A 72089-nucleotide genomic window follows, 5' to 3' on the forward strand; every position below is an offset into this window, starting at 1 on the left:
ACTAGCGGTACTTGCCTTGTGTTTATTTCTTTGAGAAAAAAACATACAACGGTAATGAATGTAGAACAATCTTTTTTCCCCTTTAAGTTGCTCCGAATTTAAGGCTGCTTATGATCACATCAGCTTTATGAAACTTACATGTAAAATATTAAAAAATACTTTTTTTTTTTCAAAACAAAGCTTATAGGCCTACTGAGAACAATTTCATTAATTATTTTGAATTTATCATGCAAACGATTTTTTTAAAAACTCTACTAGAGTCTAGACTAACAATAATTTTGTTTAGCGCAACTTTCATGCTTGAGATGGGGGGACGGGGAGGGGGGGGAAAGAGATATCTGATTTAAGGTTTCCGTGCTGCCTTTTCAAATGCATTTTTTTCAAAAGTTGCTCGTATCTTCATTCAAACTCGAGATCTCGAGCCTCAAGTATGGAAACCTATCTGCTAGCCACTCAGCTATAGTAGGCCTACTAGTACTTTTATATAAACATTGATGATTGAAAATGTATACTTTATCGACTATTGTTTAACATTTTTATCGAACGACCTAATTCTCTCTATATTTAGGCTACTAAGCTTAGAACATTTTCTATATAAAAAAAATTACGACAGATTGATTAACTAATTTGTTACTTTCTGATTGATTCATATATATATGTTGTTATCGCTAATGAATAATTAGCAAAGTTTCAACTTAATCCTGGAATGAGAAGTGGAAGAATAACATGTAAAAGAATCCACCAAGACAGACAGACGGACGGAGTGAGTTAATATAAGGTTTGTAAATAAAATAGATAGGAATAACTTAGCTGTTCGATCATAAGCAAAATTTGGAAACAATTATTATCTGCAGGATTGCTGAAAAATACAACACTAATTGAGGTTCTTGGTGGCTGAAAATTAACATTAACTCTTTCTCACCGTAATTATTTACCACATTCTGGTGGAATCAACGCTGGTATCGTCAATTAGGAGAGAAAGAGTTAAGATAGAGCCAACTTAGGAGAGTCAAGGGAATGGGACAACTCTATATTTCCAACCAAACTGTTATATTTATACATAGCCTATACACCGAGATAGCACACCACCGATTTGTTCCTTGAAAAGATAAGATACCCCACATATTTAGATTAAGACTTTGAGGATCACCGCCGAAAAAAAAAATATCCGAAAAATAATATTAAAAAAAAAGCTCAGTTGTAAGAGATACATTTTGTTCAATAGGCATGTTTGTAACTTTGTTTTGTTACAGAACTATAATTCAAAGCTCTAAACAAAAAAAAAAAAAATAAATAAATAAAAAAATTCGGAAGTGGGAGGAGAAATTAATTGGACCAATTAGATTCTACTCTAATTTTTTTGCATTTTTAGGATTCAAGTAAAATTTAATAAAATACTCAGAAAGACACAAAGATAAAGGCACATTCCTCATCCCATATGCTAGGACAAATTTGTACAAATACTCCTTCTTCCCTAGTGCTATTAGAGCATGGAATGGGTTGCCTGAGCTAGCCAGGAAAACCAGTGACTTGGCAGAATTTAAGTCATTGGTTAATATGCATGACTGAATGCATGACGCGTACGTAGGACGTAATCATCTTCTTTTTTTGAAGTAACGTCTATATTATATAAGATATAGTCCCAAATTTACTTATACCAGTGATGCCCAAAATACGGCCCGCTGGCCAGATCCGGACCGCGATGTGCTTTCATCCGGCCCACCGAAACGTCGGCACAAAATATAGACAATCCCCCACCCCAAATAAAAAATTAAGATGTGTCTTTACCTACGTTGGAGCCCTCGCTTTTTTTTCTAATGGATTACTACCAAGGCATTTAACATTTGTGGGTTCATGAAATAGGACTATAGAATCTACAAGGCAAAGTGAAAGAATCTTTTCTTTTTGTAGAACATGATACCATTGCTAGCCAACTTGTTTGTTTTTATAAAGAAAGTCTGAGGCGGTTTTAAAAAAAAACAAGAACAACAAGAACAGCAAAATATAAGCAGAACATACGCCTTTTTTTTTTTTTTTTTTTTTTTGAAATGACAAGAGAAAATTCAAATCTCCCAATAATTGAATGTAAGTACTAGCTCCTCGGGTTTGAAATACAATAGTTTTAGGTCAATTTCATTAAGTTTTTGTATCTTTCCCATCATGTGGCCGGGGACACGACAATTCGTTCACTGACATTTCGTTCACCGACAAATCGTTCACGACTTTTCGTTCACTGATATTTCGTTCACCGACAAATCGTTCATGACTTTTCGTTCACGCGACTATTCGTTCACCAGACATTTCGTTCACCCGACAAATCGTTCATACGCGACTATTCGTTCACGCGACTATTCGTTCACGCGACATATCGCTCACGGACTATTCGCTCACAGACAACTTGTTCACCGACAACTTGCTCACGGACAGTTGGTTCACGACAAATCGTTCACGCGACTATTCGTTCACGGCACGGACAAATTGTTCACAGACAAATCGTTCACTGAATAGTAACATATTGCTAATATTATATATTCTCGTCGCGTGTTTAATTTATTTACATTAAAACTTTTGTAGCTATTATTTCCAAAAACAAAAAAAAAAAAAAATTCTGGAGATCAGATGTTATATCTTCATGCTCATCTCTATGTATTCACTTCCAGAAACAAAATTAGCTACAGATTTCTGTAGTTTCTTCAATCATGTTTGCCTAAGTGGCACCCCTAGGCTTGAGTTTGCATGCTCCCTCTTCCCACAAATCCACCAATGAGATTTGACCAGAGTGCACTGAGCATGCTGTAGGCCTATAATGCAAGATGCAAACGTCTGCATTTTTAAAAATAATCTTGAGAAATACATTTTTAAAAATTTATTTCAGTTTTAGAGCATTTAAAAAAAATGCATCAATGAATGCAGCTTATACTACTTATAGTGATCTTTTCCTCATCTTTGAACGTGTGGACTAATCATTTGCTGTTGAATTTTGTTTTCATAAGTCATAGTAAAAAAAAAAAATTGAATCATTTATTTTGACTTTTCACTATTCTATCGAACTGAAATTTTGCAGTTAAATTCGTACCGTGCGACAACCATGGACAACAACACATTTTGTCAAAACTCCAGAAAGTTTACTTCATTACTTAAATCAATATATATACATATATTTATCCCAATTTATCTTTTGTACGAATCAAAACGCAGTAGTTGACAGCTTTGTATTTTTTTTTTCTGTCACGTGATTTTCTTCTGCTGAAAATAACTTTTGGTTCTTCTGTTACTGTTGTGAAAAAGAAATTAGAAATCTAGACTTTGATGACTAGATGAGATAGATCTATGTCTGTAGTTTAGAAATATAGACAATATAGATCTAGATCTAAAGTATGACTGATTCAATGTCGATATTTCGATATTATCTATATGTATAGTATCGGACTAATATCGCCCATGACACAGGTACAGTCTCACTACAGTCTGAGTCTACAGTCGCCTCAGTGGGCACACCAGTCAGTGTCACCAGTCACCACCTGCAAAATAAATATTTATTAATTTATATTATAATTTTATTAATAATTTTAATAATAATTAATATTAAGCCTAAGGCTTAAGGATCTAATTATTCTAATCATTAAATTATTTAATTATGGTAGATCTAATAATCACATCAATCAATCATTCAATGAATCATCATCATCATGATTATCTTGACATTCTTCTCTTGTCATTATGTCATTATCATTATAATATCATACATAATTAATTAATATTATAATATCTGATTATCAAAATAGTAATGTTATAATAGTTATATTAATATAATAACTATTAATCTAGCTGGTTAAAAATATATTACTAATATTAGTAGATTCAAGATTCTTTAATGTCTTAGTGATTCTAGACCTAAAATAAGTTTACATTAATCATTAATGTTGTTCTGTTGTCACAGATAATTAAATTATTTACTGTAGACATTAATTAATAATAATAAGACTTTGTGTTTATACAAGTAGACATAGAAGACTATCTTTTTATTTCCATCACATCCTTTACTTTCGCACAAAACATTCACAACAATCAATGACATAATGTAAACATATTAGCACATCCTTCCTTTTAAAGTTCTTAAGACTGATATCTACTAGGAATTTTAACAATTCCACCACTTCTAGTTGTCTTGACTGGCACAACAAGTTCTCTTGACGTTGGTCTATAACTGTCTGTTTCGTTTGTTCTAACAGTTTGCTGTTCATTGTCTTCATCAGTATCATAGTACCCAGAGATGTCTTCTTCGAAACTCTTGTTTAAAAACGTTTATTTCTTCTGTAGGTTTTTTCCTCATTTGTCTTTATGATGTAAGATCTGGGTGAGGAATGATTTTTAACAATAACTGCTTTCTGCCATGTTTGTCCTATATACAAACTCTCAATTTCTCTGCGACAGAGTAATCTTTAGGTATTCTTGTGTGAGCATCATATTGCACTTTGCTTCTCATCTGTCGTTCTTTGAGTGATGTCTCTGCATTTTCAGCTACCGATGGTTTCAATAATTTGGGATGTTGGAATTCTACTCATCAGCAGTTGTGATGGTGAATAAGGCAGTCCGCTTATTGGAGTATTTCTATACTCGAGCATAGCAAGATATGGATCTTTCCCACTTTTGTATGTTTTATTGAATATCTGCTTAAAGATACCAACATATACCTTACTTTGACCATTTGATTGAGGGTATCTGGGGCTTGATGTGGTTATCTTGAAACCCCATTCAGAAGCAAACTCCCTATATTGATAGCTGTTGAATGGCATATATTATCACTCACTATTTCTTCTGGTATGCCATGTCTAGCAAAAATACCTTTCAGTGCCCTGATAACACATTCTGCTGTTTTGTTCTCCAGTCATTTTATTTCAGGGTATTTGGAGAAATAGTCCACAACTAGCAAGTAGTCATTGTTCCGCCATTCAAATAAATCTGTCGCAACCTTTTTCCATGGTCTGTCTGGTACAGCATGAGGTAACAATTTTTTTCCTTCATATTATTTCTTTTGAATGTTGCACATGTTGAACATTTCATTATTGTCGAAAAAATATCTTTGGACAACTCTGTCTTACCTTCGATCTGGCTTTCTCAAGACCAAAATGACCTGTGTGCAACTTGTCGAGAATTTCATTTTTCATACTTGAAGGAATTATAATTCTTTTCTCATAAAGTTTAACATCAGATTCAGTTTTGCAACGAATTTCTTTTATCTTCTGATCACTGCTGGAAAACTTCTCTGTTGCGCTCTGAGTTGTCATAAGCATATCATCATCTGATCTCGATTGCTCTTGACCACATAATAGTTTATCTACTTCATACAATTGAGAACCTGAAGTAGGCCTACGAGTTGTTGTTAGTTGATTTCTCTGCATCATCTCTCGTGGAACTTCATTCTGTTGCACTTCGAGGTTTTCTTTTGCTTCAATTAGTTTCAAAGCAATCTAATTAGATTTCTTCAGATCTAGTATAGGATTTATACTTTTCTTGATCACGTACAGATCATCTTTAACTTCCACATCGCCGACTTTAAATGTGACAGATGCAACTCCCTTCAGTTCTAATGCTTCATCCCCTAATGCTCGTAGGGTAGTATTTGAGTGCTTTAACTGACTATTAGTTTCTAAAGTATTCCACATTGAGTCTGATATGACATTAGCTTGTGCTCCTGTGTCGATCTTCATTTTGACTATTGTTTCCATAATATTGACATCAAACATCCAAACTTTGACATTGTTGTCAGTACCAATTGCCTCAAACCACAACTCATTTACTTGGCTCGCTTGACTTTCATCTTCAAGTGAATCAACAGCCTTGAAGTGTTTCCAACGACATTTTGCAGCGAAATGATTTCTCTTTTTACATTTTTGGCATGTCTGTCCGAATGCTGGGCAATTATATTTTCCATGAGATCTACCACAAGATCTGCAATCTCTAATGATACTTGTTACATGATTCTTTACCATTTTTCCATCTGAGCTTTTGACTGGCTTTCTATCATCTGTCTTCTTTAATTTATAAGCAGCATCTACATGTAGTCCTTTCATATCTATCATTTATGTTTGCTGCTTTCTCTGAAGTTAAGTCTACATGTCTATGAAGTCTCTCTCTCACTCGATCCAACTGAATGCCACATACCAATCGATCTCTAATGAGTTCATCTCGAAGGTTGTCAAACTTGCATTCTTTCGCCAAATTCTTCAAATCAGTATAATACTGTTCAAACGTTTCACTGTCCTTCTGATTTCTTGTAAAGAATTTAAATCTGTCATACACAGTGTTGGACTTAGGCAAATAATGATTCTCAAACCTTTCAATAACTTTGTCTACAGTCTCATCTTCATAATCACATACTTGAAAAGTATTGTAGATGTCTCGAACGGGTTCACCGATCAGGTGTAACAATAAAGCTTTCTTCACTGGCTTGAGCTTCATATTTTTTTCAGAAGTGACCATAAACAGTTCAAAACTTTGTCTCCATTTTTTCCATCTTTCAGATAGATTACCGTCTAATGACAACGGTTTAGGAGGATCAAATAATTACATTATTCGCATAGGTTCTAGATTCTATGTCTAGATCTAGATCTAAAACAAAATGAACTAACGACACCACTTGATACAAATAATTTAGAAACCACTACCTGTTACCAGCGCTTTAAATCAATCTGACACTAGATCTGACACCAAATGTAACTCCAGATCTGACACCAGATCTGACACCATGTTCTGTTTTCACAGATAAATAAATAACATACTGTAGACATTAATTAATAATAACAATAATAAAACAGAGACTTTGTGTTTATACAAGTAGACATAGAAGACTATCATTTTATTTCCGTCACATCCTTTACTTTCGCACAAAACATTCACAACAATTAATGACGTAATATAAACATATTAGCACAAATGTAACATCGCATTGATGATTTTTTGGTTAATTTTCACTTTTATATACTAATATAGCATCTATTTATCAATTTATGATTCCCTGGCAACCACTGGCCAGATTTTTTGTGTTGTCTAGGAACTGGAATAGCCCAGATCTAGTAGATTCATAGTATCATATAGAGTATGGGAATATACTGTACTGAGTGTATAGATCTAGTAAATCTTGCCTCTGGAAAAGGATGAGCTTTAGGGCGAGAAAGTGAGGTCGGCGTTTTGCACGAATCCTTACTTTTATCAACAATTTCTGCGCAAGTCACTTAGTCATCTTCCTCATCCCCCCACCACCAAAATAGTAAAGGGGGTGGCCAATCTATGGCTTCTACCTCAAAAGTGGCATATTGCACAATAACAAGTGGCACACTACTCCCCAGTGATAATACTAGAAAAAAGCCTTGTCTTAAAATAATAGAAAAAATGAGAACAGGAATAACTAATTAGCCACTATGAAGCCCTATTCGACCCTCATGGTTTTAATACTAATAGGCTGGCTAGGCAAAAATATGTGGTTTAAAAATAGGATATAACAAGAAAAACATAAAAAAACTTTAAAAAAAAAACACAACTTGTATTAAATTATTGTGTATCAATTAAATTTGATCATTAAATTAATTAAATTTCTAATAAATCTAGACTAACAATAATAAATCTGTGCAATTAGAAATATTTTTACCAATTGTTTTTGTTTAGTACAATTTTTACTTTCAACTTGTCTCACTACACTATGATCCTATCACTTGTCTGGGGGAAAGGGGGGGGGGTATTGGTGTAATGTTACCATAAAGGCTTTTTAAATACATTATAAAAATAGTTGTATGGCTTGAATTCAAACTTGGGGCTCAAGCCTCCTCAAGAGGACTAATTCAACTTATATCACCACATCTGTGAAGTACAATTTCTTTCCCTTGTTTGATACCAAACAAGTTAATTAATTGCTAATAATTAATTAACTAATTGGAATTTTTTAAAATTGATTCTTGTTTTGTCAGGTACAAGAAATAATTGTGCAAAATTTCAACTTGATCCGAGATTGGGTGTGGGAGAAATAATGTGTACAAACTTTTTACCAGACACAAGAGTTGATATAAGCTTTGTAAAAAGTAGGCTCAAAAGCATAAGCCTTTCGCTGACAGTGTAAACAATGTTAAACCATGTCTCCATTAAATGTTTTGGTGATAAAGTATTAAAAAAGAGATAAATGAAATTCTTTTCTCAATGCATACAAGACACATTTAGGAACTTTCTCATGATGTATTTAAGCATGCTTTTTTATTTTTTTTTTCTGGGACAAATCTGATGACCTTTGTGATTTGGTTTAGAGGGTCCAGCATAGTTAAGAAAGTAGAGTCATGTCTAGAAAACCATCAATTAAATTTGAGTTAACTCCTTTCTTTACAGACGAAGCACTGCCGATGACTAGTTAAGTTCCTGGAACTGTAACATTGCTTGAATGTTTTTTTAGATGTCCTTTTTTGAAATATCATGGCCTAATACACCAAGAGGTTCTTTGTGCAAGTAAATGTTGAATGAGCTTAATGTAATCATTAAAAAAGTTCTCCTTGAAAATAAATATATGTAAAAAAAAAGTCTTTAATTTTTACCAGTTTTTATCTATAAGATGATGACTTAAAAATAATCTATTTATTATATTATTACGAGGTAAAGGCTTTTCAAACTAAATTTCTTAGTTTATTAGAATATTGTTTATCTTCTTAGCTGGTTAATACAAATCCTTTTATTACAAAATTACAAATTAGATATTGTTAATTTTAATATCTGAAGTAGGCTACAGTATCATTGAGTAAGTAAAAACGCTTGTAAACTACCATTTACATTTATTTCAGTTGTTGGCAAATCTGTGAAGACAATCTTCAGTAAGCCATTAATCCACAATGCCTGAATCCTTTTTGTGGCTTGTCAACTTTTCTGGATCTGTCTTCACTTTAGGCACATCAAAAAAGAAGTTTAAGCAGCTAGAGAACACCTGGGATGACTCGTTACTTGTGATGAAACTTAATGCTAGCCACTGGTGTTCTTGGGCTTTGGGAAACAACAACAGAATCTATGTATATGTGTTATCTTCTGATGAGCCTATTATAGTACCAGAGACAACATATGAAAACCAGGTCAGATATTTCTGTTTACATCTTTCAAGCTATTAGCAGTAAGCAAATGATTTTTCTTCTGTATAAATTATCGTTAAGACTTGAAAAGGTCTGTAACCTTATCTCCCATTACTAAAAAATTGTTTTTGTAATCTGTGATTTTACTAATAAGCATCTATTTTGTTTTTGTTCAGAAGTGTTCTTTCTCCCCCCCCCCTCCCCAATAAAAATGTATGACTGTTGATATGAACATTTGTTTTTACAAGATTTTTGTTGTTGTTCCTTTTTTTTTGTTATCCTTTTTTTTTTTTTGTGTGCTAAACAATAAATATATTCTAAGTGAATTATGGGCAGATATATTTTTCCTATTTTTTAGAGGTGGAATCCTATTAACAATACGTTTTCTAAAAATGCAATGTGGCGTACTGATCGCTATGCATGGAGTGACGAGACAGGAGTTTTAGACAAACCCAAGGAAAGTTTTCATCTACCATCAACATATTGGGTTTGGGAAGGTGATTGGGGTATTGATGAGAACTTACGTGGAGAGGTCATCGGAAGAGAAGTAAATATTAAATTTAATCTTGAACAAGTAGCTTTTTTGATCTTAGTCTATAATGAAAATGGAAAATGTTAAGATTATTTTTCAACCTGTTTTAATTATTGTTTATAGGGTTGGCAATATGCAGTGGATTTCCCTAGAGAATATTTCACAGAAAAACACTGGAACAGTTTTGTGAGAAGGAGAAAATGGATTCGCTTTAGGAGATTCTCAGCAACAAATGTTTGGGTCAAAGTAAGTTTAGTGAGAACACTACATGCTTTAACTTTACATACCCTTTAATAATAATATGTTTGTAATTATATACTGTTAACAATTATAATGTAGACTCACAGCACTATGTGAAAATAACAGACATAAAAAAACAAGTGTTGAAATGGCAAACTAATCTAATAAGTTTTGAACTGCTAAGTTTTGATGTTCTTGACATGTGGTTTGTCTGAGGTCGGTTGGGAACAAGTCCCAAACCTTTAGTCCATGTACTGAAAAGGCCTGAAAAAGGTGTTACAACTAATAGAGCTAAGTCAGTGGAGTACAGGGCTCTCTGGGGAAAATATGGAGTAATCAGTTCACCTTTGTTATAAAAAACACTTTTTCTTCACATTTTTTCAAATCAATCATTTGGTAATGTAAATTACATTGTAGAATTTTTGTTCACAAATATGTTTATCCTCTATTTATGCCTTAATATGATATAAATAAAGTCATAAAGTGACATAGATGTAATAAAACGTGACCTCAAATCAGTGAACATCAATACTGACAATTGGGAAGACATAGCTCTAGACCGCAACAGATGGAGAGAGACAGTGACCAAGAAAGCTATGGACAGTGAAAGTACATGGGTCTCAGCTCAGGAAGAAAAACTTACAATCCGAAAAACGGCCACCTTAACCTGCGTTATCTGTGGACGGGAGTGTCTCTCCAAAATAGGGCTCCACAGCCACATGAGGAAGTGTGCTCTGAGCTGAACCATAGTCGTTCTATGACTGAAGGAGGCCAATGATGATGGAAAGTGATAAAGTTGAAATAAAAATAATCAATTCTAGCCACTGGTGATTTTGGGCTCTGGGAAACACCACCAAAGTTCTCTTCTGGTGAGCCCTCTCTCTCTCTCTCTCTCTTAAAAACAAGGATTCACTTATTGAATTAAGTTCACCTATTAATGGATTTAGTTTGTCACAGTTGTATTAATTAATTTGGTTTTATGAATATTTATAGATATCTGATGACGATGTAGTGAAAAACAATGAACGTTTTATAGATGTCAGTGTAGGTGGATTTCTGTTACCTAGCCAGCCAGTAGGATTCCTTTCAGTCTGGGCAATTACTCATGTTGGAAAGGTAACTTTATTTTACCCAAATGGAAAGATTAGTAGCCTTTTGCAGAAAAACTGTCAGTATGACAGTACCATATGTGACATAATGGAAAGTGCATGAATATCATGGTGAGCAAAACATTCTTAGGAGCTATAACCTAGTCAACAAAAAAGTTTTTTTCTCTCACCATATTTTTTTGGTGCTATACATGCTGATGTTCTTCATTGTAGTAAAGCATGCCATTTGTCTGAGCTCAGTGGGAAACATGTTTCAAACCTTTAGTCCATGTACTGTAAATATGTGTTCTTCTAACACCCAACTTTGTTGGTGTTAAACCTGCTATAAATATGTTTTTTTCCCAACACTTAACTATAATTTTTAATGTTTGAACTTTACTGAATCTAATGTTAATACTTGTATTGTAAATTATATTTTAACATCCCATCAGTGTTGAGTGAGTTAAGAAAGATAATCTTTGGAAGATTAAAGGGCATGACATGGCCTAAGGTGTGCCAAAAAATAAAAAATGAAATCAAATCATAAAAAACAATAAAACAACAATATTAGTAGCAAAAACAAACACACTATAGAAGAAAATCATTGACATACATAAACAATTAGCACTTAAGATGTTGACTAAATTCAGTAAAACCTTGTTTCTTTTTAGTTGCTCTATTGTTACAATCTTTCTCATATCCACTTGGGCATGAAAATTAATATCTATGACAGTTTTTTTTTTATTTAAAAAATACCACTTTCCCTCAAATTAATATAAAGACTCTAGAAGATTATTTGTATTTCATTTGTAGAAACATAGAATTAAAAGTTGCTTAAATGTACAATACACATGCTTCAAAAATAAATAGGAGGTTGCAAAATGCTTCCAAAGATGTTATAATACTCAAGGTATCAAGATATTGTAAGGATAGGGATTTGAATTATCCTCTGTTCAAATATTAATACTTGACTATCCTTTATGCATATTAGAATATTTGACGTTATTCTTTATCCATGTTAGAATGTATTCACAAACTAATTGAATGTTTGTTTAGGTGTATACAAGGACTAATGTGAACCAGTACAACCCTGAAGGAGATAGCTGGCAACATCTAGACAGTCATGAGACTAAAGGGCTCATCAACATCTCAGTTGGTGCTACATACCTTATTTGGGCAATCAACTGGCAGGGTCAAGCAATGGTCAGAACAGATATTACAGTCAATACAATTTATGGTGAGATGTTTTTTTTAATCCAGTGTTTATTTCTCCTATAGTGGTCCAGAAGTGGGAGTAAAAAATGCTTCCTTTAAAGTAATAAACATTTTTTTTTCAAGGTTTGTCCTGGGTTGTCAAGGGCTGTCATGAGTTCAGCAGAATGACCAACTACTTTTACATTTCTTAGTTATATGTCTTTTAGAGCAGGATGAAAATACCCCCAGCATGGCAGCATAGAAGTCCAAAAATAAAACATTCCAGCCTTCATAGATATTTGAATTAGACTGATTACCTCAGACAAAAATCTAATGTACGAACCTTGAATATATAGTTTAGTTTACCAACAGCTGATCTATAGCTAGTTGTGAGGACTGTTGAACTGTTAGATCATCTTGTACTAATATCGTTTGATCTTTCCTTGGCCCTCCTCTTGTCCAATCCATAAACTTTGAATACTCATTGATTAAGCTGAGAGATAGGAAATAACAGACCGATATACACACAATTAATTTGGCAGGGATTAAATGGTTTACTATTATGCTATTGTATTACAGTAGACACATAAAAAGTGGTCTTTATTTATGCACATATATTTTGTTAATGTTAAATATCCATGATAAGCATTGATAACCACTCTCTAGTTTTCACATATTTGCTCTGAAAGGATCAGGTTGGAAACTTGTTGAATACCCCAATGATAATACTCGTCTTTCTCAAGTCAGTGTTGGTAGAAATGCTGTTTGGGCTCTTAGCAGAGATGGACAGGTAAGAAGAGGAGAGTTTCATTCTGATTATTGTTAGATTTGTATCATAATAATTAAGCTCTTGTATTTTCTGATAAATATTTGATGGAGTTTTGGTTTTGTTTGAAGATTTGGTTTCGTAAAGGTACTTGTGGTGAGGATAACTTCTGGAATGAAAAGTCTGCCACTGGTACAAGTTGGGTCCACATGGTTGGCCAGATGTCTCAGATAACTGTTTCTTCCAATGACCAGGTCTGATTACACAAAACTGAGAATTCAAATACTTATAGTGTAATTCAATGCTGATTAATTAATAATTATAGCAAGAGATAGTGTAACTGTAATTTGGACAATTTGAGATGTTAAAAATATTTTACAAAAATCTTAATACTAAATAGTAATCTAAAAGGAAAATAAACTTCCTTTAAATTTAGAATTAACATAGAGTCAATTTTAGTTTATAATTTATGTAGGTAGATAAGATTGTTTGGGAATAGAGAATTAAAAAATAAAGATAAAAATATATGTTTACCCCCTTCACTTTATTTTCCATCCTTCTCTCTCAAATAATTTCACTGGTTTAGGTAACTGGGTTACAATTTTTGTAAATTGTAAGAATATAATTTATTAGTTACTGTTCTGTAACATATTTTTTCATCAACTTTATTGCCTTGAAAGTAATTTCTCACTCTTTTTTTTTCTCAGGTGTTTGCCATTGATTCCTCGTATAAAATAATTTACTTCCGTACCGCTATCACTCGCTCAGATCTGACAGGTAAAACATGGCAGCCAATACATCTGGTGGAAGATTTCACATCTTTGCTTAGACAAGGTTTAATTGGTGAGGGTGATGTTTGTTACTGCGGTGATCCAGGTCATATCTGCAGCCTGCATGGGAACAAAAAGTATAGAACATCTTCTAATGCATCAAGCTGTAGTAACATGAGTACAGCAAACACAGATGATGCATCTGTTGACACACTGTCCAGGTATGCTGTCAGTGCTCCCATGCCCCCAGCATGGCAGTCAACATATTTTCAGCCAAGTGCAGCAGCACAAAGTGGTGCTGATATGTCTTCTATCATTTCCAGTTCATCTGAAGTTGCCAGTAATGAGGATTTTCTTTCTTTAAATACATGCCATGAAGCAGCCTGCTTCAATGACGTACAGATTTCACCTGAGTTAAGTATTTCACAGTGTAATGCTAGTCTCAATGCTAAAACACCTATACAAGACACTAGTTGGTTTCAAACAGAATTTCCTTGTGATACAAAGTTTACTATATCTGGAGAGACTGATGGACCAGGTGCTCAGTTTGATATTCAGTCTCTCAGTAGTGCTAAACATGGTGCTAGTCTTTCTAATAACAATCAAAGTCATGATCATCAAATATCAACACCACAGCATAGTGATCCAATCAAAGATGAAAATATAGAAGAGTCTTTGTTGAATCCACTAGTCATTAACTGCAACACTTTGTCTCCTGCCAAGTTTGAAGACAAATCTGAACTACAAAACAATGCTTGTCACATTACATTCCCTCAAGGTGGTAACACAAGCGACAATAATAATCCAGAAACAGTCAATGTATCAAAACCTTTATTGGATTCTATCACAATAAACACTGAATCCATAAATGCATATGCAGTTGGCCAGCAGGCTTTAAGTTCTGAACTGTTTATTTCTAATACATGCACTACTTCAAAACTGTCTTTAGCTGAAAAAAGTTCTGAAGACTGTGTAGACTATGGGATAATTTCTTCTCTCCAATCAAAAGATCCTGTCAGTTTATTTTATGATGAATCTAACCATTCAACATTTCCAACTGAGACTGACTCATTACATAGCTCTGTACACCTTGATAAATATTCGAGCAATGTTGTCAAGAGCAATCATTTAAAATCAATTCCCATCTTCATGGAACAAGAACTAAATGAACAAGATAACCATTTTTCAAGCATGGAGTCAGATCACATTATTGATTTTGTTTCTCTTACAGGCAGCGATGCAGAAAATTCTTATACAAAAAATGTTCATTCTTGTGAAAACACAAATGAAGTTCATACCAGTGATAGTCTGTATTGTTCAGCTCTAGATCATTGTGAACTTTTTCAAGACACTCAGACAGGAAGTGATGACAATTTGTTTGAAGGAATTGACTCCAGGAATGTTGGCACACAGCTGACCTTGCTTAGCCCTTCAACTATTGAAAATATTTCTACTTCTCTGAATTTACCCGAAGAAGATTCCCCAATGTGTACTGTCAGCATTAAACCTGCCAAAAATTTGAGTTTGGCACAACCACGATTATGCTGGAAGTGGTTGGATGCCACAAGTTGTGTAATTGATGACCCATTGACAGTGGAGTGGCTGACAACTAAAGGTTCACTTTTTTTTCAGTGTAAAAATTCAAATCAATTAGTTTTAAAATGTCTTGAATAGTATGGATTAAAAAGCTATGTTTTCTCAATGTAGGTTGTGTGAGATTGTTAATTTTTCTTTCTTCTCTCTAGAGGTTGAGAATATCAAGAAAGTTGTCAAGATTTCTCAGTCACTGAGAAACACTATCTTGAAGAAACTTTGGGAGAGAAATCAAAGAGAAGTTCAGAATTATACAAATATTGAATTAGCTATAACCAATGTAAGTTTTTGTTTGGCATTAGATTTTCTAAGATTATAACTGGTGAGATAAAAAAAAACGCTATCTTTTCTAATTTTAAACTTTCCTCTGGTAACTTTCTATCTTTATCCTCAATTTTTGTTTCTAGTTCACCTCTCATGCTTTTTGTTTTGGTCTAACTCTTGTTTACTGTTTTTCCTATCATTAAGAATTATTGATTTTCTACAAGGAAATTGGCTTTTTCCATACACAAGTAATTTTCTGGTAGAGTTGAAAAATATTAATAATTTCTTGTCTTCAAGTCTAAAGATTTAAGTGCAGTGCTTCAGACCCAGCTGTGACACTTGTATTTTGCAAATAAAACCATTGTTTGCTGAGGTCAATTTAAACCAAAAGAAAAGAATGTTCTACAAATATTGATATAAATAATATCATTCTACAAAATATCAACAACAATCTCAAGTTGATTTACAATTCTTTTCACCTGAATGTTTTCTGTTGCCTTAACAAATCAACAATTTAAAACTAGATAGTAAAAAAATAACAAATGTTCCCAATGATTTAAATTCAGAAAATGTACATCTAATATATAAAGCAGAAAGTAAGGCGTATGTATGTATGTATGTATGTCCTTGCATAGAAATCAAAACCGTTTCACCGATCTTGATAAAACTTGGCAGAAATGTTCCTTGGGTACTAACTTAGACCGTAGTGTATGTATTGTAGCCCTAAAACAAACCTAAGACTCTTAAAAAAAAGAAAAAGTTGCCCAACTCTATAAAAGTATTGTATCTTATAAATCTAGGCCATGTTTACATGCTGTGTCTAAAAGGAGAGGTCATGCATGCGCAAAGATGAAAATCTCTAGACTCAAATTAGATCTAGCTCTCATTCAAGAAAACATAATTTTGTTATTTTACACATGAACATTCAAATACGTGTCTATTCATTTCATTATTTGATGCACATTAACCTTCAAATTTGAGTTTACAAAACATTTTTTACATAAAATCGTTCACTCTAAATGTAAATAGCTTTAAACGTCTTGACATACTTTTCCGTAACTTGCAGCACCATTATATCAAGCAGTGATACAAATGAAATGAACTGAACGTCAGAGGTCATAATATCGCGCATTATAAAGCCATATTATTATCTAATAAACTACTTACATGATACAATTTACTTTCCAATGTGTTTTTTTAAAGCATTTAAGCCTACAGTTACCGATTCGGTTTAATTTTAAGTCTTTATTTTCAATTTACTTTTTCTTTAAGATTTACTTCTGCACATTTAGACCTCTTAGCAGTTTAGCTACGAAATGATGAATGAAACACGGCTAATGTATCTAGGTCAACACATTACACCTAGGTCGACACAAGCTCACATCACAGTGTTTATAGTCTTTTACTAATATAGGCTCAAAGTTTTTATTTATTGACTAGACTACTGTGGCATTCAAATTGTTTAGATTCTAAATTTAGAGCTACATTAAATTAACAATGTTATATAAACAACTAGATGAATTTATTTATTTTTTAAATTATCATGTTTTTGTTCACGTCATTATTGATTATTTAAACGGAATAAATGCATGCTATTTGTATCAAGAAAAACCGGAGCAAAGCCGGGTGTCACCACCTCAAAGTTGGTGCCATAGAGTAGAAACCCTAATTCTGTATTGTGTATGTTAATTCCATATTGTGAATCTTATTCACAACCCATGTTGCACTAAGGTGAACACTTTTGACCTTAGGTGAACCAGGGAGTTAAAGGCAGTCAGTCCACATAGAGATCTTGTAGCAAGTACTTGTATTGAGTCACTTAAGATATAAGCAGTAGAGTTAGATGTTTAAAGTAGTTGGTTATAGAATAAGTACTAAGTTGTGATATTCGTATATTACTGTTGGATTAATACTGGCCATTCCTGGGTCGAATTGTATGGTGTATTCACTATGTGGTGTTATATTAAACTTATTGTGTCTGCTACACCCAGCGTCATTTCATTATTCTGTGATTTGTAACAAGAACCCAATGTCACCACCACGCCTACATGGATAACCACAGCCACATTCATAACATATAAAATAACCCGGTGACATTTATTTACAATTTTCCAATGTGTCTTCTTTTGGGTCAAAGTTCCTAAATTTGCTATGATACTGATGATGAGATGAAGTTTGATTTGCTGATTTATCTTTATTTTCCTTTGCTAGCTTGGCCATTTTTTCTTCATGTTCTTTTAATTTTATTTCATGCTGGCGTTCTTTTTCTTTCTCTAAGTTTTCTTGTTCTTTCTCTCTGTCTTCTTTCATGTATCCTTTCTTCCCGTTGCTTGTCTTTTTCTACTCTAATTCTATCTATTTCAATTTTAATGAATGCAGCTCTATCATCTTCTTTTAACTTTAGTTTATCCACTATCTCTATTAGTTTTTCATACTCAGCCATTTTCAAAGATTCAAATTAGTAATATAGTTAATTAATAGATATGTGTACACTAGGTAGTTGTAAATGAATATTGTACGATAAATAATTATTATAGCTCAAATAGTAATTGCAGGTAATAGTAGATATATATTTTGTGCGAAACAATTGAGGTTATGAGGTATCTTAAGTTATTCTTGGTACTTTGTCTAGTTCGTAATGTAATACTTTACTGATCAATTATGTGATTATGTATTTTTAGTATCTCCACTTGCAATGTAAAAATTTATTGCAACAAGTAATTCACAATTATGTGAGCCTTATTAGTCTGATAAATAGTGATCAATGCAATATGTTAAGTTTCTGCTAATCAGTGTCCATACATATAGTATCAAAATAGTTCAATGTGTTTGAAGAGTATATACAACATAGATCTTGTCAATCTCAAATCAAAATAGTATATCCCATAGTGTATCAAGTGTGTAGTGTAGTGTTGATAATAATAAAAAATAGGTTGAAATAAGAAGTAAAATAAATATATATATTAATAAGTAATTAGACAAACATAAATACACTATAGATACTAAACAGTCTGCTTTAAAGAGACATTACAAGATAGTAGAAATAGTAGACAAAAGAATTACAATGAGAAATAACTATGACGCAAAAGAAAATTCAACAGATGTAAACAAGACAATATCAATACAAGAGTTTAACAATATGATAGATACTTGACGAAATACAAACTTAACTAATACAGCTATACGATCAAGTATTTACTTTATCTAAAGAGTCCCTACCAATACCTGGATGCTTACTTGAAAAAAAATATAAATGCTCAGACTCAATAGATAATGAAATTTAGTCCCTAAAGTCAAATGTATATATAAATACAAATGTAAACAATGAAAAAAATTTGTGGTGTAGTTCAAGAGAACTAGTCAATACTGATAATACTAAAGGGTAATTAAAGTTACTTCCCTTAAATATTCACTTGATGCTTGACTTGTACATAAAGTTCCGGTGATGCTCCACATAAAATATGTCCACGGTACAGTTCATAAGTAATCCACTTGCTAAATCCGCAGCACAACGGTACAGTTCATAAGTAATTCACTTGTTAAATCCACAGTACAATGGTACAGTTCATAAGTAATCCACTTGTTAAATTCACAGTACAATGTTAAATGATACGGTACTCAAGTTCTTGAACAATAATAATCCAATAAATACTTCATATGTTTGACAGATAATCCATTAAACAATTCATATAGTTGACAAGTAATCCAATAAATAATTCATGTGCTTGATAGGTAATCCACTGTTTCGTACAGTTGCTGAAACAAATATAAATAACTAAAAATGACCTTAGGTGGTGACGACAAGAGAGGTCTAAGAGTGAGAGCGCTCTCTTATTAACTGTGCTGTTAGACAGCGACAATAGGAGTGTGTCATTAGAATTATGACGAGCACTCGATGTAGATGATTCTTGAATATGTCAGCTACTTCGACTGACCATATATCAGCTGTCTTCAAACGATGACTTGAATGACTTGTAGTACTAGATTTTCACCCACACCGGTTGTAGTATCACGGTTGTCTAGTTTCACCCACACAGGCTGTAGTATCCAGGTTGTCTCAGCATATCATGTTTGATCTCTTTCGCTTAGGATGTTAAAGTAACTTTGAACAATGCTGTGCTCCTAAAGCTATCTCAACTGGTGTAAAAGTACAACCACATAAATCAGGCTTCCAGATAAATGACACTTAGGACAGTAGTCAACTGGAAAAGTTGAAAATACAGCTCAGACAGGAACAGTTCAAATTGTTCAGTTCATCACAGATGAAAAAAATAGCTTGCTAATGGTAACTGTGTCATGGCAGGTCAACATGACATGTAGTAGTAGATCTAGATACCAAGTGTGTAGTCAAAAAAATTTAATAAATTCTGGATTAGTTGCAATTCATGTAAAGTTCAATCTTGAAGTACAAGTTAAAATAGTAGGCACAGTTAACTTTCAATTTCAGCTGTTTTTTGTTAGTAGTGTTAGACTAGCTGAAGATGATAATAATGTCACTCTTGGATCACGTGAATCTCACTTGAAAAATTGTGTGCTGGTCTCAATAAATGTAGATCTAGGTCATCTCTATAATGTTGAAAAATTGTGTCGCTGAACGACCAAATGAGAAAAATAGTAGAGTCTATAATAATCAGGTTTTAGCTTTCTTGCTCGTTGAGTGGCGTCATGATTTGTGTAAAAAAAATATTTTAGAGTTACTTTTTCCTGTGTTTACTAAATAGTTCACTTGCCAACTTCAAAAATATCCGTATAAATGTTACTGTAAGTAACTGTAGTATTAAAATACTTCTGACAGCAATAGGAAAAAAATTCTTGACTTGTTCCTCTGGTGCTCATAAATCCTTTAAGTTAGTAGATCTGACACTTCTGACATCATAAATGTTTGCTGGTACTTCTGACACTATAAATGTCATTTTCTGACACTTCTGACACCATAAATGTCATTTTCTGACACCACTTCTGACACCATAAATGTCACTGTGTTGTTTTATATGTTATGAATGTGGCTGTGGTTATCAATGTAGGCGTGGTGGTGACATTGGGTTCTTGTTACAAATCACAGAATAATGAAATGACGCTGGGTGTAGCAGACACAATAAGTTTAATATAACACCACATAGTGAATACACCATACAATTCGACCCAGGAATGGCCAGTATTAATCCAACAGTAATATACGAATATCACAACTTAGTACTTATTCTATAACCAACTACTTTAAACATCTAACTCTACTGCTTATATCTTAAGTGACTCAATACAAGTGCTTGCTACAAGATCTCTATGTGGACTGACTGCCTTTAACTCCCTGGTTCACCTAAGGTCAAAAGTGTTCACCTTAGTGCAACATGGGTTGTGAATAAGATTCACAATATGGAATTAACATACACAATACAGAATTAGGGTTTCTACTCTATGGCACCAACTTTGAGGTGGTGACACCGGGTAAAATTAAAGCTAGTATATTTATGAAACATAGTAACCAAAAATATTCACTGATCGAAAATAAAAATACATCAAAACAATCTTAATATCATTTGAGTTTATTAATTTACTTTTTAGTAAAGATTGAAAAAACTTATGTGTTACAAATTCTATTACAGACTACATGGGTTAAAAAGGCTTCAATGCAAATGTTGCACTACAGTAGAGACAAGTATTGGCTGCCTTGTATTGTAGAGTTTGAACAAGGAATCAGTAACTCAACAGAAGGATGTCTGACTGTACATTACCAGTACAGGAAATCACATAAAGTAACTGAATGCTTAAAATTTAAAATGAAGTCACTTTAAATGGAGCTCAGTTTATTTATTAAGATAATTAGCACTACTCATTTCTTTCAAGCGCTTCATGTCAAGCCTAGCAGCTTCTTCATTGTTGTTGAAGTTTTTGAGATTTAGTCAGAACTGAAGATTATTACTTCTCTCTTAAAGCTCTGGCACAGGATGGGAGCAGGCAGGGCTTCAAAATCAAGACCATCATGAGGCATTGATCAAAGTATCATCCATCATACACTGTGATACCTATATGAAAGGAATAGCATAGATTTATACATTAACATTAGTGGGATTTAAATAAACACTTTTTCATGATAATTGCCCTTGTGTATTTTATTGTATGTTGTATATCCCTTTTTGTGTGTGTTGCAGAATGTTCAGATACCATTGAGTGAAATGACATGTGTTAAGATGTCCTCTGACCCAGACCACACCTCATGTTTCTTGGTCTACACATCACTTACTACTATAATACACCAACCGCTAATGCTGAAGGCTGTCTCTGAGAGTGAGGCTGAGGAGTGGGTGAGTATAGATATTTTTATGTGTATTTCATTTCTCTGTTGTATGCTATCTGACCAGCTCTTGTACTTCAGTTTCTTTATGATTTCACTTTGTGTGTGTAAGGAACTGCTTTGCAGTAAAGCACTTTGCTTCTGAACCCATAGGTCCTGGGTTCAAATCCCAGTGTAGACTGGGATTTTTAACTTCAGAATTTTTAGGATGCGCCTAAGTACAGCCAACTCTAATGGGTACCTGATATTTGTTTGGTAAAGTAAAGGTGGTTGGTTGTTATGCTGTCTACATGATATCTGCATTCACTTTTAGCCATAGATGACAGATGACATCATCTTCTTTCTAGATTGCAAGGTCTTGTAACTTTTTTCTTTATGATTTCATTTAGTTATTTCTAATTTGATTGTGTAAAACAATGACAACAATATGATTTTCAACAGCTCCATTCTATAGAAAGGATGCTGAAAATTTCAGAAAAACATCTGGCTCTCTAAAGTAAAGTATCTGTCTCTTGATATACTTGTATTCATGGCTTCTCATGAGTAGAGAGTCTTTCTTGTGAACATGGTTACAACTGCCCACAAGATGAATGTGAATAAGAGCAACCATTTACCTTTTAAAGAGTTTTATGTGCTTCTTAAACGCTGATAAGAAATTGCAAGGTCTGCTTAGGACTTGAAATTTGAACCATGGTTCAGTTTCCAAGTGTTCCAACCACTCAGCTCCTTTATCATGCAGTTTTGTAAGCTCATTAACCCTTGTATTGCTATTTTATTTCACACAGATTGGCTATTTGTCTGCTGCTAATGCCAGAGCTTGGAACATGAACTCTCCAATATCACCTGGCTCTATATGGTCCTGTACATTCACTGGAGATGTTTTTGTTGCACCAGCTGAGGTCACCAACAGGAAACCTTTTGACATGTAATCTATTTAAAATTGTATTTCTTGAATTTTACTGGACATTTTGTAGTTTTAGCTGTTCTCATTGATTTCCAGCTAGAAAATAAGATCCAAATAATTGTAGTGTGTACTACACTTGTCTCCCAGAACTTTTTATAATCATGTTTTGTATTGTGTACTACACTTGTCTCCAAGTGAACTTTTTATAATCATGGTTTGTATTGTGTACTACACTTGTCTCCAAGTAATCAGAACTTTTTATAATCATGTTTTGTATTGTGTACTACACTTGTCTCCAAGTGAACTTTTTATAATCATGTTTTGTATTGTGTACTACACTTGTCTCCAAGTAATCAGAACTTTTTATAATCATGTTTTGTATTGTGTACTACACTTGTCTCCAAGTGAACTTTTTATAATCATGGTTTGTATTGTGTACTACACTTGTCTCCAAGTGAACTTTTTATAATCATGTTTTGTATTGTGTACTACACTTGTCTCCAAGTAATCAGAACTTTTTATAATCATGTTTTGTATTGTGTACTACACTTGTCTCCAAGTGAACTTTTTATAATCATGGTTTGTATTGTGTACTACACTTGTCTCCAAGTGAACTTTTTATAATCATGTTTTGTATTGTGTACTACACTTGTCTCCAAGTGAACTTTTTATAATCATGTTTTGTATTGTGTACTACACTTGTCTCCAAGTGAACTTTTTATAATCATGTTTTGTATTGTGTACTACACTTGTCTCCCAGAACTTTTTATAATCATGTTTTGTATTGTGTACTACACTTGTCTCCAAGTGAACTTTTTATAATCATGTTTTGTATTGTGTACTACACTTGTCTCCAAGTGAACTTTTTATAATCATGTTTTGTATTGTGTACTACACTTGTCTCCCAGAACTTTTTATAATCATGTTTTGTATTGTGTACTACACTTGTCTCCAAGTGAACTTTTTATAATCATGTTTTGTATTGTGTACTACACTTGTCTCCAAGTGAACTTTTTATAATCATGTTTTGTATTGTGTACTACACTTGTCTCCCAGAACTTTTTATAATCATGTTTTGTATTGTGTACTACACTTGTCTCCCAGAACTTTTTATAATCATGTTTTGTATTGTGTACTACACTTGTCTCCAAGTGAACTTTTTATAATCATGTTTTGTATTGTGTACTACACTTGTCTCCAAGTGAACTTTTTATAATCATGTTTTGTATTGTGTACTACACTTGTCTCCCAGAACTTTTTATAATCATGTTTTGTATTGTGTACTACACTTGTCTCCCAGAACTTTTTATAATCATGTTTTGTATTGTGTACACTTGTCTCCAAGTAATCAGAACTTTTTATAATCATGTTTTGAGTAACACATTATTTCTTCATATATATATGTGAAAATTGTTTAAAGTCAAGTCAACATTATTAAATAATGAACAAACTTGTTTTATTATTCTCAAAGTGCCTGTAAACATATAATAAGTTTGTTTATTGTTCAGGTGCTGGGGCCATCATGGAGGTCACATGGCATTCATAGAAACAGGGCCTAGTGGGGTGACCTGGGGAGTGGGCTTTGACAAAATGCCTTATGTGTATAACAAAGGATATGGAGGAGCAGTCACAGGGGGTAAGTTATTGAACACATTTTGTATACTAGTAATCTATGATCAAATTGATTGAAAGCAGATTTGAAATTAACACTTTCATGTGGTCAAAAAGCTAAAAGCTTCATCCACCCAACACTCATTGCATCCTACAATATTGGCTGTCTGCCAGTGGAGCATTATGTGCAGGTCAATAAATGGGTATTAATTCAGACTGGTCAATCTATATAAGTTTGATTCATTGTTACGAAGATCTGATTTTTGAACTGTGAACATATAATATTTACATAAGATTTTTACCAAATTATTAAATTTTTACTACCTTTACTATTTTAACTGTGAATAGACCTTGTTTTTAATGATTTAACTGTATAGAATTTAGCCCTTGTTATGTAAAGGGAGAGTGATCCATAAAGGATTACAGGCACGACATGGCCTAAATTGTGCCGATGTGCCTAAACTCAAAACTCAAACTCAATCTCTTGATTCATTGTTTATCTATAGATCTAGTCCAAACAGACAGATGAAATTCAATGAAGCTGAAAGCTTAGAAGAACTTTGCCTCAGTCTGACTGTAAGCTGTTGTGTGTTCAAGCCTCACCTCTTGCACATTTTCTTTGTCTATCTTTAATTTTGGTTATATTTACTTGTCCTAGTGGACTATCATATTGTGTTGGTTCATTTTCTTGTCTCACTTCAAGATTTTACTTATATTTTGAACACACTGGTTTATATGCTGATGCACAAGAAACAATGGATTAAAAAAATGATTACTTCTTTATACAGCTACACTGACAATTTCAGCGCAAGTAAATACATGAAACTATTTTCAGCTACCCTGAGAATGTCAGAAAACATCCAGAAGATTGTAGATTCCTATCATGTCTATGTTTATGAAAATCAAAAATCTTATCTTCTGTTTGGATGGCGAGACAAGTAAGTGAATAAGTACCTAGATAAAAAATGCCCAAGTAACTTGAAAATAGGAAATTTAAGGCACTTAAAACTTTTTTTTTTATTGAGAAGTAGGAAAACAAGCTTCAGGTGCTTTGCTTTATCCATTCTGTCAATATCCAAATTTATATTCATTCCTTTGACATAAGTTTTCATAGAAAATTTGCCACTTTCACTAACAAAGAGCATTGATGAAACCATACAAATATATCAACAGTCAGGATATGAAATGTAATAGGAACACTTGGACTAGTTCATTCAGCACTCTGTGATTTTATTTAGTTCATGACTTAGACAAAAGTAAAAACAAAACATTTCTAATGTGCCACAGAATGTCAACTCTCAACAAAGCCAATTGGAAATATTTGGCAGGGCAAAAGTTTTATTAAAATTGTAGCATACATTTGCTTATAAGTATGAAATGTTCACAATTAAATGTTAATGTGTTAAATATAAATGTAAAATGTGTTTTCAGATCTTTGTTGTTTTTTTTCAATGCATAAAAACAAGAGGGCGCAGAGACTAAGTAGTTAAGTGCTGGGCTACTGGACCTGGGGTCCTGGGTTTGAATCTCTGTGAAAATTGATATTTTGAATTGGAGGATTTTTATGGTGCACCACCGAGTCCACACATTCTAATGGATACCTGACTTTAGTTGGGAAAAGTAAGGACAGTTGGTCATTGTGCTGGCCACATGACACCCTTCAAGAAACAGATGACCTTAACATCATCTGCCCTAAGGATCGCAAGGTTTCAAAGGGAAACTTTATTTTACATAGAAACATCTGTAAGAAAATATGCAGCACTTGTCAGTTGTTCCCTGATTCAGAATTGTTCATGGCACATTTAATGTTGAAATCTTTGAAGTTTTTTATTTTATTTATATTTATTTTGTGTATCATAAAATTGAATATCATCTTATATGTTTGGTATGTTCTCATAGTGCATTAAGCCTACTTTATATTTATTCACAGAGCAATATAATTTGAATTATTATTAATTAGGTTAAGAAAAGAGACACATTTGGCTTACTTCAGGGGTGGTCTTCAGAGTCATGACTTGGGTCTCATGAACAATACATTTTACTTGGTCAATGTCAAGGAAGGGACTAGGGTATCGCTGGATGTTTGTTTGTTTGTAAAATGTTTTACATGTTTCGGATGTTCCTTCAGAGTTGTAGATTACTTCCTTAGTCCAAACCTCCTGCAGGACAACGGGGGATGAGAGCGGGCAGGAATTGAAACAGGGACCATCGATAAATCCAAACGACAGTCCAGAGCGCAAACTGCACGATAAGGACAGCTTCTGACTAGGAGTAGTAGTTGGATTGCACTTGAACCCCTGGCTACATTTTAAAAAAAATTAAAATTTGATTGTGTGTAATGTTTGTGTTTGAATCAACTTATCCTTGCTACAGAGGTGTATTGAGTGGAGACTTCCATTGGATGTCTGAGACTGGCAGGAGACTCACTGGGAAGGAGGATGTCAAGCTTCTATCTTCTAAGTGGCAGTGGGTGGGTTCCTTTTTCTTACTTCTAGATCAAAGTAAGAGAGGAAGTGTTTCTCTTAACATATTGTTTGTTCAACATTTTTTTTTGTTTATTGTTACTGCTGTATCAAAGTAAGAGAGGAAATAAGTGTTTCTCTTGACATATTGTGTGTTCAACATTTTTTTTTCTGTTCTTATGCTGTTCAAGACAAGTGACTGGTCCATAGACTTAAATGTTGTTGGTGGTGTTGATGCTGAGGGATGGCAATACGCTAACTATTTTGAAGGGTAAACATAATTGATGAATTTTAGTTTCAATCTTTTGAATACTAAAATGAATTAAAAATAAAGTATAGACCTGATAAAATCAAAATGTGTTATTTAAAAATTCTAAAACAATGTTTGTCCAGGCCATTTCACAAACATCGCCAATTAGGAGAACATTATAGGAGAAGGCGTTGGGTCAGGTGAGAGAAATATTTATTTTTGCTAAATATTTGTTAAAGTTTTTTTTTTAAATTCAGTCTAGTTTTATGAATTTGTAAAATTTGTTCAGTTTCCTTTATTACACCTCAAATTATTCTTACAGGAAGTGTAGAATCAATCTTTATGGCCCCTGGCAGACTGCAGGCTATTTGGGGCTGATTGACCTCTCTATCCAGATTGATCCAGTTCTATCAAAAACTGACTTCATAGTTATGTGGGCAGTTGGGGCTAATGGAAATGTTTTGTTAAGACAAGGTGTTACAATTGACAATCCTTTGGTAGGTTTCATAGTCATTGTATATTAGTCTTAATAGTTTGATGAATTGTAGAGTGTTGAGATGTGATATAGTGTTGTCTCACAAGTATAGCTTCCAAAATCCCCCTGATGAATTGTAGAGTGTTGAGATGTGATATAGTGTTGTCTCACAAGTATAGCTTCCAAAATCCCCCTGATGAATTGTAGAGTGTTGAGATGTGATATAGTGTTGTCTCACAAGTATAGCTTCCAAAATCCGTTAGTGTAATACATCTTGTTAAAAATTCACATTTTTTATACATATAGATCTATATTAACAAATAAGATCATTGTCTTAAGCATCACTAAATATCTAGGAATTTCTGCCAGTCTTTAACTCTTTCTCTCCTAACTGACAATACCAACGTTGATTCCACCAGAATGTGGTAAATAATTACGGAGAAAAAGAGTTAATAATTGTATAGGGAAATTAGAGATTACTCTCAAATACATACTATGAACTACTTTCAAATCTGAATCAGCTTAACTGGATCACCATGTTTCAGTAATTAAGGATTTGGTCCAAATAAGCATCTGGTCTGATTAACCAATTGTATATTTAACTGGATTTGACTATTTAGTTAGTGAACTTGTTAATTAATTTGAGCCTAGATATCATTTACCAGGTTACTAAATTATGGAATGAAATTTAAATATTTGTGTAACCTACATGTTTATTAAGTCTTTATTCATTTATTTTAACTTTATATTCATTTATGCTTGTTTTCATCAAACAGGGAGAGTGCTGGATCCATGTAGCAACTGACCTTGATAAACCATTCAAGTCCATTTCTGTTGGAGGAAGGTACAGAGTTTGGGGTATAGCCAGTGATGGCTCTGCTTGGTATCGTTCTGGTGTTACACAGAAACATCATGCAGGTAGTGATAGACTATAGAAGTATAGTTGTTTTTACTAAGTGAAGTAGTTTTTCTGAAAAGGAGATTTTCTACAAGTGTAAAGTAGACTTATGGTATTGTAGGGGAATTTTTTTTTCTTTGGCTTCAACAAAGTTGTTTCCCCACTGACTGACTTTTGCTTTTCTTTCACTGATTTGTCAGATTGCATCTTTTGGAAATTTCTATTTCTTCATAATTTTATTTTATTTAGAATTAAAAAAAAATCAGAATTTTGCTTGAAGAAACTCTACTGTTAAAAAAAACTTGAGATGTTGAAATCTAAAAACCTTCAAATGTTAAAGATGAAAATTTAAAATCTATTTCATTAACAGCAATAGTGTTTTTTGGTCGGAGGACAGTTTCTGGGTCAGTAGACAGTTCCTGGGTCAGAAGACAGTTCCTTGGTTGTCTTTGTTCTCATTGTTTTACTCAAGTTTGTGTCTATTTAAAGCTTTGCCTGGTACTTTATAATCTCTATTTTAGTACAAAAAAAAAGGGGGGTTACATTGATGTTAGTGACCAGAAAATAAACAACAGCAAAGAGATGATAGGATGTAGTAAGAGGTGGAGACAACAGATAAGTGTTTTGTTTCAAGCACATTGCAGTGCTTCTTCTTGGTTGGTTTAAGTTGGGTGAGTGTAGATATGTGTGTCACTTTGTGAAAGAAAAGGTCCTGAACTCTATCTACATCAGGGTAGATCATTGGTCAAGAATTTTGCCAGTGCTCTACTCTTATAACTTTGAATGTACAAAACACTATCCTTCCAAAAATTATGAGCCAATTTCTATCCTTAACACTAACACTGTTCTTTTCCTGTATTAAAACCCAAACAAAGGTGCATAACACACTTTCAAGCAAGACAGACTGAATTGAAACATTGTCATTTATTTAGACTATAAAAGTGACTTAGTAATAGCAACCTTTCTTCTCATTAGATTTTTTTAAAGTAAGTACATCTAGCAACATGCACTTTTAGCAATGCTTTTTATTCTTTGTCAACTAATTCCACTTGTATCTTAGGTAACTGTTGGCTGCAAGTCGTCCCCCCTCCTCCAGGCAATCATCTTCTTCATCAAGTGTCAGCTGGTGCTACTATAGTCTGGGCTGTTGATACTGGAGGTTAACTCTTAGTTTCTTGAATCTTGAACTAATGACTAATGGATTTTCTGGATTTGCTTATAATTGTATTTAGTATCTGCAATCAAAATTTGTTTGAACATGAAGATATATTTGATATTTATTGCATTAAAAGTAATAAAACTATTCTAGTACCAAGGATTTTTAAAACTTAGTTTTAAAAGTAAGTCTCAGATCTATTATTAGATTTCTGTAATTCATTTAGCGCAAGGGTATTGTAAGTGCTAGAATTGCTGCATCCAACATTGCAAGACAAGGCCTCACGTGGAACCCACAAAGAAAGAGGAAGAGGGGACGGCCTAGAAATACTATTGTTACAGCTGTTTGGGAGCAGGTGCCAAGCAGATGGGAAAGACGGAACAGTTGGTGAGATTCGCCTAGAAATGAGACGCCTTGAGGAAGCTGGTTGGTGGCCTGTGCCTCAGACAGGACCACAGAGATGAAATGAGCAATTCATTGATAAATTGTTAAAACAAGACTACAGAATTGAAAGCTTAGTGCTAATTTGTAACCTCTTTATCATTCTATAGATAACCTTTGGCGTAGGGAGAATATAACGGCCACATTTCCTGAAGGTACAGGGTGGGAGTTTGTGTCAAGTCGTGTCAAGAGAGTTAGCGTGGGACCCAAAGATCAGGTATGTGAATAACAGTAAGACACTTTGTTGATCTTACATGCCAACTGTTAGCCACTGACCCTAATCCTGTCACTACATCTCTGTATTACTCCACACTGATTTATTTTTTGTTTTTACAAGGTTTGGGTTGTAACAGATTCCAACTTCTGTAAAGCCAAACATGGTCCAGGTGTCATTTACAACAGAATAGGTATAACAGATGAAAGACCATCTGGTACTGACTGGGAAGTGGTAATAGGGGTAAGTCATTACCATTAACTTAAGATGTCTTGAGTGTCTCAATCTTTTGTAACAATACACCATGAGTGCTGTTTCATATTTTTACTTAAGATCTGGATGTATATTCAAATTTACTTTACATTTCCATTTTAGATGCAGTCTAAATAAAAAACAAAACCAATCCTAATACTAATAGCATTAATAAGATAGATTAAGAATCTATGATAAATGATTACAGTAAGGTCTAATCAAACCAAATTGATATTTCTTTTTATTTAGAGAACAAAATAACAAAGTAAATGTAGAAAGGGGAACAGGAATGTGGCATTCCATTGGGGCATTCAGAAAATGCTTTTTTTTCTCAAGGCCTGAAACCAATGGTATGAAGAAATGTATTCAGTGTCTAATACCATACATTGCTTGCATTAAAATTAAAGGTTGCAAAAAAAAAAAAAAAAGGTAAAACTAACCAAAAAAAGGGGGGGGGCTGGTCACGGTCGAAATATAATAAAGATTGAATTGATAAGCCGAAGAAAAGTAATTTGAGTGTGTGTATGTGTCAGGGGCGCATTATGGACTGGGTCTTTCCAAGTCAAGTAAAAAAGTCTGTTGGAGAAATTATGATTTGCAGGTTAAAAGAAAACAAACTTGGGGTTCCAGAGATTGAGGAGAGAGACAGAAAAGGAAATAGAAATGGGACGTAAAATTTCATTGTAACAGATTAGACTAATTCACGGGGCTAAAAAAACTAATTCACGGGGCTAAAAAAACTAATTCACAGGCTAAAAAAACTAATTCACAGGCTAAAAAAAAACTAATTCACGGGCTAAAAAAACTAATTCACGGGCTAAAAAAACTAATTCACGGGGCTAAAAAAACTAATTCACGGGGCTAAAAAAACTAATTCATGGGGCTAAAAAAACTAATTCACGGGGCTAAAAAAACTAATTCACAGGGCTAAAAAAAAACCTAATTCACAGGCTAAAAAAACTAATTCACAGGGCTAAAAAAAACTAATTCACAGGCTAAAAAAACTAATTCACAGGCTAAAAAAAAACTAATTCACGGGCTAAAAAAACCCTAATTCACGGGCTAAAAAAACTAATTCACGGGGCTAAAAAAACTAATTCACGGGGCTAAAAAAACTAATTCATGGGGCTAAAAAAACTAATTCACAGGCTAAAAAAGTATTTTAGGTTGATCGTTAAAATGTGGCCTGTTTACTACAATTCAACAAAACAAAAGAAAGGAGTCTTCTGGCCATAATTATCAATATATAGTCTGAAGCATATCCATTGGCGTAGCTAGTGTGTACTGCTAGTTTAAGTATAGAGTTACAGGTTCATTTTGACCATTGTCCACTGCCATTGCTGTCTTGATGTCTAAATCAAGTTTACATGGAAGTAAAGTGAATTCTAGAATTTTAGCTACAAATAAATAAATAAATAAATGGTTGTAATTGTTTTATTTAAATTGTTTATGATCTACATTTTGTGTGATACTCAGACCAAATATATTGCTCTAAATTTTGCACACACCAGTCCACAATGCTCAACCTAAGTCTCAATTAGTTCTTATTTCAAAAAGTATGGAAGCACTTTTAAAGAAACTTTTTTTTATTCTGTATACTATTCTTGTGCATGTATTAATTTGATGTGGTGATTAATTTTAATATTTGATGGTCTTCTGTTTCTCCTTTTAGAGTGGTTGGGCTCAGGTCTCTGTAAGAGGTGTTTACACTGATGTTTCACTGTACAGTGCAGCAACAACTAGTGAGGACACATGGGATTAACTTCACATTCCTGACATCTACTGATGCAAATACATGTTTATTTATTCATGACCTCAAGTCTTTCAGTTCATGTTTTAGTGTCAACTTTGAAATTGTGTTAGTAATTTGGATCAATTTTTTAAAGTGTTACAGTACTATTACAATTTTAGTTATGTATTTGAAAAATCAATGAATGGGATGTTTTGCTAAAAGGCTAAGTATGCAAGACACTTGGCTTGGCCACCTATCAACTCAAGCAGAGTTGTGTTTACTGAGCACCTAAAGGCAGCATGGAAAAACATTTTCCCAGATACCCTCTCCCCCCACTGGTCCACAAATGAGATTGGACCATAGCACTCTGAGCATCCTATAAGCATGAAAGTTAAAACAAAAATATATAAAAATATTTGTCCATCATAATTGACAACAACCAATTCTGTATTCCAGGGGGCTGAGGGCTTGGCCTTTCCATGCCTCAGAATGTGGTTGATTTGTAATTGGAAAATAATATCAAGGGTACCAATATGTTTGTAGATGACAAAATATTTCAACACTGAATTGTTTATAAGCAAAATGAAACTATTACTTTCTGAGTGTTAAGTTTTCTTAATTTGTCTGATTCGACTATGTAAAGTGTGCTCTGAATATTTTGTTCTTGCTACTACATTTGTTCTACTATTGTCAATGAAAAGGGTCAGGTAAGAAATAAATACACCCCTGTGACTAAAAATAGATTTCTAAATGGTGCCAAGATGATGAGTCATACATATCAATCTACAATCAATCTATTGCATGTTTTCACAGTATTAATTGTTTGTTTTTACTACCCGGTAATTTAAATTATTTCCTGTCAAAACAAAATCTCAATAAAGATTATAAATATCAAATCAACTTTTATTTAAACTTTGTGAAATACTACTTTTTCTGTTTGTCAATTTGAGGGCAGTTCAGTGATATGGAAAAAGAATGATAGTAAGAGATTAGAAACAAGATTGCAATAAGAGTTTGTGTTATTATATTATCAGCAGCCCCTGAGTAATGCAGGTAGATTGACAGGTCTCTACATTTTCAGAAATAATATCAGAATATATGAACTTAAAGGTACCAAATACCATAATCCTAACTCCCTTCATACAAAATGTTAAAGCAGGATTGCCTGCACTTACACCCAATATACTGATCACCTTTCTGAATAGGAACATTTGCATGATTTTCTACAAGAGATCTGTCAACATTGGAGTCCTGGTGAGTGCCTATTTACAGATGAAACACAGAATTAATGTGTATGTTTATAGGGCAGTCTACATCTAAATTTTTGGCTACTGTAATTGAAGTAAAAAAAGTTTTAACTCTATAGATCTAGACTATAAGGAATGTTGAATCCATGGTCTTGTTTTGAATGATAAAAATAATATCTTGACTATAGTGGAGTCACTATTACTGAACAGGCATGATTACCCAACAACTTGTTGAAAGTTAATTCTACTTTATTTATTTTTTTTTTGTTTTGTGAAACTTCCAGAACTGTAATGCTAATAATGGATGCTCCATTTTTCTATACTTCCAATAGTAGAGTCACTATTGCGGAACAGGCATGTTTGCGGAAAAGCTCGTCTAAATTAATTAAAATCTACTTTATTTTGAAATTTTCTGCTAAACTACTTTAACGGTACTGCGTATGGTCCATGGTCTACATTTCCAATATAAGGGTTTTCCTTTCACAGCAGAAAATTAATTTTGCCTCCAGGTTAAAGTTGACAGGTGTGGAATCGTCCATTATTTTTCACGTACCAGGAGAACCGCATAGGTCAGGGCTTAAGGCTTTTTAAAAATGATAATGACACATCACCTGCATGATACACCTATTTTTCGGTTTATAAATGGATGTGGAAAAGCTACATTTCAAAGCCATCTACCAGGAATTTAATTTAAAAAAAATTGGGAGGTTTTCACCCAGTTTTTACCTTTTTAAAGATAGGCACAATTGTGGAACACTATAGATGTCATTTATCTGACCTGTGCATTTAGCTTAATATTTACAGAGTGATTTAGATTATCGGAATTTAAATATGAGTTTGTATTAGTATACATAAATTTGAAAACATTAAGAGAATAATATTACGTATAATATATAATTTATGATTACCAGACATCCAGCAAAAAGAGGACAAATCATAATATCAAATAATATCTTATAGGCCTATATAATATTAATATAACAAAAAAGAAGTGGAAGATAAAACCTTGTAAGGAAAATCAGGGTAGTGTGACGTCAATTAAATTAAAGAGGTAAAGAATCAAAAAGTGACATTGTGTTGTCTTAAGCTTTAGTAAAATAAAATTAATGTAAAGGTTAAGGAGTTCAAGTATTATATAAGACTATTAAATATATGCTTTAATATAGGCTTTGTTCCGACATTTTTAGTGTTCCGCAATTGTGACTTCTTGTGAATCCTGTTCCGTAATTGTGACTGATTATATCTCAGTCGATTTGAATGTTAAATTTAAATATCTGTTGGAAAACTAAACAATGCGTCTATTTTTATCAGAAAATGGATGGACAATGCCTAGATACTTTTAGTTTTTCCATAGGTTTAACCATTACGGAGCAAAAAAATTGAAAACTAAAAGTAGCTGCAAACTGTTCCGCAATAGTGACTCTACTTTTAGTTTTTCCATAGGTTTAACCATTACGGAGCAAAAAAATTGAAAACTAAAAGTAGCTGCAAACTGTTCCGCAATAGTGACTCTACATGTTTTCCTTTCATAGCAGACAATTAATTTTGACTCCAGGTTAAAGTTGAAGGGTGTGGAATAGTGAATCATTTTTCACATTCAGAGCAGCATAATTCAAGGTTTTGGCTATTTTTTTATGATGATGACCCATCACCTGCATGAGACATTGCCTTCTATCAGGCATTGAATAAAAAAAAAATTGGGAGCTCCTCACCCAGTTTTACCTTTTTAAAGAAAGTCATATTACAAAACACCATTTGTTATTTATTCAACCTGCCCTTTTAGTTGAATATATACATAGTAATTTAGGTGATCTGAATTGAAATATTCAGTATATGTTAGTAAATTTAATTTTTTCTTTAAATTAGAGAAAATTACATACCATAAAATTTATGGTTACCAGATGTCCGGCAAAAGAAGGACACGTCCTCCTTTTTGAGAGCATGTTTCATCCAGCCCAAAAGGTAGTTGTTTTGTTTTTTTTACAATGTATGATTTAATTGTATTTTTAATCACTTAAATTTTTGGCCTAGTTTTTTATTTGAAAGCTTAATTTGTCTTTTAAAGAAATATTTGTATTATTATCATTATCCTCCGTTGAAAGGATTTGTCCTCCTTTCTTTGGCAATTTACATATGTTGTAAACCTAACCTAGATATTTCCAAATGATGTGACTAATGTTTTTTCATTATAAATTATTTCCAGCTAGATCCCATTACGTAGATTGCTCTATGGCTTCAGCTTCATCTTCAATAAAAAAAAAAGATGGTTGGGTCTAAAAAGAATGGTGGATCTAAGACCATGTCCCAGAAATTATAAATGTTGTTTAAAAGACAAGCATCTATGAACTACACCATACCAGCAGCAAACCTTCATAATAAGCTTTGTGAGAAACATCCCATCATTTTATGAAAGAAACTTTTGACTTATGATGAAGAAGAGAAATGGAAAAAAAATGGCTAATTGATTTGTCTAGCAATGGGTTTGGAAAAACAAATTCATAAGTTCGAGAAATGGCAAAGGCCATTAATAGTTTCCGGAAACCCTACAGCTCAAAGCCATCATAGGACACCCACAAAACAATGGCTCTATGCAATCTATAAAAGGCATCCAGAATTGGTTTTACTAACTCCTTTGAGTCTGGGTACGGAAAGAGCAGTTGCTATTTCATGAACAATGTAGAAAGATGGTTCCTAAAGCTTCAATACTAGATCCTACCCTTGACTATTAAATGATCCAGCTCGTATCTTTATTGCAGATAAAAGCAGATTTACCATTGACCCCTTTTATGTATAGGCAATGTATAATATCTTGTGTACCAGTATATAATTATGTAAATATCTGAAGTATATAAATATTTATACATGTTGACAGGCTTTTTTTTTCTTTCTTCCTTTGGTTTGTTTGTTTAATTGTTTGTTAATGTTATTATTATTTTTTTTTTACAGTTGAATACAAATGATATTATGTAATCATCTATAATAAAATAACAAATAGATATACAGAAGAGTGAAAAATAAAATAGTCATGAAAATCAGGATAGTGCAACGTCAATTATAATTAAAGAAGAGGTTAAGAACTTAACATTTAACAGGATTGACAACGGGTGTTTAAGCTATAATAAAAAGAACACTACTGTAAAGGAAGGGGTAAAGGATTGTATAAGACTAAATAAAAATAGTTTTCTCAGTGCTTCTGACATTTTCATCATGCTCCGCAATTGTGACTTCTAACAAAATGACATTCCTTTGTAGTGACTGACCCCAGTCGTCTTGAATAGAACATTTTAATTGGTGTTATGAAACTAAACAACACAAATATTTTATCAGAAAAAGGATGGAGAATTCCTAGGTACTTTTATTTTTCCCTAGGTCTAACTATTAGAAAACAAAAACAAATTTGAAAACTAAAAGTTGCAGCAAAGTGTTCTGTAATAGTGACTCTAAATGATTCTAGTTCTGCATTATTTGCTATCAGAATAATTGCGGACATTCAAATACGTCAGCCCATTAAGTGTCTTATGATGAACTAATTGGTCCATGATTGGCATATTATTACACCATTAAATGTCACTTTAAAGAATGGGCAAAGATTTGCACATAAAATGTGCGTCATTATTTAAAAAAATAAAGATAAATGTTTTCTATTAAGCGATAGTAGTTGATACACAAGAAGACACACATAAATAATACATATATATATATTTTTATAACATTATTTTGACAAAGTATGCATCAATGTTACAAAAAAAATAGACAATAATATTTCTTTGTTAATATATTCTTCCTTACAATTTATTACTGTTTTAAAAGAAGTGTACTTTTATGAAAAACAGTTTGCATAATTAATTTTAAAGATAAAACAGTTTGCTTCTTAAGTAGTAACTTTGAAGCCACAAAGATAGTGAAATTTCAATAGCTCGTTTAGTTTTTGAGATCTAAATGTGACAGACTACATTAAACTAAGATGTGTTTTTCCCATTATTGTAGCCAATACAAAAGTTTGTCTCATTATTAAAATAGAGATACAAAAAGGGAGGAGATACAGATTTCATTCTCTTAAGAAAATAGAAAAAAAAACATTTTATTTTATTGTGACTAAAAATAATAAAAAGGCCAAAACTTGAATGTTTTCAAAATCTTTGATTGGCAACAATTACTGGCTTCAAGTAATCAGCCTTTTCAATGATGAAAAATCCATAAAACTCCCTCACTGACAGTACTGGCATTGAAAAAGAAAATTATAAGCAAAAAAAGTATTCCTACATTATCATATCAATTGAGGGTACAATGCCAAAGACAATGTTCAGCTTTGTCAGATTTACTAGAGAGTTGTTCTGTGTAATACAAAATAAATGACTTTCTAAACACATCAATGCAAAACTGACAGGCGTCAGAAAGTGAAAAAAGCATCTTAAAATTTCATGCTATTACATTAAAATGTTCATACAAGTTATGACCGCCCCCCAAACAAATCATTCAATGTATGCAAATTAAAATGAAATCTAAACTAATCGTATGATTTTTATACAATTAATCTTTCATATTGTTTTCACTATAAACAATCTATGTTTGTGAAAAATTTCCTAAATAAGTCATAAATTAAATATTTACAACTTAAGATTTAGTACAAATATACAGAGCTCTTCACAAAACTAAATGTGAACATGTCACCAATTTTTCTGATATTGATTCCTATCACAATTATTTTTCAACATTGCAAACTGGTCATTCTGAAACTGGAATCCTCCAGTGTTTTTCTTGGACTGGATAACAGGCCATGACTGAGAATGTTTCATGCCACCTCTGTTGGACTGGTTGCCCTGCCTAAAGTCTCTGTTGGACTGGTTGCCCTGCCTAAAGTCTCTGTTGGACTGGTTGACCTGTCTAAAGTCTCTGTTGGACTGGTTGCCCTGCCTAAAGTCTCTGTTGGGCTGGTTGCCCTGTCTAAAGTCTCTGTTGGACTGGTTGCTCTGTTGAAATCCTTGGTTTTGAGAACCTGGATAGCTCTGATGAAAACGCTCTTCCATCAAATTTCTCCCTATATTACCTCTCATGTATTGAGCATTGGCTGGAGGCCTGGGTCCATAATGGTTCATTTCTCTGTAGTTCCTATCCCAGAACTTTCCCTGCTCATGATTTCCTTGTGATCTACTTTCCCCAAGATCTGCTCTGTTTCTTCTGCCATCCCAGTGCTCTTCAGAAATGAAACAAAGAAATAATCAGAATACTAAAAGGCTAATAATATTTAACATTAAGAAATATTCCTTCTTTGAATGAGCATTTGTAATTTATAAGAACAAATGAAAACACTAACAAATTCAAATGTTATTGCTATCTGGCTTGATTCTTTACAGGGTTAGCTCTAAGTAGCTCCTTTATAAATACTAAGTGAATTTTGTGGAGTATTGCTCTTCCTACATGACATTTAGTCAGTAGAGTACTAGTTACACTGACCAAGAAATGAGTGCCTACTGTTTTCAACATATGCATGTACCATAGTTAGAAAGAAGGGACTAATCAGTTACATTATTAGGAAGTTGAAGACATTTTTTCTATTTGTTTTGGAATGTTGTTTTATTATCTACACAACATTACACATAAAGGTTTCAACACTATATGTCAAATAAATAGGTCGTGACATTACAAAGTAGCTGCTTTTTTGTTTACAACCTAAAAAAAACAAAAACATAAAAAAAAACAACCAAATACCTTCATAATATTGGTCCCCTTGATTTCTACCAAATTTTCCCATTTTTTTGGGAGGCTGTTTGCTGTCTGAGTTCCACCATTCATTGTGGTTCACCTGGTGACTTTCAAAGTCTTCTTGTAAATCTTCTATCTCATCTTTAGGTTCATAAAGCTCATGCTGTCGCTTCCTGGACTTCCCAGAGGCAGGAGAGACTTGTTTCTGATGATCTCCCTTAGAAAAATTTTTGGTAGACTTATGACTTGAATGTGATTTTGACTTTTTCTTGAATAAGCTGCCAGGTGCAACAAACTCATTGGAAGTTTCTTTCAATTCATCCTTTTTGTCAGCTTTAGACTTTTTCTTTTTCTTATGCAAATCTTTCTCAGCTGAAAATAGTTTTAAAAAAATGTATAATTGCAGACATATAAATGTATGAAATCAAAAAGATGTATACAAACAAGTGTTAAGAAACAAAGACATTTCTATTATATTGTTACGAATCTCACTATCCAGGCTCTCTGCAAACTGCACCATACACCACCAACTTAAAGAACTTGACAACTCAGGGCTCCAAAGTAACGTAACACTTTAATAGTTGAAGAAATAACAGCCAATACTGTACAATTGGCAGCACGTAACACAGGACCGTACAAATACCTCTTCGATAACACCGTTCCGCCGTATCAACTCTTGCACTGGCCTCTCCGTCTCGTTCCGGGCTTTCACTGGGTTCAACAGTTCAGGACTGACTTCACACACTAGGCTCGTTGTGTCGGACTCGATCACAGACCAAGATCAAGACGCCGTTCGTCTCAACTGTACTTGACAGTACTCCGCACTGAACCGTCGTAATGCTCCGTACAGAACCACACCGTTGAACTGTGCTGTAGTCGACTGTGTTCTGAACTCGTGTCGTGAACCCGCTCTCTGAACCGTCTTGACTGCGTCACCTCCGCTCTTATATAGGGTCCCTACTGGCCTTCTCGAACCAGACAGAACGCGGCTCGACGTTTCTAGGTGGTCAGATGACTACAACTCTCGTGACGCTCCTGAGCTCTGTTCACGTCGGCGATCCTTCCCGAACTGCCGTCGATCCTTCCCGAACCGCCGTGTTGACACTCGTCTCGGCTGATCGTCGTAGCTCGTCACGGTTGACTGCTCGTCTAGCGCTGGCCTGGGGCGATTTGCGTCGTCTGACTACACACACACCACTACCCCTCTCTGTGCCACCACCAGGTTTATAACAATATCATTGGTACAAATCATGTTTTAGGACGTCAGGTGACAAAAGAAGAAAAGTGTAAATGAAGACTGAGTGAAGGAAAGTGGAAATAAAAAATGTGTATTGTGATGAAAAAGTAAACAGAAACTCAAAGAGAATCAGGGTTAACATATCTGCTGTTGAACATTAAAAGAAACAAGGCATACCTGAATGAAACTAACATTCCGTCAAGTGTTTCTAAACATTAGTACTGCCTTTTGTATAAATAATTTTTTTAAATTTATATTTACTCCCTCCCCATATAAAAAAGTGAAAGAATAATTATTGGATTGTAATATGAAACTATTCACCAACATTTACAAATTTTCTTGACTTATCCTTCACTTTTAGGTTACTTTAAATAGGAGAAGCTAGTGAGATTTAAGCAAACTGGTCCAACTAGTGACTATTTCCTTTAAAAAGATGAAACATGTTTCATACATATAATGATAGCTTCAGAACACAATATCTTGATGAGAGAAAATTCTCCATTAAATATTGCAAAGTACAAGCAAGTCTTGAGCAGGGCTTAAACCAGGCTTCAACACCAACCTTAACATTTGTATTTACTCTAAATGATCTCATTTGACAAAAAAAATTTTTTTAAATAATCCCTTATCCTAATAATCTAAATTTTTTATATTGGAAAAAAACATGAATTCCATTAGCATGGAAATTTCCAGTCAGAAAGGAAAATGTTAAACCAAGAAAATAACTTACATTCTGATCGCCCTTGCTTTCCACGAGCTGAATGTTTTTTATGCTTTGCTGCAGTGTCATTGCTTTTTAACCTATTCTTTCTTGTGTCATAATGAGCTATTAATGGATAGCTGGCTGGTACAAATTTATTAAATCTTGCTGCCTGACAATCCTGGACAATGAAATGAATAAGAAAATTAGAAGACTAGCTTTGACAAATTAAATTATAGCTTACATCTTGAGTTGCATTTTAACACTAACATTCAATGACAACCACTACAAAACATACATGACCAAAATGCCCTTGTGAACCACAGTTATAACAATAAACACGATCATTGGTTGCATCTTTACGCTGTGTATTAAAACAATCAGGATCAGTCTGTGAAAAACAGAAATAAAATAGAAAATAGCATTGTGTGTGTGTTTTGATCAACTCTAACTATTTGTTAAAACATTTCTAAAAAATGCAACCAAATTTCAATTTATCAAGGTCAAGTGTAAAAAAAAATAATTTTAATCCACCATTAAAAAACAACAAATTTGTTTCCTTACTAATAAATTTAGTGAATTAATCCATTTAATCTAGATTTCGATTATTTATTAATTCAAATGACATTTTGTTGAAGCTATCTTTTGGAGATATTAAAGGTCACTGAGTCTTGCTCAAAAGAATTAATTTCTGTTGTGTTTAAGAGAGTCAGTAAATCTCACTTTAGTGTCTAGTTAGAATCCTTAAATAAAATAGTCTTTACAATTTAGTTTTCTTAAAAAATCTGCTCTTTTCAAAACAAAACTCATTTAAACAATGCCATGTAGAACAACATACTGCTGGTACACATTATAATAGAGCAACTCAATACTAGCATTTATTATTATTTGGAGAAAAGCTTAAGTTGAAAACTAAAGATTGAGTTCTAATAGTTGCTTGTAATTGGACTTAAATAAAGTTGGTCAACAACAGTAATGAATGGAATATATATCTTGATCACAAAGGGAGATGTGAATATGACTTTAAAGTTAAAATTTCTTATGCACAATTATACTGTAAATGGTTTTGAACAAAGTTTTGTCTCTCTTGTAAAGCTCCTTATTAAAAAAGTATGAGTGTTTTATTTAAAATTGGTCATATGGTTATGTGCTCCAGACTGTCGTTTTGATGTTCTGGGAGCTAGAACCTTGCCATCTCAAACCCTCCTGCAGGAGGTTTGGGCTAGGACTCACAATATTTAATCCAGAAGGAACATCCAAAACTTATTAGTCACTTCTGCTTGATCTTGTAGCATGACTACTTTTACAATCTATTTTACATATTTAAATACATTTTAAAAAAATATAACTTAAAAAGTCTTTATTTACCGATATATGATATTGTCTCCATCTATCTGGACACATCTAAAAAAAATATTACAGAACAGATATTTAAATGTTATTGTTTAAACACAAAAACACACAAAAGCTTGAGATGAATTTGACATTTATGACATGACTGACAATCTATTACATATTTACTCATCACTATTTCTTCCACTTGCAATTGACAGAACCCCCCCCCCCCCCCCCCAATTTTTTTGTTAACTTCTATCTCTTACCTTGGATCTAGGACAAGTAAGATATTTTCATGATCAAAACTGTATCAGTTAAATTTACCATATATGATCCACTATTCACAATTTTGACCCAAAGTGTTTTTGAAAGACAAAATAGTACAAAATTAGCACTGATTTCTTTTAATAGCTAAAAAACTTCAACCTCCTGTTGCTACAAATTTTACTTCTACACATTTACACTTTTTTTGTTAACCATATAGATCTAGAAAAGAAAACTTAAGCCTCTGAGCACTATTTTATTATGACCATCTACTGGTAAAAGTAAGGTCTGTAATTTTTAATAAAAATATAGATCTAGATGGACATGGATTATAGCTCTAAAACTAAAAAACAAACAAATTCTCACAGTAAATATGAGGCATATTTATCTAGATCTAAACTTTTGTTTTTATAGAGCTGTTCTTGTGAGAGGGATATTTAACTTTTTTTAAATTTTTTTTTTTAAATCCAACATATTGAAAAGTTCAAAATTATATATAGTTTTTAAGCACTTTACTTTTTGTGGTAATTTCCTCTGATATTAATAATGCTTGGTTAGCTCAGTTGGTAGAGCATCAGAATTTAAATCTTAGTGTTAGAAATCAAGTCCCTATTTACGCGATAATTTTAAAAATATTTTTTAAATAGCTTTTTTTTCCCCACAATTTAATTTTGATAATTCAATCTACATAAAAGTTCAAACGGAATTTTCTATTGTCTAAGGCATGTGTGTGTGTGAAATAAGTGATTTTGGTAATTGAATTCTTTGGCAAAAAATATGTTTTTGGGGAGAGTAGTGTTACAAAGAGGGTCATGCCAATTAGACATAACAGATACTAAAATTCAAGTGTTTTGAGGGTCAAGACCAAAAAAAAAAAAAAAAAGGAGGGGGGGGGAGGGGGGGGGGGAGAAGAAAGAGAGAAAAGTGATATAGAGTTCACAAGTGAGTGTGTTTGGAAGGGCTTTCAAATTCAACACAAAATATACTAGAATAAACTGGTCAAAAGGGAGGATTTTGAAATGCAGGTAGTTTTATAGAAAGAAAAAAAAATAAGGGGGGGGGGCATGGCTAAAGCATTATGTGTAATTTACTGGATGTAATATGAAAAAAAAGTCCCAGGCCAAAAAATATCAATGAGCCAATCACTTATTTTGATAAGAACTGAAAAGCAGAAGAATACAGTGTAAATAAGACTAGGCCCTATTTGTTACTGAGGAGAGTTTTGGACGGAGGGTAGAGAGAAGTGATATAGAATTTATTGGTCCAATTCATGGTGATACTAGAATTAGCTGGCCAAAGGAATGTATGGGGGAGCATTTAACTTTATAGCATTATAGTGTTAGAAGTAATAAAAAAGGGTCCATTAAAAAATGGGAGGAATCTAAGACAAAATAAAGAATATATTGCCTTAAAACAAATACAAAATGACATGAAGGTATCAAGTGGAAAATTCACTATTAATCAATCAAAGTTCAATTCAGCAGTCAAGTTCTTGACCACACCAACTGATATTTAATGTTTCAATTTAAAATTTGTAAAAATGTGAACCATACATTGCTAGATATGTAGATGGACTAAAAGTCAATATAGCCTCACAAACCTCTTCCCTGTGGCCAGCCACATAGCAACGATTACATAAGGCATGCCAGTTTCTTTTAGGTTCTGAGCACTCATTGTTTCTGTGACCAGGTGTATCGCAGTTGTAACATATAGCGTCCGGACAAGCAACACTAATATGACCTTCTTCAGCACAAAACACACATTTCTTTTTCTAGTTAGATCAGATCAAATTTAAGTTAATGTTTTCATTTGACTTTTAAAACAGAAAAACTAAATGTCTTAAAAAAAACATTGGAACTGTAAAATTTAAAAAGTAGCATACCATGGGTTTAGGACAATCACGTGATAAATGACCTTCTACTTTGCAATTTCGACACTGCACTTTAAGTGGACTGAAATAACGACTTGTGAGGCTGTTCGTTTTGAAACGGTCTTGCTCATCTATTTTCCATTCTTCACTACTTGGACCTATCAAATATTCACAAATAATTAAAACCATTTTTAAGTGGATCAAAATGTTTTTTATCCATTTTTGAAACAAAATACAAGTATAGCAAGTCTGTTAAAAAATGTTTTAGCATTAAAATCTTAATTACATCTGAAATGACAACCTAATTCTAGGTTCAGTGGCACAGAGCTTGTCAACTGAAGTCTGAATCATGGTTAAAACCAGTATTTTTAGTCAAGATATAAGACATATATGATCCTGACTTTCACTGGTGTCCAAGAAACCCGCCTCTAGACTTTTACATTGAACAGGAATATAGTCTGTGGCACAAGGTTTTGAAGTGGTGCTATCTAAAATATTTTATTAATGCTTTTTGCAACTTACTTTTTGATGAAAGTAAGGCACTCATTCCTCCAGCAAGATTGAATTCTAGGTTGGGAGTCACATCTAATGGACTGTCATCTTCACTACTAGTCAGTTCCCCCTCTGAGTGATCTGTAGTTTCATCTTCAGACTCTTGTGAAGAAGTTTCCTCTGACAACTCAATAGTATTGGCTTCATCTAATACTGACCTTTCAACAAGGATACAATCATCTGAATTTTCTGTACCAACTTCTCCTTCTTCTTCATCTCCTTCTGTTTCACTATCTGGGTCCAAGTTGACTTCAGTCTGGAGTTGATTAGTTTTATCTTCTGGATCTATGCATCAAATTATCAACCTTGTTTATTACTCAAAATATGTGTATGTGTTAAAAAGTTAAAAAAACATATGATGACCAAGAATGTATAAAAAAGTTAAAAGTTAAGATTTGATATCATGCATTATTTTGGTAGCATTAAACCCAACAATACTAGTAATCATCCTTTTAATTTATATATTAAAAACAGATAAGCTCAATCATTTATTTCTAACCATTATACTCGCCTTTCTTAGCAAACAAAGTTTTGGCAAGAGCTCCAGAAGATTTAGTGAGTTTTCTGGCTGAAGTTTTCTTTAGTGGTTTTGCAGGACTTTCCCGAACGCTGCACTCACTGTCACTGTAGTCTGTGTCAGTGTCACTATCTGGATTAAACTTTGCTACAAGAGGAGGTCGCCTTATACAAACTGTGGGCTTTCTAATTTTAACTGCAGCATCTAATTTTGACACTTTCTTCTTCACTTTTGAAGTTGAACTTGTATCTGATTTAGACAGATGTAAAAAGTCTTGTATCTTGGGCACATTTTGTTTATTATTAGCTTGAGATGTGATATCAGTTTTACTTTTCTTGGTGCTGATCTCTGGCTGTAACAGTTCATCACTGGCTACTTTTTTTGACTTGGTCAATTTGAAAGGCAAACACATCTCTGCAGCAGCTGGTGAAGTTTCAGCAATCAGTTTTTCTTTATTTTGCTCAATCCCTGAGTTCAAAGCTGTTTTTTTTTGTTTTGATGTTTCCCCTGAGACCATGACAATGTCTTCCTTAGCTGCCATGACTACATTAGTTTTATTGCCCAGCTCAATTATATCATCATTAATGGCGGACTTCACTGTATTATCATTGCTAGGCGTTGATTTCTTGGCATTATTTATACATATAATGTCCAAGGAACTTGAATCTTTTATGGAGTTGGGGTTACCTTTTTTATCAATTTCAAATGAGAGTGTACATTCTTGGAATTCTTTTTTGTCTTTAGTTTTGGAGGCTTTTGCTATTTTACCTTTTTTTTTGCTAACAGAAGTACTGGGGCTACTAGCTTTTGTTGAGCACTTTTGACTGTTGTCACTGGGTAGTTCTGAAAACCCAATGAAATCTCCTGTACACGAGGGAAGGCTCTGCTTAGCTGTTGAAAGCGTAGATGTGAGCTTCTTAACCTCAATATGAAATGAACGATTATTATTAGAAACCAATGTGTCTTTATTCCATGTTTCACTTCCTGGCCCAGCGTCAAAGTGCACTTGACTATAAAGAGCTACTTCTAACTCATGATGGTCTATAAAATCTTCTGGTTCACTATTACATGAGTCCTCATTTATATAGTAGGTTTCTTCCATTGTATCAGTCAAAACCTACAAAAAAAAAAGGCTAAAGACGATATAAAAAGTTTTTTTTTGGTAAGAATTTGAGAGAGTTAATCAAATAAGACTTAAAGTTAAACTTAGATATAATTTAAGCTCTCTATTTTTTAAAAGGATAGAATTAAAAAAACAACAACAAACAAACAACATCCTCAATGCAAAAAGTGTGGAAATGAAAAATACATGATTTTTTTAAAAGACAAAAAAAAAGAAAGAAATCATCATTGCCTTTTGTAATACTGTACATATATATCTTAATACTGTACATATATATCTTAATACTGTACATATATATCTTAATACTGTACATATATATCTTAATACTGTACATATATATCTTAATACTGTACATATATATCTTAATACTGTACATATATATCTTAATACTGTACATATATATCTTAATACTGTACATATATATCTTAATACTGTACATATATATCTTAATACTGTACATATATATCTTAATACTGTACATATATATCTTAATACTGTACATATATATCTTAATACTGTACATATATATCTTAATACTGTACATATATATCTTAATACTGTACATATATATCTTAATACTGTACATATATATCTTAATACTGTACATATATATCTTAATACTGTACATATATATCTTAATACTGTACATATATATCTTAATACTGTACATATATATCTTAATACTGTACATATATATCTTAATACTGTACATATATATCTTAATACTGTACATATATATCTTAATACTGTACATATATATCTTAATACTGTACATATATATCTTAATACTGTACATATATATATCTTAATACTGTACATATATATCTTAATACTGTACATATATATCTTAATACTGTACATATATATCTCATCTTATTAGGCAAGAAAAAGGCTATAGAATAAAATGTCATGCCATTTCTATTTTCATGGTTAGAAACAAAGCCAAATACTCGCTGTTCACTTCACTAATAACAGAGAGCAAGTTTCACACTAGTTTTAGAATAGAAAAACAAAAAAAGGAAGATTTTTTAAAGGATCTCAGGATAATGTGAAACAACAGTTTTTCAGTGCAGATAGCAATTCAACAGTACAGACAGATTAAATATCCAACTCCAAAATTGTGCAAAAACATACATTTTTTTCTCTACAGGACAATATGATTATCTTATAAACTAAACTGGGGGTGTGGGGGCTGAGTGGTTAAGCGTGTGGCTTCTGAATACGTGGTTCTGGGTTCGAATCTGGGTGAAGACTAGGATTTTGAATTTCTGGATTTTCAAGGCATCCCTGAGCCCAGCCAACTCTAATGGGAACCTAGTTGGGGAAAGTAATAGCCATTGGTCGTTGTGCTGGCCAAATGACACCCTGCTCGTTAACCGCTGGCCAAAGAAGCAGATGACCTTAACATTATCTGCCCTATAGATCCCAAGGTCTGACAGGGGAACTTTCCTTTTTTAAAAAAATAAACTAAACTTGTATAAATTCAGATGTAATAATCTGGCTTGATTATTATTTATGTTTACTGTTCAGTTAACTTGATATTGATGTAAAAACTTCTAAGATGTAGGCGCAGATTTTGGCGTCACCATAAATACAAAACAAGAAAAACAAAACAAAAAATACTTCTTTAAAACAAAGCTATATAAGGGAAAGAACTGGTAATAACTGCCATTTATCTGAAGATGACAGGGTTTAGCTCCCTTTTGCCATATAAAACAAAATTAATTGATTATTACTAATTTATTAATGTAATGGTTAACTTTTGGATTGATTTGTGTATAGTTATTTACTATGAACAATTATGCACAGTTTCCACTTGATCCGAGAATTGGAAGTGGGTTAAAAAATTGTTGAAACCTAATAAGTGGATTAAATCCATATATACATCCACATCTCCCATTAAGGAGCAGTTATTCCCCTTATATCGATATCAAACAAAATTGCCAATAATTAGTTAACTGTTTGGTTAATTTTTTTTTATTGATTCATGTCAGGTACAATGGATAATTGTGCAAAGTTTCAACTTGATCCAAGAAAGGGAAATGGGGGAAAAAACAGATCTGCCGGATTAATTGGAGCTAAACATCTTAATATTAGCTTTCGTAACAGTGTGGAAGCAGATCTGAAGCAGATTAGGGTTAGGGTGTGGAGACGAAAGACCCAGGAGAGATCCGAATGGAAGGATGTGTTAAAGCAGGCCAGAGCTCTCTATGGGCTGTAGCGCCACTGGGATGGATGGATGGAAACATCTTAATAAATGGACAAGAAATAGAAGCAGCAGACAGATTTACCTAGCTTGGCAGCACATTTTTCTGCAATGGAAACAATGATATTGAAATAGACTTGCTAAACAATGGTATTGAAATAGACTGGCTATCTCCAAGGCTAGTGAATCATATGGCAGATTGCCTTGAAATGTCTGGAACATCACCACATCCTGACACTGCTTAATATTCTTGAAATGTGCACAGTATACAAGAGACAAGCCAAGCAGGTGAATCACTAACTTCCAAAAATCTTGAACATTAAATGGTAAGTGTTTGACACCTTATTTATATAGATTAGTTATTTAGCGACGCACCAAAGAAGACGCATATTGAACGGGACTAGTGACGTTTGGGATATGTTGGGTTAGAGACCGGAAAATCAGTTAGCGATATAATCCTCTAGGGTAACGACGTGTTTAGTGACAGAGACTTTTACTGTGGCCTTTTCTTAGAATAAATACATGTTACACTGTTCTTCAGCGTTGACTACATCTCTTTACTAGTTAAAACCGATGTGTTTGTTGGATTGTTGATCAACTACACGGAATACACCCGAACAATAATACCCAAACTCTTGCAGAGTAATTGGTTGAAATTCAACAGTCATCCATAGTTGACCTCAAGACAGCCTGAACAAGCAACATCACATAAGACATACAAGATACCTGACCTAGCCTGCAAAGTATACACACAACTGTGTTAGACAGAATCAATGACTTACAAATCAAACAAAAAAAAAAAAAAAAACATCCTTTACCGCCAACTCACAAGAAGAAATCGAGCTCAAGGTGGACAAAGGATTCAATTTAAGGCCATGGATAAAGCATCCTTGAGAGGTTTCAATATAGCTTCTGCCTCGTGAGAGACAAGAGCAAATGACAGAAGGTCATGGTGTAATGCTTTTAGAACTGCCATGACAATATCTGAACAAAAACAGACTAAGTTAAAGAGAAATGACTAAAATCTTAGTGATTTCCAAATTTAATTTTTTTCACAATTTTTTATTCAAAATATCCGAGTTAAAAAGCATTGAGGAAAAAAAAAAAACACCAATGAAAAGAACATAACCTTAATTTTGAAATACAGATGTTGGTCATGTAAACTGCATAATGCGATGGCAACTTCCATTGACTGACTTTATACAATGCACTAAAAACCTTGCAGGGCAACTTGACACAATTTCTCCAAAGGCATATAGTATACTTGACTACATAGAATAGATCTAGATCAGAGGTGCTCAAACTTTTTTTTTACTGGGGACTCCTTTATATCTAGTCAAAACTTGCCCAAAGAATCCTAAGTGAAAAAGCTACATAAATGCTTATTATATTAAATATTAACAAAAAACAACAACATTTTGTTGAAGGAGTGTTGATAGAGATTTTATGAGTGTATTTATATGCCTGACTCAACTAACACAAATTTCAAGTCAGTTTCTTTTATTTGTTATGAGGATTATTACGGCAATGAATCCATGTTGTACCAAAAGAAGTCTGGAAAGCAGTAAATAATAGACAGTAATAAAACAGTAGTGGGGGCTAGTTGATTATTATTCAAATTATCTGAGCAGATAAACTAGCTTTTAGCTAAGAAACAAGTTATTTTAATTGTATAACAATGTTCAACTTTCTGTGGACCCCCTTTGGTCATAGATATCCAGATCTAGTTAAATGTATGAGTATTACTACTCTTACTATATCCTGTGGCATTTTAGGTCTCGAGAGACGATCTTTTCCCTTTGAAACTTCTTATGTGACTAAAGAGGCCAATCCTTGATACACAGCTGCGATCGCAGGTTGGGCATATATAATCACCAGGCGCTGTTGCATTTTCACCCTTCTTTCTGCTTCTGTTGTGTATGACATCTGCAATCTGTGACCCTTCCTTTATGCTCTCTCTCCATGTGGATCTGTCCAGTGCCACCTCTTCCCAGTTGCCAGTGTCGATTTTGAAGAGCTTCATGTCGCGTTTGCATACATCCGTATAACGTAAAAGTGGGCGACCAGCGGCTCTCCTGCCTTCTATAATATCGCCATACAGGATGTCCTGTGGAAGTCGACCTACTGGCATTCTACGAACGTGGCCAAGCCAGCCAAGGCATCTGCTGCTGATAACAGAGCGGATGTCCTGGCACCCTGCTCTTTGTAGCACTTCCTCATTGATTATCTTATCTTGCCACCTTATTTTAAAGATCCGCCTTAGGCATCGGAGGTGGAAGACATTCAGCTTTTTTTCCTGCCATGAGTAGGTTGACCATGTTTCACTTCCGAACAGCAAGGTGCTCAACACACAGGTCCGGTAGTCTACGGCTTTAGTACTGCTAGTCAGCAATATGTTGTCCCAGACTCTTTTCTGCAACCGTGACATGGTGGCCATTGCCTTGGCTATCCTGTTGTTTGTGTCTTTATCCAGTAGAGTGTTGTTGGATATGATGGAGCCAAGGTAACAAAAGTGATCAACAATTTCTAGTGGTTGGCCATTAATGCTTACTTGAGGTGCAGTGTTTGTGTTTTGGACAAGTATCTTAGTCTTGCTTTGACTGATGTTTAAGCCAAACTTCTGGCAAGCAGCAGATAGTTTGTCAACCAGGGATTGTACAGAATCAGCCACAATAGCTGCATCATCAGCATACAGGAGTTCCCTGACGAGTAGCTTCCTAACCTTGGTTTTTGCCAGCAGCCTTGATACATTAAATAGTTTTCCAGAGGATCTTGTATGGAGAAACACACCTTTGTTTATGTCGTTGTACGCATAATGCAGTAGACAGGAGAAGAATATGCCAAACAGAGTAGGTGCGAGCACACATCCCTGCTTGACACCACTGCAAACCTCAAAAGGTGCTGATTGGGCTCCATTGAATTTGACAGTACATTTAGTTTCCTTGTGAAAACACTCAATGAACTTCAGTAGTTTGGGAGGGCAACCTATTTTCCTCAGGAGTTTGAAATGGCCACTTCTGCTGACCATGTCAAAAGCTTTAGTCAGATCAACAAAAACAATGTAAAGGGGTCTGTCTCTCTCTCTGAATTTCTCCTGCAGTAGTCGTAGAGAAGATATCATGTCTATAGTGGATCTACCACTCCTGAATCCACACTGAGACTCTGGGTAGACTCTAGAAGCTATCACTTGCAGCCTGGATAGTGCCACTCTAGCAAAGATCTTGCCCACTATACTGAGGAGAGAGATACCCCTGTAATTGTTGCAGTCACTCCGATCCCCTTTGTTCTTGTATATTGTGACTATAGTTGCGTCACGCATGTCCTGTGGGACATGACCTGTTTCCCAACAGCGGCAGAGGAGAATATAGAGTTCAGGGAGCAGGAGTGATTCGTTGACTTTCACTACTTCCACTGGGATACCATCACTCCCAGGAGATTTTCTATTTTTTATGCAGTTAATTGCTTTTTTGAGGTCACCAAGGCTCGGAAGCTCATCTAGGCATTCCACTACTGGAAGATCTGGTAGAGAAGCCAGGGCGACATCGTCTACTGTATTCTGTGTGGCATAGACTTCGAGGTAGTGTTCTGTCCATCGTTCTAGCTGTTTGGTTTGATCTGTAATTTTTTCTCCTGATTTGGATAGAAGGGGGGCAGGCTTAGACACTGTTGAACCCAGGGCCGCTTTAATGCCATCAAATAGAGCTTTGCTATTTCCTGAGTGGAGACTGTCTTGGATTCTGTTGCAGGTATCCCTCCAAAAGTTATTAGCACATTTTCTAGCCATTTGCTTCACCTCTTTATTAGCACTTTTGAAGGCCTCCAAAGATTTTGGACTAGGCTTTGTCTTGTGAGCGAGGTGTGCAGATCGCTTTTTCTTGATGCAAGGTTCCATATGTGCTAGATTCGCCTCAAACCAGTCTACATTTTTATGTTTTTGAGGCCCAAAGGCGGTGATTGCCGAACTGTAGATTACATCTCTTAATTTCTCCCATCTGATAGAGATGTCTTCTTCATCACTTAACAAGGGGATTGAACTGTTCAGGAGCTCGCCAAAGAGTGCACACTTCTCTGGGTCACCTACATGGTTGACGTTAATTCGCCTAGTTCTGGGTTGAGTGGAAGTATAAGCCTTCTTGAGAAGTAGTTTGATTTTGCTTAGCACTAGTGAATGGTCTGAGTTGCAATCCGCACTATGGTATGAACGGGTGTGGATGACACTTTTCAGATCCATTCTTCGGGTGATGCAGAGGTCAGGCTGGTGCCACCTTTTTGAGCGTGGGTGCTGCCAAGAGACTTTATGGCGTTCCTTGCCAGAGAAGAATGTATTTGTTACACACAGTTCATGAGAGCTACAGAACTCAAGTAGCCTTTGGCCATTGTCATTGAATTTGCCAACACCATGAGGTCCCAAGCATTTTGGCCATGCATCATTTCCATCACCAACACCGGCATTAAAGTCTCCATTTATATAGAGGTGCTCGGATTTTGGAATACTTTTAATTACGTCGTCTAGAGCTTGAAAGAATCTGTCTTTGTCCTCTTCCGGTGCAGCAAGGATTGGTGAGTAAGCACAGATTATATTAGCTTTGCCTTGCGGTGATGCAAATTTCATGTGTGCTACTCTTTCATTGCCAATGGGAAACATCGCAATGCAGGGAACGAGACTGTTTCTTATTGCGAAGCTGACACCATGTATTCTAGGGCTTTGTTCTGGTTGTCCTTGCCAGTAGAATGTATAGTTGCTTTCTGTAAGAGATCCACTGTCTGCCAGTCTGGTTTCTTGCAGGCAGGCCACATCAATGTTTAGTCTGCTGAGTTCTCTGTCGATGATAGCTGTTTGACGCATGTCGGTGATGAGTTCAGGGTCAGTACTATATAAATATATGATAATCTAGATTAACCTAGAATACTAGATCTATTACTCAAGGCAAGTGACTCAAGTACTTGATCTAGAATACTAGATTAGTACTAGTAGTAGTAGAGTCTACAGTGACTAGTCTAGAGTACTGATCATCTGCATGACCAAGAATATGCATGATCTGTTCTAGATTCTATATACATTCTAGTGACTCTAGTGAATCTAAACAGATGACATCATATTGTCTATACTAGTGACTAGTCTTATTCACTTCACTTCTAAGTCAGATTATTTATAGACTCTAGAATAGTCTCTAGAGACTACAAGACCTAGAGAGATTTTCAGGTCACTAGAACTAATTTATTTGAGATCTTATCATCTAGATCTAAATAAAATAATAGAATCTAGTTCAGGGCTTCTCAACCTGTGGGCCACACCCCCCCCCCCCTCTAGGGAGGTTGAATGACAATTTGCCGGGGGTCGCATGAGACCATAAACAATATGGACTTTTTGTCTATTCCATAGGAAATTATTGTTTTTCTTTAGCTTTTCAGAGATAGACATATATTGATATTGTTGCAGTATAAATATATTTGACAATTTAAATTAATGTAAAACAGTGAATAATACTACAATAAGCCATGCAGAATCAGATATTATTTTCGTTGTGACACAAGTGAAAAGCTATTTGGTTAATACTTAATATACGCCATCGGATTATAGTCCACAAACCAATGAAAACGTATCTCAACAAAAATAAATTAAGAGAATATAATGTCGATTTCTACGGTATAATTTTACTTAAAGCATCAATTGCAAAATTCCAGTGCATCATTAATAGTGATGCATTGATAAATGATTGTTTTCAATGTCAGTTACCACAAATCTGGATTAAGACTTAAATGTTTGAGGGTTTTTTTCAATTTGTCTGTGTTGTGCCTGCTTATTCCATTTTCCCAGCCTTTTAGTTATAAATCAAGTCTAAATACAGTAATTACTCCAAAGTATTACTCTTGCAAAGGCAGTCCCGAGAATTCAGAATCTTGTGTTAAAGCTATAAATATATATAATTCTATATAAGACAAAATATTATTAAATATATTGTTTCGTGATTTAAAATAAAAATTTTTGCAATAAATACCAAATACTTGAACATTAGAATTATAATTTTATAACATTTTCAAAAATAGTTATTTATGCTTATGAAAGAAAATAATTTTACTAATTGGGGGGAATTGTAACAAGTTTGAGAACCTCTGATCTAGAATCTAGATCTTGTTACTAGACCTAGAAGCAGTAGTTAATAGTATACATTGAATGGTAATCATTCGACGGTTGGGTCCCTGCTGAACAATGCTACGCAAGTGGCAGCATCCTGTCTATTCTCACGGTGTCTATCTAAAATTAGATCTAGGTCATCTCGGTTCCTACTGGGTACCGGGTATTAGTGCATCTATAATCTGGTTCCACAATATAATATAAATATATATTTATATATAGCTATATCTATTTTTTTTCCATATTTTTTGTGTTGCTTTTATTCCTTTTGTGTTTGTTTTACTATTATTTAGTGAAAATGAATAGATCTAGTGAAAATAAAAATATTTGAAAAAATCTCAATATATGTTTCTTGTGTATTTCAAATTAATGTTATTGTTTTTTTAGCTTTTTTTCTGTGTAGATCTATTGTGTGGGTGTTTTATTTGCTTTTTTAGTCATTGACTGGTTGCAGGTTCTATTTTGCCATATTTCAAAAAGTCAGGTAGTCTTGTTTGCATATCTTCTTTTTAGTTGTCCGATTCCATCATGCCGTTATGGTAAAAAACAACACAAAAAAGGAAAAACAAAACAAAGCACTTTAAAATTTCTTTAGATATTCATAGATAAAATTAGTTTTAACATAAATTATCAGTGCAGAACACCATACTTTTTTTTGGCTAAACAAGAGGGTAAAGAGAGAGGCGCGCGCTGCTGGTCACGCCAGTTCATCAGCGTACTGATAGACAACTGCCAACTTCTTGACCTTAACTAAATCGCCAGGGACCCAACCGTCGAAATGATTACCCATTGAATACATACTTTTACTGTGACTCTACCTACTAATGATACTAATCTTAAATTTAGCTAGATGATAGTAGATCTAACTTATACTAACTAGATCTTATCTAGTTACTAATGAGTAACTAATGTGACTCTACTTAGACTACTAGTACTATGTCACTCTCTAGACACAGTGACTCTTCCGACTCTGGCTGTGGACTAGACTTAGACTTCTTTTAGACTAGATGACTAGACTGTCATGTCACTTTGACTCTTTCTAAAAATAAGATTCTTAGTTAGACTTAGTGAATCTAAAATTTATATATAATTTAATATTATAATATAATAAATATACTTTATATATAGTGACTATATACCTACTACTCTAGTCTAGATGTGAAATTACCTACACTTAGTGTGGAATATTCGGAATTAAAAGTAAATCCAATGGTTAATGACAAGTTTTGAAGCTGTAATCTAGCCTCAGAATAGATCTATCGCTAAAACTACTCTAGATTCAAGAGTAGAAATGTGGCTTATTCTTCTCTGTATCATGTATGTTTTTCTTGTGCACGAAGAGCTCTTGTGTGCAAGAAAACATATTTGTGTAGATTGCTCACTGACCTATATAATTAAGCTCCTCTGTTGCTAATCTATAAAACAAAAGATACTATTTTTAGTGAAAGAGGAGCTCAATGACATTTTCTTTGAATTTGAAGATGATTGTAGATCATCGCTTTATTAAAGCGTGAAGACGATTGTATTCTAGCATAGGTACATGGGTGCCCGAAGGTTTTTTTGCAGGGGGTTTAAAGTTGCAATCTATGGCTCAAAGTCGTAGCTTCAACTTATTACGAAGAATATTAAAGTCCCTTGTTGTCAGGGGGAGGTATGACGAGAATGAATGTTAGTTTGATATTTTGGTATGATAGTTATATCCCCCTGTATATGTATTCCCAGGTTGTGAATGTGAACAGTCTTGCACGTGTTGTGAACTGAATGGTTAAGTCTTCGTTGAATGTAAGAGAGAGTGTATTAAGTTAGTGAGGCCTTGTATTTATATATTTCATAAAGTTAATGGACTAGTGATTGAGAATTAAAATTTGAGAGTCAATGTCATTGTGTGATTTATTGAGTATTAAAGTTATTCATTTTTATTATCAGGAGTTGAAGTTTATTTAGTAATAAGTAATTCTAATTGAGTGGATATCTGGAGTTAAGTGTATCAAGTAGTAATTGTTCCTATTTAAGTAACTAAGCAAGTATTAAGTAATTGTAATTGATATTGAAGAACCCCCTAGCGAGCCAAGACAAAGACAAGCTAAGAAAAGAACCCTGACACTTGTCACCCATACCTATGCGATATTATGTGTACTGTAATACACTGGCGGATCCAGAACTTTGGAGTGGGGGGGCGATTTTTTTCCAAACCCTAACCCTAACGCCCAGTAAACCCTAACCCTATGCATAAACGTGCGTACAGCATATATATTGTTATGACTTTGCCATGCGCACCGCCATCCAAGATAGTGCAGAAAGAAGGTGCGCACTATCTGTGACTAAACAAGTCGGATGTTGACATTAGGACTAACGATTTCCGCCCAAGAGAGAGCCAATATGGAGATGCTGTGCTCAAGGCAGATGTCCTTTGTGTTTGTCATGTCTCCGTGTAAATAAACGTCAATGTCCTCGTTGAGTTGCCTCACTCAAGTTATTACAATTGGTGTCAGAAGTGGGATTATAGGCGACTCAACGAGAGGAGGTAGGATTCTAGCACAATGGCATCTTTAAAACAACTAGACCAGCTTTTAGTTAAAGAGCTAAGGCAGGAACTTCGTTACAGACGCCTGAAGCTTGGAGGTAGCAAGAAGGTGCTTACAGCTCGTCTTCGGCAAGCCCTGATTGATGAAGACGAAGATCCGGAGACCTACCTATTTGAAATTGAACCGGAGATTTATGAGCTTATTGGCAAGATAAATGAAGGTATTGATGCATTGTGTGAACAAATTAACAGTATGGGGAACAAGGTAGATAAAATGGTGTCTCAAGTGAAAGAAAGAGTAGACTCGTTGGTAAAGGAGCAGTTGCCTGTAGACTCGTTGGTAAAGAAGTTGCGCGGTCAAGACTGTGGTTGCACAAATAGTGGTGACGGAGACGCTGGGGATTTGTCTGTGTCTGTGTTGTGGGCAAGTCTTGTGGTTGTGACTTTCAAGACGAGAAACGTGACAACGATTGCTGTGATGATCTCAACGAGATGTACCGAATCGAACGGAAAGAGACAAATGAAGAAACTGAAGACTGTTACGTGCCTGAAGCGTTTGTTCCTGTTGTACCTGTTACCAGTACCTTAACTGAAGTCTGTTATGTGCCTGAAGCGTATGTTCCTGTTGTACCTGTTACCAGTACCTCAATGAGCCTGACGGAGCAAGACAACGTTGGGTCTGCGTTCAAGCCTGTTGCTATGGACCTTAAAGACCTCTGCCTATCTGTCGGTGCTCACGAGGGAAATTCGAAGCTTGACAACTGCATCCAGAAGTTTAGCATGAACTGTACGTGCGGCGCATCACACATAGAATTTAGATGCCAAGAAAACCACCAACAAGGCATATGTACTTCTACCATCATCATCGACATTGGCATAGATGAATGTCAATCAAACTACTCTAAATCTGAGCTGTCAAGAAGAAGACATTTTCCACTTGAACCTGAAGAGACCTGTATTCTGGACGTGAGACTGTTGTCTGAGGATGACTGCGGTGCATTGGACTTTGTTTGCAACGTGGCTGGATGTGAACCTGAAGCTTCCTTGAGAGGCGTCTGTCGGGAAGGTTTGCTGAGACAGCGTGTCCAATCAACGGCTGTGCTGAAGAAAACAGTGCTCGACAATATCTCTTTGTGTGTCAAACAGCCACGTCATCGTCGCAACAACAGCCTGGTCAACTGGAGAAAGAGAAAGCGGCACTGGAGGAAAACAATGCGGATGGTTTCGTGGGGAACACGCCCCCCTGCCGCCTGTGGCTTCCACTGATCGACCTCCACCTGAACTGTCAAACCTCAGCTGCACTGTTTCTTTTCGGGACGAAAAGTGCTAAGACGGGGGCAATGTTTTGACTTTGCCATGCGCACCGCCATCCAAGATAGTGCAGAAAGAAGGTGCGCACTATCTGTGACTAAACAAGTCGGATGTTGACATTAGGACTAACGATTTCCGCCCAAGAGAGAGCCAATATGGAGATGCTGTGCTTAAGGCAGATGTCCTTTGTGTTTGTCATGTCTCCGTGTAAATAAACGTCAATGTCCTCGTTGAGTTGCCTCACTTAAGTTATTACAATATATATATATATATATATATATATATATATATATATATATATATATATATATTCGATATATGAGAATAAACTAAGACTGTTTCTCAATCATCGGCGAAAAAAAACAGAAAAAAAAACAGTCTTTCTCTTGCAAGCTTGGGGGTCTGGGAGAGCGCTGTAAACTTCCTCAGTGGGGTTCGGGGCGAAGCCCCGACGCCCTAAAGCGTTTTCTTGCATTTTTCTCTGCAGAAACGCATTCTTCTGACATCTACAGCTTATTATTTATTAGTTGGGTTCGGTGCGAAGCCCCGACGCCTAAAGCGTTTTCTTGCATTTTTCACGGCTGAAACGCATTCTCCTGACATCTACAGCTCATTACTTATTAGTGGTGTTCGTGGCGAAGCCCCGACGCCAAAAGCGTTTTCTTGCATTTTTCACTGGAGAAACGCATTCTTCTGACATCTACAGCTCATTATTTATCAGTGGGGTTCGGGGTGAAGCCCCGACGCCAAAAGCGTTTTCTTGCATTTCTCACTGCAGAAACGCATTCTCCTGACATCTACAGCTTATTATTCATCAGTGAGGTTCGGGGCGAAGCCTCGACGCTAAAAGCGTTTTCTGGCATTCTTCACTGCAGTAACGCATTCTCGTGCCCTACAGCTCATTATTCATTCTATTATAAAGTGCCTTTTGAATAATGAGAAAAATATTCTAATATGAATTTATAGTCCCTTAATACATTGCAAATAAAACCGATTTGTTCTTTGAAAAGATTAGATACCCCACATATTTAGATTAAGGTTTTGAGGATCGCCGCCGAAAAAAAAGTATTCGATTAATAATATTCAATAAAATTCTAGTGTACATTGTGAGGTATAGTCCTAAATTTATTTAACTAGAAAAATATGAGATAGAGTAAAGGTTGGAAAAAGTTGACTAGGAAAAGATTATCTGGCTTTTGAACTCATCTCAACCGTGACTGTTATATTGAAAAATTTCGTTTGAATTATAACTTTTCCAAAGCAAAGTCTTTCTTAAAATAGTTATGATAAATTCATGTCAAATTACACAAACTCTGTCTGGAAAGGGCAAGGGCGATAAAATGAAAACTATTAATTCTCGCTCTTTTTATAATTTCTGCTAATGATTGCATTTTGCATTAAAGAATAGGGGTGAGCGACTCGATATAAGAATTTACTTTATAGCATATATAAATTATATCAGTGACAGATTTTTAATTTTGTAATTTCTTACTATAATACAAAAAGAAAACGCATTGGTTTTTCAGATGGGGTGAAGGGGATTGCATGTATCGCACTTACACCTGTTTATATTATATAGATATTCGACTAATTTTGTTCACATACTATGATTTCTCCATAAAAGTAGGACCCCCCCCCCCACTCAAAGATGGGAAGGGCGGTGGAGGTATTTTCTCTTCCCCTTCCAATCGGCCAACAGGTGAACGAAATTATATAAAGACCGGTTTAAATACCAATAACAAGTTTTAATCATATGGATATTTAATTGATTCTGTTAGCAAACTGTGATTTATACAAATAAATAGGACCGCCCCCCCCCACTCGAAAGTTTATGGTGGGGGGGGGGGTTGGATTGATGCCATCGCCCCCTCCCGACCCTACCAAATCGGCCAAAATACTAGAAAGGGGGGGGGGCGAAATAATCTAAAAATAGGTTGAAATATAAATAATTAGTATATATTATTAACATAAGTAATAAATTCGCATACAAATTGTGTGAATTCTATACTATAATTCGTCCGGGGCCATCTCGAGAAACTCAACAAATCCAACAACAATTCGTATGTGACAGGACGCTCAATCTATAGCTTAAGACTGGACACGTTGTGATTGGTTTTTGTTTAGATTTATTGGAATATATTGACACTGTCGTGAACTTTATATGTTTATAAGAAATATAGGCCTTATGTTGCTTATTAATCTCTTAGTGTGTACACGGGATGGGGGCCCAGTAAAGCACTGTAAACGGATGTAGGCTAATAGGCAGGCCTACATTATTTCGGAAAATTTATTAGTTTAGTATAACACTGTAGAGTCCAAGATCTTTTTTTTCCAAATCACGGTTCTGAGATAGCTCGTTTTATAAGAGAATATAATAACATCTTTAACAAAGGGGGCATGATGCCCCTGGCGCTGCTCTCTGAAGGGCGCCACACGCAGAGGAGTGCCAAAAGATTTTTAAAAAATTAAAAAAATTCAATTTTTTAAAAAATGTTGTAATGAAAACATTTTCACATAGAACTAATTACTTATTGCATTACTTTGTCTTATAAATTAGTTATCGTTTAATTCTACAAGTGACTTCCATTCGCGTTAAATCTGATGTATTCACCGTGTGGGGTACAATGCGTGTATTTATGACAATTTGTCAATAGACATCCACAGGTATAACCACGCTTTCAATGAACATTTTTTTTACCAATAACAAATCTGATTGTAAATTATAATTTAGTGAAAAGAAGATAAAACTGTTATAACACAGTTTACTAAAATAATTCGATGGACAATAAAAAAGCAACATTTTTGCTACATCTAGAACAATATTTTTTGTTTCCGCTTAGAATAATGTTAAGTTCTCCCTTTTTTTTCTGTGCGTTGTTTAAATAAAATTAAATTTTGTTGCCAGCGTTTCCCTCCCCACCTCCCTAGGGTGCTGACAAAGGGACGCGAAATCTTAATATTATTACCAATGCTTGAAAATTTATTATTACACTAAGTGAAGTCGTTTCATCCACTAATTAAGACCTTTCATACTATTTTTGTGAGAAGCGTCTGCAACAAGATCAATTCATAAAGATCTTTTAAAGAAGACTGAGATTCTAGCGAGTACATTCTTAAGTGACGTCACTGAACGGTCAACTTTGTCTCCGAGAGATGTACCATCATTCAGTGGACACTTTATACACAAACAATTAGGCACGCAACAAGACATCTTTCTGAACACCAGTATGATCTTTCAATCAAACCCATTACGAACATACATGCTCTAAAGCCTGAAATATATCTCACAATTTAGTATCAACCTGTCTCAAACTTTCCTCACTTTGACTTTGACTTGCTCGTTTCTTTCTAAAAGTAAAGTGTGGTATAGACCACAAGATAATAAATTTCGGAAGCTTACATTGCAGGAAATTGCTTTATACCGTTGCTTACAGACTTATTAGCTGGATAAGGGGGGAGGGGCGAACGTATTAAAAATAAAAAGGGGGGGGGGGTTGAGGGAAAAAAAGTTCCCCTTTCAAACCTTGTGGTCTATAGGGCAGATGATGTAAAGGTCATCTGTTTTTGTGGCCTACGGTTAACGAGGATGTCACTTTGCCAGCACAACGACCAACCGCCTTTACTTTTCCCCAACTAATGACAGGTACACATTAGAGCTGGGTGGACGCAGAGGCGCCCAAAGATCCCAAAATTAAAAATCCCAGTCTTCAACAGGATTCAAACTCGGGATTCCTGGCTCAGAAGCCAAGCGCTTTATCGTTCAGCCACCACGCCCCCAGTTAGTGGGAAAGCCACTATTAAAAGTTTGAGAAACATTGATTTAGGTCTGCGCTATTATTACTGTAAAAGCTATCAATCTTGCTGTTGAATTTGAGAAAAAGTGATATCTGCTTTTAAATATTTTTTTTTTTTACAAAGATTGGATCTTATTTAGAAAGAAGTATCTCCTACTAAGTTAAAACATTAATTATGCACTAATTACAAACGATGCTTTTTTAGCGGCCCCCGAAAGGAGAAAAGACGCTATTAGTTTTGTGCGAAATGTCTGTCCGTCTGTCCGTCTGTCTGTCTGTCCGTCTGACCGTCTGTCCGTCTGTCCGTCCGTCCCGTTTAGATCTTGTAAACTAGAAAAGATATTGAAAATCCGACATCACAATATTTTAGACCATTCAAAGTTTTGATGCAACGGCTACTTTTTTTTTCCTGAAAGCGAAAAATCTAATTTTTAAAATCAGTTATGCAAGCAGTTTTTTTAAAGAGAAAAAGTTAATTAGTATGCATTATAAGTTAGACCTAATTTAAAACGAATAGTAATCTTATAAACTTCATTTTCTTAAATAATTCTGTTGAATGTACTAGACATGACAATTCAATCAAAAGATACAGCCTTTTCAAAACAATTACATTATGTAAAGACCAGGAGAGGCTCGGTAAAGCTTAGCTTCCGAACCGAGGGTCCCGAGTCCGAATCCTGGTGAAGACTGGGATTTTCAACTTCGGAATCCTTGGGCGCCTCTGAGTCTACCCAGCTCCAATGGGTACCTGACATTAGTTGGGGAAAAGTAAACGCGGTTGGTCGTTGTGCTGGCTACATGACACCCTCGTTAACCGCAGGCCACAAAACAGATGAACTTTACATCATCTGCCCTATAGACCACAAGGTCTGAAAGGAGAACCAATTAGACCAGGCTCACATCTAACTTTGCATTCACTTGCACCTATCCCTTGATCTGCAGCACCATTGGGGCACTACACAAGATCTGTCAACCTTCTTTCTCCATTCTTATCACTCATTTGTCTTTGATATAATTTTATTTGGATGTTCGTTCTGAAAATATTGAAGCCTGCCTGGGTGGACCAATTCGGGGGCCGATTTTAAGTTAGTGTTTCCACACAAACTGTCTTTGTAACCTTGTTTCACATAATTCTTTGTTGAACACCAGATATGTAATCTGACACCAGGGCAGTAGCACCATACCAGTTGTGATCTAGAGTTTATTAATGAAATATGATAAGACATTATGTTGGTTTTGTGAATTATTGTTAGACATCCATTCTGCAGAGCAAAACCAGTCTTAAGGCGTAACCGAGGTACGTCCGTAAGTGCTATAAAGATCAACGCAGGCGCCATGTTGCCCTCAGTGGCATAGAGGAAAGTAACTGGCAGCAAATGGCTTCTGAAATAGACAGTTGGAGAACTCTAACGAAGGCAGTGGGACTGCCTTTGAGGCCCAGAAGAAAGCCCTTGTAGAAGACAGGCGCAGAAGACGAGAAACAAACTTTAATAGACCCCTGGAGGACAACGGCTTTGTCTGTAACATATGGAGAAAAAATATGTAGGTCGCCACTGGGTTAGCGTAGTCATGTGAAACACTGCACCCACCTGAATGGAAGGCATAGCCTTTGTGATCGGAAATTGGTTTTGTCTAAAAGTGAGGAAAAAACCTAAGTGAAGTTAAATCAAGTTCCTAATTTTATTCGTTTAATGTCACTTATATGTTGATTGTCTATAGTCTATGTGGATTCCAGAAGATGAAAAACTCATTTTGAAAATGTTCTTGGCGTAAACTTTGACATTTAAAAAATGAATTAATAATAATCACACATTTAAATAACGATAATTGATTCTTTCAATATAAAGGGAGAGTGATCCTTAAAGGATTACGGGCACGACATGGCCTAAATTGTGCCGATGTGCCTAAGCTCAAAACTCAAACTCAATATTTGTAGGCCAATCAAGTTCAGGTTTTACATTCCATTTTACATACATGTTCAGGAAGATTGTGTATAATCATATTCTTTATGCAGGTTTATATTAGTTGCAATACATTTTTGCTACCGAGTTATGATTGAATTTGAAAGAAAAATGGATGTGAAAAATCCAGAAACACCACGAACACCAGTGTTCTTTTTAAAACGTAAAATATTTTGTTGTATTTTGTAGGTGCAACAGTTGTTCTCCTTTCAGACCTTGCGTTCTATAAGTCAGATGATGTTAACTAAAGGTCATCTGTTTCATTCTTGTATTATTTGTATTATATTCTTCTTATTCACTACGTTTTATTTATAAGCCTACATTTCTATGTGATGGTCATGAAAAAAACAAAGGAATCGCCAATAGCTTGCCCCAGGCGCACGTTTCGCTCACTACGCCTCTGCTTGGTGGCATCCATGCGGCCCTTGCGGTGGTCCTACCGGCCCAATAGGGTAACGGCCCACCGGGTATTTGCCCGGTTGCCCATCTAGCCAGTCCGCTCCTGGTGTTCACTAAAATAAGCTAATAAAATAGAGAAATAATAATTACAAAAAAAAAAAAAACAAAAAAAAAAACGGATAGTACAAAAGAAATATAAATGTGATAAAATAAACACGACAGTTACACCAATGTGACGGTTACACTAATGGTGGAGTTACACTAATGGGACAGTCACACTAGTTTCAATATTAATAACACACTCAATACAATAGTGACACGCAATCATACGAAAAAAAATAGCTCCAGTGTTTTCATGGAAAGAGTGGAGTAACGTCAAGATGCAGCTCGCATCTGTCACACTCTAAAATGTTTGTTTGTTTGTAAAATGTTTTACATGTTTCGGATGTTCCTTCAGAGTTGAAGATAGTTTACTTCCTAGTCCAAACCTCCCGCAGGACGACGGGGGATGGGAGCAGCAGGATTTGAACCCTCGACCATCGATAAATCCGAACGACAGTCCAGCGCGCAAACCTCACGACCAGGCAGCCAACCAGTAAACTGGTTAACAGGCCAGAAAAGACTTGAAAATACTACTTTCGGAATGTCCCATTATCATCTGTCTTTTAGAACCTAATCACTGTAGACCCACTTCTTGACTACCAAGTTATAACCCACTACACTGTAGCGTCAGTGGCTTTTTTTTATGGTCTTCTGTGTGTTTTGTGTTACATTTTGTCCAAGATTTGTACAATCACATTTCTCAGTAGCCTACACAATCTGCATCGCCCAGATTGTGCATGTATCAGTAGATTCCACTTACTCCTTCTACTATGTAGTTTCATTTCTTAAGCATCTCATGATGAAGATTCTTGTGTTAATGTTGCACGTTTGTGTTTTTCTCGATGTTGTTGACTCCTAAGTTGAACTGCCTAGAAGCTTGACACTTCATATATTACCTGGTAACTATGTATGAAGGTTATACTGTTAATTCATTTCGGGCTGTTTTTTGTGTGTGTATGTCTATAGTTATAATAGGCTCCCTACGTGTATTAAAAACACTTTGCTACTAAACTTTACATTGCCATTTTACTTGGATCAATACAATTCTTTTATATTCTTTGAATTTTTGTTGCTAGTTTTGGAAGTTATTGAGACAAGGAAGTGGAAAGATTGATATGTACGTCTTAAGGGAAAGCCATAAGTTGAATGAATATGAAGGTACTTGTTGTCATTTACTTGGCAAACAAAAAAAAAGTTTATGCTTTGCCCATGTGACAAATGCCAACTGAAGTCTGCTGAAACAAATGCAATGTTCGATCATTGGTAGACCTAGACAAATAGGCCAACACGAACAGTCTTGATGACAAATTTAGCTTTGCAGTGCCACACAATCACGGATGTGCAAAATAAGTTTAACTGGCTGGACAGTGAATTGTTCAAGGATTTAACGAATACTTAACAGAGTTTAACAAGCCAAAGTTAACCTAGCCTATATGCCTGGACTCGGCCGGTGGTCAGGTTCACAGTGGAACCATAAGTCTATGGTGGAACTAGGCCTACTCATTGTGGAAGATTGAGCTTCAGTAGTGTTGGTTTCTTTTTAAAACAATGAACACGTTTTCAAAAAGTAATTGATAAATAAATAGTATCAATGAATAACTACTTAACACAAGGACTCTTGTGTTCCTTTGGCAATTAAATCATTGAACCAAATGTAAACACAAAATGTATTTCACATGTAATGTTTAAGAGAACTTGTCGTATAAACATACATCTTCCATGGATAATAAATATTATTATTCCAGTTATTATTATTGTTTATTATTATAATGGAAAATAAAATAATAAAAAAAAACAACAAGTAGGTTTTAAAGAGGCTTTATTTGAAAGAGTTTAAGTAGAAAATGATAGTTTTTTAATTAAGCGAAATCTTTGCAGTACAGTTTTTTAATTAAGCGAAATCTTTGCAGTACAATCTGATACAGTGTTAATCCACTTTTCTTGTAGGCAACATCTGTAGGGAAGAAAAAAAAAAACCCCCACATTTATTGCCAAAAGTAATGTCCACTGTTTTGCTATAATATATTTCCAAACACAAAAGTAAAGTAAAAAGAAAAAAAGTTCCCCTTTCAGTGGCCCACGGTTAACAATGGTGTCATGTGGCCAGCACAACGACCAACCGCATTTACTTTTTTCTAACTTACTTCAGGTGCCCATTAGAGCTGGGTGTACTCAGAGGCGCCCTTAAGACTCCGAAAGTAAAAATCCCAGTCATCACTAAAACACAAAACTATGGTGAATAAAAGGTTCATTTACAATAGTACTAAGGACTTCAAATGAAATGCTTGAAATCGATCGATAGAAGCTTATTATGGATGGATGAGCACATGGGCGCCCGCAGGGGGTGCAAGGTGGTGCACTTGCACCCCCTGGATTTTGAGTTGCCAGATTCCAGCCATTTTTTTTTTACACAATCAGATCAATTGAAATATAAGTAGCAACTGAACAAGTAGTGTTTTTACTGGTGACTGAAGTACAGTTGTAGTAGATGAGCCTAGGCTTATCGGTAATTGATGGCTGACCATGTCCGTGCACCCCTCTGAATTCTGAGTAGTTAAATTTTAGCCAGTTTTTTACAACTCAATTAATTTCTGCTAGAAAGCCACTTAACATGTAGTGCATCCAGTGAAATAAAGTGAATAAAGATAAGGTATGATTGTGATCACCTAGAATAGGCTCATCTGTAGTTCATGTCCGACCATGTGCGCTTATTATAGGTTTGCAATTTAATATTCTATAGCACATTAGTCGTGACGATTTGGTTTCATTTGCACATAATTAAACTTATTATTATATTTTGTAAAGGCCTTGAATATAATAAAAGTTTGTTTTTGTTTTGTTTTTGTCTTGGAGAAAAAATCTTTTTAAGCTGTCTTTCGGTTTGCTATATGTGAAAGTTTATGTGCAGTCATCTTGGTACATGTATTTGCTATATGTGAAAGTTTATGTGCAGTCATCTTGGTACATGTATTTGCTATATGTAAAAGTTTATGTGCAGTCATCTTGGTACATGTATTTACTATATGTGAAAGTTTATGTGCAGTCATCTTGGTACATGTATTTGCTATATGTGAAAGTTTATGTGCAGTCATCTTGGTACATGTATATGCTATATGTGAAAGTTTATGTGCAGTCATCTTGGTACATGTATTTGCTATATGTGAAAGTTTATGTGCAGTCATCTTGGTACATGTATTTGCTATATGTAAAAGTTTATGTGCAGTCATCTTGGTACATGTATTTGCTATATGTGAAAGTTTATGTGCATTCATCTTGGTACATGTATTTGCTATATGTGAAAGTTTATGTGCAGTCATCTTGGTACATGTATTTGCTATATGTAAAAGTTTATGTGCAGTCATCTTGGTACATGTACTTGCTATATGTGAAAGTTTATGTGCAGTCATCTTGGTACATGTATTTGCTATATATGCTACATCCTAAAATGATGTGAGAACTGCAGCTTAAAGAAGTATATCAGAACTACCAGATAAGCGTTCATTGCCGGCTTGTCCATCGCCACGAGAAGTAATTCATAAGTCAAGTTATTGACAGTTTCGGCAGCGTTTGCATTTGTATTTTGATCGACCGTTGGGATGTACGGGCCCCACACTTAGCAACGTGTACAGTAAATAGTTTATTCATATTTTAAGTTTTTAAATTTTTTATTTATTTCATGAAACAAGTTCTTACTTTACAGTGCTCTTAATATCGCATGGGGCATGGGGTTGGGGGGGGGGGGGGGCTAGGCGGCACCAGTTCTTTTCTTTAATATTATCTGTAATAAAATGTTGAAGCTACAACTTTAAGCCATAGGTGGTAACTTGCACCCCCCCTGCAAAAAATCCTGCGGGAGCCCATGGATGAGCAAGGCGTTCAGCTCATGAAAATGGTCAATGGAAACCAGTCATAAATTACTTCAAATTAATATTTTTTTTTCCACAAGAAAAAGAAAAAAACAACTCTAATGATAAGCGGTTTAGCGGAACTTCGACTTATTCGCGTTAGAATTCTTTAAATAGTTTGGCTTCTAGTGTAGGCTACTCATGTCACACACACACACACAACCATTTCCTGGTTGAACTGAGGGGAGAAAGATCAGCCCTCTCCCCTCACATCCAACAAGATTCGTCAGTAAAATGGAAGTCTAACAACAATGTCCTGACGGAAACAGCTGTGAGAACCTCTGACGTACACAAACAGCATTGTTATGATAACTCTAGGTATGGATTTTCCTTGTATTCTCAAAGACCAAACAACAGCCTTCATTGTAAGTGGTCTGCGCAATCGACCACTTCTACTGAGCTAACGAATATTATTATTACATTAAACCGAAGTCGACATGGAAAATATACAGAAATGAAAGGTCGTAACAATTTGCAAGTCTATCAAATTCCTGTCAACATTTTGTCAAGATATAAAATTGTGCTCACGGCGATGTAAAAAAAAGGTCAACAAGTCTAGGTTTACTGAAGTCAACAAATCTAGAATTATTGAAGTCAACGAATCTATGATAACTTAAGTCAACGAATCTAGGATAACTGAAGTCAAGAAATCTAGGATAACTGAAGTCAACGAATCTAGGATAACTAACGTCAACGAATCTATGATAACTGAAGTCAACGAATCTAGGATCACTGAAGTCAACGACTCTAGGATCACTGAAGTCAACGAATCTATGATTACTGAAGTCAACGAATCTAGGATAACTGAAGTCAACAAATCTAGGATCACTGAAGTCAACAAATCTAGGATCACTGAAGTCAACAAATCTAGGATAACTGAAGTCAACAAATCTAGGATAACTGAAATCAACAAATCTAGGATTACTAAAATTAATCAATAAACATTCACTGAATTCAACATTGTTGGTCACTAAAGTAGAAGCATACAAATTATGGAACATTTTTTTGAGGAACTTTTCATCCACTCTCTCCCTGGAACTTTGATTATGTAGTAAAGTATGCACACGATCAGTCCAAACAAAAGACATTCTAATTATCTGAACAAGTTTGTCCTTCTTTTTAAAAGAATAACTAGGGGAAAAAGGTGAGGTAGCAGAAGGTAGCAGTGTTAGATCTAGTTCCTACTTTCCCCGACGATGCCAGACCTAGTCTTTTCTTTGCCGGTAACTTTGCAGAAACAGTTAGTTTTGGTCTTTTGAAAGTTGAACTCTTTTGTTTTTGAAATTCAATATGCAAACTGTTTTATTTTTCATTTACCATTAAAAGTAAAATAAGATTTAATAGACTTTGTATCATAATACAGTATCACTAGAAATCCCAAAGGTAGAGAAAATAAACTATTTCTACTTCAGTAAAGTTTTGATATTTTCAAATAAGTGTAATTAAAAAAAAATTGACAAGTATGTTCGTTGTTTTTTTTTCAACAGCTTCTAATTGATTAAAGAAACAGTGTGCGTTTATTTTTAAATCATCCACTTTGCATGCCCATATATATATATATAAACTTTTTATGATACAAGATTGTATCGACAGTTCATGTTGACTCTTCAACTCCCATGCCATATACAATATAAATTGTATGTAATAATCTAGATATTGTATGCGAATGACCGAACCCAGTGACCAGTTGGGCTCCCTACGAGTTTAGCTATTTTCTTATCCTTTGAATAACAAGTAAACTATTTAAAACATCGCTTGATTCTTACAGCTACCAAAAATGCATAGCTTATACTAGATTTCAGAAATATTTTATGATCTTCATATTAAAACATTATTTAAATATGTATTGATTTTGAGAAAAGAAAAAAATCTAGTTTATAATAGACACAAGCAAAATAATAAATAAAATTCTTAGAAAACAAAAACCCACAAAGCTTATATTAAGTGTATCAGTTTGGATAAGTCATGTAATTAAATTAGTAATAAGCCTCAAACGACAATCTATAAAGGGGACTAATTCAGCTAAAACCACTAGTTCAATCAAGTACTATTTCTTTCCCTTGTTTGAGATACAAAACAAAGTAATTTATTACCTATAGTTAATAAATTATTGGTTAATTTTTTTAATTGATTCTTGTGATGTCGGGTAAAAGGAATAATAGTGCTAAATTTCAGATTGATCCGAGAAGGGGTGTTGGAGAAATAACGTGTACAAACGTTTGGCCAGACAAACAAACACACAGACAGACACACAGACAGACAGAGTGAGTTGATATAAACTTTGTAATAAAAAAAAAAGAGAACAACGAATTGAACGTTGCAGGACATCACTGCTGAATTCGAAATATTTTAGAAGACCCTTAAAGAAAACAATTGCGGTTGATTTAATGAAGCAACAAACACAAAGACCTCACAACGAGATAAAAAGTTGATCATACCATTTTTTTTTCTTGAAATTTCTCGTTGTTAGGATTCAATTGTTGACTATGGTTATCAAGATCTGCTTTGTCTCCCGTGCCCTGGTTAAAGAACAGAGAACAATAAAAATATCAGATGGTAGGTCTTAACAGAGCCGGATTTTAGTAAGTGGGTAAGGCTCTGGGTTGACGGGCACTTGCCGCATTTATATTTCACTTCACGCGCACACATATAACTTCATAAGCATTGTAAAAAAATATTTCTAATCGCAAACATTTATTATTTTTAGTCGAGACCTTGTTCGATAGCTAACAAAATAATTAATTACCGATAGTTAATTAAATAGTTAGTTAAATCTTTAAAAAATTGAAATAATTGTGCAAAATGTCAACATTTTATCACTTGTCTGGACCAGTTGGGAAAGTAGGGAAGAGAAAGAAGCGGCTATCTGAGTAAATGTTACCATGATCGCTTTTTAAATGCATTTCTTTAAAAAAAAGTTGAACGACCTAAATCCCATCTCGAGGGCTCAAGTGTTCTCAGGTCAACACAC

The 72089-nt window shown here is 34.5% G+C and overlaps 2 protein-coding genes and 1 long non-coding RNA gene across 10 annotated transcripts in view; 1 reads left to right on the forward strand and 2 right to left on the reverse strand.

Annotated features, from left to right (window-relative positions):
- Positions 1-3249: 3249 nt before the first annotated feature.
- Positions 3250-33128, forward strand: LOC106068263 (tectonin beta-propeller repeat-containing protein 1-like). Of its 5 annotated transcripts, none has more exons than XM_056020306.1 (25): positions 3250-3450; positions 8374-8490; positions 8820-9101; positions 9457-9645; positions 9754-9876; positions 10864-10986; positions 12015-12195; positions 12842-12942; positions 13050-13172; positions 13626-15303; positions 15434-15561; positions 21149-21298; positions 21695-21847; positions 22623-22762; positions 24250-24377; positions 25188-25290; positions 26726-26822; positions 27006-27085; positions 27208-27264; positions 27387-27561; positions 28316-28457; positions 29498-29596; positions 30145-30251; positions 30372-30491; positions 32173-33128. In XM_056020306.1, the coding sequence occupies exons 3-25, from the start codon at positions 8868-8870 to the stop codon at positions 32260-32262; spliced, it is 4521 nt and encodes a 1506-aa protein (XP_055876281.1). In that variant the 5' UTR covers positions 3250-3450; positions 8374-8490; positions 8820-8867; the 3' UTR covers positions 32263-33128. The 5 variants fall into 5 exon arrangements, with proteins under 5 accessions (XP_055876281.1, XP_013083059.2, XP_013083141.2 ...); XM_056020307.1 differs by lacking the exon at positions 3250-3450 and adding an exon at positions 3486-3500; XM_013227605.2 differs by lacking the exon at positions 8374-8490.
- A 4035-nt stretch (positions 33129-37163) lies between these two features.
- Positions 37164-56468, reverse strand: LOC106067976 (uncharacterized). Of its 4 annotated transcripts, none has more exons than XM_013227504.2 (10): positions 56291-56468; positions 45652-46774; positions 45111-45425; positions 44601-44746; positions 44319-44489; positions 42488-42523; positions 41418-41510; positions 41150-41300; positions 39189-39554; positions 37164-38673 (listed from the first exon to the last, which is right to left on the reverse strand). In XM_013227504.2, exons 2-10 carry the CDS (start codon positions 46757-46759, stop codon positions 38147-38149), a joined length of 2913 nt encoding a protein of 970 aa, XP_013082958.2. In that variant the 5' UTR covers positions 46760-46774; positions 56291-56468; the 3' UTR covers positions 37164-38146. The 4 variants fall into 4 exon arrangements, with proteins under 4 accessions (XP_013082958.2, XP_013082748.2, XP_013082895.2 ...); XM_013227294.2 differs by having other exon boundaries at positions 56266-56468; XM_013227441.2 differs by having other exon boundaries at positions 56262-56468.
- A 10547-nt stretch (positions 56469-67015) lies between these two features.
- Positions 67016-72089, reverse strand: part of LOC106067917 (uncharacterized) — a 16337-nt gene continuing 11263 nt past the window's right edge. Inside the window, exons 4-5 of the long non-coding RNA XR_008776567.1 lie at positions 71557-71637; positions 67016-67167 (exon numbers count right to left, since the gene is read on the reverse strand). This is a non-coding gene — a long non-coding RNA (uncharacterized LOC106067917). The remainder of the gene's footprint in view (positions 67168-71556; positions 71638-72089) is intronic.

This window comes from Biomphalaria glabrata, chromosome 2 (genome assembly GCF_947242115.1).
Source record: "Biomphalaria glabrata chromosome 2, xgBioGlab47.1, whole genome shotgun sequence".
In the NCBI taxonomy this organism is placed as follows: domain Eukaryota; kingdom Metazoa; phylum Mollusca; class Gastropoda; family Planorbidae; genus Biomphalaria; species Biomphalaria glabrata.

What these genes read in the sequence shown, in the direction of transcription:
- LOC106068263 (XM_056020306.1), top strand. Translation starts at nt 8,868, where the DNA reads ATGCCTGAATCCTTTTTGTGGCTTGTCAACTTTTCTGGATCTGTCTTC. An exon ending in AGTACAGGAAATCACATAAA is followed by an intron (nt 21,299 to 21,694) that starts GTAACTGAATGC and finishes TGTGTGTTGCAG; the next exon opens with AATGTTCAGATACCATTGAG. An exon ending in ACTGGGAAGTGGTAATAGGG is followed by an intron (nt 30,492 to 32,172) that starts GTAAGTCATTAC and finishes TTCTCCTTTTAG; the next exon opens with AGTGGTTGGGCTCAGGTCTC.
- LOC106067976 (XM_013227504.2), bottom strand. Translation starts at nt 46,759, where the DNA reads ATGGAAGAAACCTACTATATAAATGAGGACTCATGTAATAGTGAACCA. An exon ending in AACTTTGTTTGCTAAGAAAG is followed by an intron (nt 45,426 to 45,651) that starts GCGAGTATAATG and finishes TTTGATGCATAG; the next exon opens with ATCCAGAAGATAAAACTAAT. An exon ending in GTGATTGTCCTAAACCCATG is followed by an intron (nt 44,490 to 44,600) that starts GTATGCTACTTT and finishes TGATCTAACTAG; the next exon opens with AAAAAGAAATGTGTGTTTTG.